General features: G+C 37.1%; 1 protein-coding gene across 1 annotated transcript; it reads left to right on the top strand.

Annotated features, from left to right (window-relative positions):
- Nucleotides 1-31286: 31286 nt before the first annotated feature.
- Nucleotides 31287-69675, top strand: WDR17 (WD repeat domain 17; the record flags this gene model as incomplete). The annotated part of the gene is made up of 28 exons (XM_083862539.1): nt 31287-31409; nt 32279-32462; nt 34369-34599; nt 37591-37842; nt 38599-38721; nt 39056-39243; nt 40503-40671; nt 42633-42724; nt 47207-47289; nt 48207-48293; nt 48996-49160; nt 50020-50222; nt 50342-50491; nt 50599-50729; nt 52577-52702; nt 54849-55004; nt 55280-55344; nt 55660-55792; nt 57004-57095; nt 58514-58613; nt 59701-59840; nt 63691-63802; nt 64506-64647; nt 64730-64832; nt 65683-65784; nt 66860-66955; nt 67119-67302; nt 68899-69675. The coding sequence occupies 28 exons, from the start codon at nt 31287-31289 to the stop codon at nt 69016-69018; spliced, it is 3852 nt and encodes a 1283-aa protein (XP_083718665.1). The 3' UTR covers nt 69019-69675.
- Between the last annotated feature and the right edge of the window lie 2414 nt (nt 69676-72089).

Here is a 72089-nt window from a genome sequence, read left to right as displayed (position 1 = left end):
CAGCCGCAACCGTAACCCTAACCCTATCCCTAACCCAACCCTAACCCTAATCCAAACCCTAAATGTAAACCCGAACCCTAACCCTAATTCAGACCCAACCTTCACCCCTAACCCCTCACCCTAAACGCTAGCCCTAACCCCCCTAACTCTAACCCCCTAATCCCAACCTTAACCCCTAACCCTAGCCCCCTAACCCTAAATGCTAACCCTAATCCCCCTAACTCCTAACCCCTAACCCTAACCATAACCCCCTAACCCTAACCCTAGCCCTCACCGTAAACTCTAACCCCAACCCCTAACCCCAAACCAAGTCTAACCGTAACCCTAACCCTAACCCCAAACCTAACCCCCCAACCTCTAACCCTAAACCCTAACCCCAACCCCCTATCCTAACCTTAACCCAACTGTAACCCTAACCGCCTAATCCCGTAACTTTGTAACTGTAACTGTAACTCTTACCCTAACCCTAATCCCAACCCAAATCCTAAACCTAACCCAACCCCAGCCCTAATCCAAACCCTAACCCTAAACCAGAGTGCACAACAAACAAGTGACATGACAACCACTGGGCCTGCTCTGCCTCTGCCCTGCCTCAGCATTGAGATCAAAACTGAGACTTTCCTTCTATGCAGGCTAAGGGGCCACTCCTTGGACAGACCCATCTTCAAAGCTGACTCAAAAACCCCTCCTGGCCAGAGGCCAACTCAGCACCCCACTATCATTCCCTCCGTGGCTCGTTAGCCCTCCACTTATCTCTCAGACAGCTGGAGATGCAAAGTCCCGTCCGTGCGAAAGAAGGCTGCTTCTCCCTCTGGGTAATTCCTGCTATCACCAGGCTGCCCTCCCTTAGGCAGCTACAATAAACAAAACCAAACATCAGTGTGTGATCTTAGCAGCACGTCGCCCAAAACTCGACAATTCTGCTACTCACCGTCTCCTAAGGACGCCTGGGTCCTCAGGCCACACACTTCAGCTGAGCTCAGAGGCTGACACTGAGGTCACAGGGTATACCTGGGTTAAGAGAAGACGAGGTAATGTGGCACTGCTGAAACTTGAGAGGACCCTCCCTCCTCCCCCCTACCTCCCCGACTCACCCCGATGCCTCGGCTGTTACCAAAGTCTATCCAAATGACACCTTCAAAAGGGAAAGAGCAAGGCTTCTTCAGAGAAGAAGCTTTCGGAAGGGCTTTCAGAAGCTTTCAGAAGAAAGCTTTCAGAATGCTTTCGGAGGGCTCATGAGAAGGAAACCACGTCCGTCCGCCAGTTGCGGAGGAGGTCTCAGTTTAATAGGAGTGGACCGCCTAAAACACACGAACAACAATGGATTCTTAGACTTATACCAGAATGTGGCACCTGAGCAATCACAACTGCTTCTGTCCACTGGTCACTGTTCACTTGGCCCACTTAACCTGGACTGCTGACATTACTTCCAGGCATTACTTCCTAAAAAAAAAAAAAAATTATAAAAAACAAGGCTGTAACATAAGCTACCAGCTCCATCTCCCCTGAAAAGCCGAACGATGACTCTCCTTCCTGGAGAGAAGGGGCAAAACAAAATGGAAAGGTGTGTACCGAAAGTGCATCTGAAAGCGTTGTGCTGCCAAAGCAGTTTCTGTCCAAAACAGTTTGACCTCTTCCTGCAAGAGTCTCAGTCCTATCAGACTGGCAGTTTAAATGCTGCACGCCACCTGTGAAACACAAAAAAACAAAGTCTGCTTATAGTTTCATCACTAGTACAACTCCCGTAAGCCTCCAGTTTCATGCTGGAATCGATATTCTCCCCCTGTCTCTGCCCGACTCCGCACGGACTGGCCACAGTCGTTCTGTCTGAGCTGTGGCTCGGGTGGCTAAGCAAAGCAAAATGCTCCTTGTTAAGCCTTTTTTCTACGCCACTTACCCTCTAATCTATTCCACAGGGCAGAGCAGTTCCAGGCTAAACACAAACAACACATGATGCTACAAACACTGTGACACAAGGATGATAAAAAGAGTTCCTGGCAAGAAAAATAATGGCAAGAACAGAGATGGTGTCAAAAGAGATCATCTTTTGGTGGTATGGCGATGGCAGATGGAGGAGGCTCCAAGGAGCAGAAGAAAAGACTGTAACAGAGTGATTGGATAAAAGAACTGTTGATCACAATGATAAGGATGACTGTGAGATTATGCTACGTTCAGAATGCACTCCATAACCATAGAAGTTTACAAGGCCCAGGATATCACAACTCACAGCTGGAAAAGACAGATGGTGATACAGCCAGGAACGAGGCCTCAAAAGATGTCTGATTTGGTGCTTCTGAGATGCGACTCCGATATGCAGTCGAGGGCGCCGTAAAAGAACAAATGATATTGGCATCATGCCAAGAAGTGTGAATGTTCGAGGAACTAGAAATGATGGCTAACGCTTGCCATAAGGCCTTTGAGGGGAAAAGGCAGAGATACCTGATCCAAGGGATCCCAAAGACAGGCTAGACAACACAGCATGCCGGACGACACGACACAGACCGGAACTGTTCTGCCCTGTGCACCCTGTGGCTGCCATTAGAAGTAGAGGCGTTCCCCTTAGCTGTCTTAAGAAGCCCATTAAAGGGCACCCCTTTCCCCTCTGCTAGTTGTTAAACCTGTTCCGTGAATTTCCAACCCCCTACCCTCCTATCATCCTATCTCCAGGCCATAGCCTCTAACTTATCTTTGGGATGACCGGCAAGGTGAATCCACATTGGACCTGAAATGAGTCTGCCTCGAAAGACCCCGTGATTGCCGGTCAGCCCCTTAGTCAGCTACAAAAAAGAAAACTGAAAACAATGCACGCATTTAGTGGCACCTAGGCCAAATCCCGATGGGTCGGCTACTCGCTCTCTCCTAACCTTAGGTCCTCAAGTCTGTGGCTTCGTCTGACCTCTAAGGCTGTTATTATGTTTAGAACCAGGGGTAGCAGGGGACAAACTTGCACAGCCCATCTGTAAGGGTGGCGGATGCTCTTATGCGCTGTAAGACACATAAATGCATCTCCTGTTACTTGTGAAAAAAGCCCGGGGGGGGGGGGGGGGGGGGGGGCGCTTAAATGAACCTCAATTCTCACTTTGCTGCCTCAAAAACCCCTAAGACTAAATCCTAACTAGGTACCCTGCTCACAGTCCTCGACTCACCTATGAGAAGCCTCGACCGCAGACATTGCCTTCTACAGGTGGTAGATCCCTTCTGTGGCAATGAATCTGTTGAAAGAATCTGGACTGTTGTACCTGACACAACCCAAAATTTCAGGAGTTGCGCTCCTCCTAAAAAAAACCAGGAACAAACCCAGAAATTACAAAAGCACCTTACCACCCCTGAATACACAAACCAAAACCCTAAACTTAAATACTCCCTATATTCAATGCTGTCTTCAAAGCCTCTGCTAGCTGTAGATGCCCAAAAGTATCTACTAAAAACAAGCTAAGGTAAGCTGAAAAAGCCTCTTCACTGAAATGAGAGGAGTGCTCTTGCCCTGCGTGATTCCTCAGGAGGGAATGAAGCCCCCTAGCAAAGGCTGGGGTTAATATACCCCTGATTGGGCCTGCCTCTCGTTCCCATGATGCTGGCCAGGGAAAAGGGAGGAGGCAACTTCCACAAGATAAAAAAGCTCTTGAAGGAGCTGCAGCAGTTTGGCTCCTCTAACTTAAATTCAAGGTAAGTAAAGGGCTTGACAGAGAAAAAAAAACTCATTGGGGAAATAACACTGTTTTCGTTTTTTGCTATGATTACTTTAGGTGAGGGGACAGAAATTAAACTTTGTGTTTTGGCGGTATAGCTAGCCAAGTTGGATAATTTATTGTTGACTAAGGTAATTATTCCTTAGTGGCTACTATATAGTACTCCACGTGTGACTAGGATGACAAAGATTAGTAATGTTATGAATGGTGTAAGTCTTGTTAGTACCTCTAAGTGGGGATATCTATGTTGTAAATAAAAATAAGAAAAAGAATAAACTCTCAGGCGGTGCTAGGCTTATGTATGTGCCTGGCTGGCTCCCGGCTGAGATAGTCGGTACTGGGGCACCTGTAGAAGTGCAACTGAAGTGCAGTTTTAAACCTTTAAAAGGCTGAAAAAGGCAGAGCTTCCTTCAACTCAGAATAAGGAAATAGGTCAGTTACCTCCACTTAAACCAGAATGTGGCAAATAAATGGCTTGTGTCCTTTAACTTAACCCCCTAAAATTTATGAAAAATAAGAGTTTCCCTCACTTTAAGTCTCTATAGGGATAGAAAAAGGGGGACTTTTCCCTCAATTCAAACCCTTAAAAAGGAGAGATAGCTGGGCCCCTCTGGAGTAGCAGCTCCCTGCACAGATGTGCCCAGGAAACCCTCTGAAGGCAGCTGGTGACGCCTGAAGCTGATCTGCCTTGTGGTGTGGGGTGAGGTGGAGAAAGGTCCTGCCGGTCATTAGTTCCCCTGCACCACCCTTCGTCTGCCCGTGAAACGCTAGGATGCTAAGCTTTCCTTTCTGTGGAAGAGAACTGTCCTTGATGTTCGGTGCCCATGGCCAAAATTGAAGTTCTGCCTCCAAAATTCCCTATGTCCTAGGTTTGTAATTATCTAGGAAATTCTTCCCAAACTGTAAGCAATTACCAGTAATATTTCCTCCACAATCATTACTGCATTGTGTTCCTGTTGAAGTGTTCCACGTGTCCCTTAAGGGGCCGGGGGGTTGGCTGCGTTATTTATGGCTAATCCTGACAGGCCCGGACCGAACCCGAGCGCTGCTGCCGGTCTCTGGTCCACCCTGAATTTCAGGGACATATTGATATAGTTTATAAGGACTCCCTTTGCCTGCTACATGGGCTATTCACATGCATCCAGGGAATGGATGCGCTCCATCCTTTGTTGCCAAATGCCGGTTCTCACGGACACCACCTAAGCAGAAAACTACAAGTATTTGCTTTTAAATTGCTACTACATGTAGCTGTACAATTAAAATAGATATATATATTGATGGTCATTGGGGGAAAACTTTTCAAAGAACAAAATAATTAGCACAGATCCCATGTTGACAATATGGCATTCTTTTGGGATTGGAAATCCCGTCCATAGAAGACATCAGAAAAATGGTATTTTGCAATTTGATATTTAGAAATTGAGTGACTTAGATATTTTAAACCTTAATATTCTAGCATTACGAAACAGAATTGTTTTGGCATTTTGAGACTGGGTGACTTTGGGAGATCAGAACTCATTCTGCTGTTTGAAACAGAGGCTTTGAATTGTGCATTTCTAGTATTTTGAAACAAGGTTTACGGCTATACTAAATCCAGGTATATTGATGTTTCAAAACCTAGTTTTTGTAAGATGAGGGGTTTTTATAACTTTGTAGTCTGATTCATTGACATTTTATAAAGACCAAATGAATTGCTTTATAATTGGAGAGTTTATTATTTTCTACCCTGGACAGGGCCAGGCCCTAAGGCTCAGAGCAGACTGCCACCTTATAAAATTATTAACAGAACAGGATTTTCCCCAGATCCAATCAATCAAAGTTAGAACTCAGGCTGCCTTTATACTGCCAGACGCTTCCTAAAACCTGACATCAGTGACCTGGGGGGTCAGAATAGTTTTCCACAGAAAAGGGCCATCATTTGTGTCTAAGGCCCTGGGCCGTGCACTAGACTTTGGTCAGCTAGAATTCCAAAAGGATCAGGATTTCTCCCGGATCCAAGGTGCCACCACTTGGAACCATGGCTGCCCTTGGAGTGCCAAATGCCTCCTGCAAACTGACATCAGGAACCTAGGGGGATGAGTTTGGTTTCTCACAGAAAATGGCCGCAGTTCATGAAAAAAGCTCTGTGCCTGGGAGTGGGCTTCTGCCAGCCTGAATTCTGAACAGGGCAGCATTTCTTCCCGATACAAGATTCCAGAACTTGGAACCCTGGGTGTCCTTGAAGTGCCAAACGCCTCCTGCAAACTGACATCAGGAACCTAGGAAGTTAACTTTAGCTTCCCAAGGAAAAGAGCCACCCTTCAAGTCTAGTGAACTGTGCTTGGAACTGGACTTCGGCCACCTACAATTCTGAACTGATCAGGATTTCTCCCAGATCCAAGCTGCCACCACTTGGAACCCTGACTGCCCTCCTACAAACTGACATCAGGAACCTGGGGGCATAACTTCAGTTTCCCATGCAAAAGAGCCACCTTTAAATTCTAATGCCACAGCCAGAACCTCAGCATAAGCTCCTCATCTCCCGCAGGTCGATGCCAAATCGAGCTGCGGCTCCCCTCTTAAGCCGTCCCCGGCTAGAACTGCCCCCTCATTATCCATCACAGCTCACACCTGTGCCTGGTCTGTTCCCCTCTTCATCCTAACGGCTCACAGCTGAGTGCCGAGGGAGCGGGGCCGGGGGGAACCGGAGCCGGGATCGCTGCCGGCGCCGTGGGGAGGACGGGGCAGGGCCCGGGGAAGCCCGGTGCCGGGGGAGCCCGGTGCCGGGGGATCGGTGCCGCGGGGACCGAAGGAGCGGGCGAAGCCCCCGGGCCCTCAGCGCGGGCCGGGCGAGGACGGGCCAGGGCCGGGGCGGTGCCCGGGGCCCGCTGTCCAATCGGCGCTGCGATGCGGCACCGAGCCCGTCAATCGCGGGCCGGGCGGGGGTTCAAAAGGGTCCCGGAAGGGGCTGGGTCTGTTGAGAGCTTGCAGCATAAGTAACAATAGGTTTAAAACAACACAAAATTATGTTACAGCTGGCATCTATTGTTGCTTTTGAACTATTGTTGTTATTGAAGCAGTTGCACAGCTTCTTCCTTTCTATTTACTAATATAACGAGTAGAAAAGTTGTCCATCCTTAAAGATCTGATATTACCTCAGCTTTTGCAGTTATCTAAAAGTAAAAAAAAAAAAAAAAAAAAAAAAAAAAAAAGTTTGCCTGGTTGCTACAAAACAAAATTCATAACACATAGAGTTTCTCATATCTAATCTATTAGTTGATGAAATAGTGTCGAGATATTCAGAAGAAAAGAAAGGAACCTAGTTCACAGGATTGAATGTGAGATGTGTTCACAGGTTAAATGTGAGATGAGAAAGTTTAATTAGAAGTGCATGAAATAAAGTATTTGAGACAAAATTGCTACCTGTGAAATTAGAGATATTGTTAGTGTGGTTGAATAATAAAACAATTCATACCCATCTTCTCTCCCTTTCTTCCTTATCTCTGAAGATGGATATGCAGAAGAAGGAAGCAATCAAGAGGGAGAACACACTGTATTTTTAAATCAAAGGGTCCATTGAACATATCTTATAATATCCAGCAGAGCTAAAAAATTAATTCTTGGATTTATCATCTTAGGTTTATGAATTTGATATTTAATGATGCAAAATTGATGGTTGGACTTGATGATCTTGAAGGTCTCTTCCAACCCTGATGATTCTGTTATTCTATGAAAATGCTGTATAGTGGGTCATTACAGAAAACATTGTAACAAGGAAATAATGATTTCAAGTAGAATGTTGATGGTTCAATCACAGATCTTGGTTGTAGAGACCCATATATAGGCCTGGGTTACTGCTGTAGGGCTTGAGCACACACCATTACATTAGCAGGTACTGCCTTTCACAAAAAGGCTTGTATGTACTGTTGCTAAGAGCTTGTTCCTATACAGATGTGTAAGAGCATAAAGTTCTCAGGGAACCTCTATTACAGTGCATGAAATTTATCTATTCTGAACTATAATAAAAGGAGTTACATAAAATTACATATGCTAGCTCCTTGCATTTTCTGCCTCTAAGGAATTCTGCCAAGCCAACTGGAACTGTACAAAACCTGAAGAAGGGAACCAGAGAAGCCTCAACACATTTTTGATTCTAAAATATTTGCCTCTAGGTTACTTTTTTTCTCTTCTTTGTAGACTAGAAATCCCACCAGTATTTCTGGAAAAAAAATTATATATATATATAATCAGAAAAGGAAGTGTTTTGCATTACAAGATACTGGTCCATTATGCTCTCAGTTAAAAAGGGCACTTGAATTCTGCAAAGTATAAGTTAAAATGCTCTTTATAATTGCTAAAAAAAATAAAGAAATAGAGACTAATGCAGGTAATTTCACCTTCCTTTAGATGCTTAGAGCTCAAAGCTGTGCAGCACTGAACAGGCCCCTGGTCAGTGTGAAGCACACTATGGTGACCCTGCTTGTAGAAAAGCCTACCCTACGTCGGTCATTTGAGCTACTATAGGATTTTTTTACATATATATAACTATATTCATCCTTTCTATTCCTGAACAGGAAAGATATCCACAGGAAAACTTCCTACTGCACTTCTAGATACTGGCAAAGCCACCAGGCGCCAAGTGGGAGCAGGCTTGCAGCCTCCTCTGTTACAATGAGCTGGCTGATTCTGTTCTACAGCCATAGGCTTGAGAGCCTGGTGGGATATGCAGCACAGCCCAGCACAGCATAGGCCTGAGCCTTCTCAGGTTCAATGTTATCTGGGCCAGTAGCTCTGCAATTTGCAAGGGTCTTATGGTGAGTATCACTCCAGGACAGAGATGTTATCTAGCCTAAACATCTACTGCCAGTAAAACTCTGGAGATGGTTTAAATTTAGGTGTTTAAAATTCCCATTATAGTCAGTAATGATCTAATCAATACGTTCAATAGATTAGAGCAAACAACTAATTTTATCCTAAACTCCTACTCTCTAGGAAGCTGAGCTACTGACAGGGGGACTCCTGTGAGAAAGAACAGTAATGACCTACTGGTCCAGCACTCCAAAGCGAATCTCACCCAAGTGCTAGATTTGGTAACCAGAGCCTGTCTGCCAGCCTGTTCAGAGTAGTGATTATCCCTGGTTTCTGCTTTTTGAAAACTACCACTAATCATTAGCCAGAAAGGGTCCATCACCATCTTCTTCCTCATGCAGTGGCTGTTCAAAACCTACATTGTTCTAGTCACTAAGGACAAGTGGTACTGTCTGATTTGGCCTGATCTCATTTGCAAATGTTGGACTCATTGCATTTCATTTCCTGAAATGAGTTCTAGGCAATCCCAATTGTTGGTAACTACCAATAAACATCAACACCACTGCCAAGGTGGCAATTCCTCTGTTAAAATAGTTTATGAAATGTCACTGATTTTAGTCACAGCAGAGACTGTATGCACCTAATAAAACAACTGCATGAACACAATGAATTAAGCTTCTTTCAAGTATTTTCTCATTTTGACAACTTTCAGTGAGGACTTCTTAGAAAAAATGGGGGAATATAACCATCAGCCTGAGTCCCCCATGAAATAATTTGCTGGATATAACTTCTACCTCTGTTAGCATGAGGTAGAAAGGCATATGTTCTCTGCCAGGCAGCAAGTGAATCGGATCACCAGTGGGGGAAAAAAAAAAAAACCCAAAAAAAACCCAAGAAAACCGTTCTTAGTGAGAAATTAAAATAATATTTACATATTCCCACAAGAGGTCACTCATATCATAGGAATAAAATGAAAGTTACCAAAATTCCAAGTACTCATTGATTCTACATATGATGGAAATTGAAATTGCATTTTCAAGCCATTTAAATTTCTAATTCTACTAGTTTTATTGAATATTCATAATTGGGATAAAGGTATCTTCCTTTAATAATACCAATGAAGGAGAAAATACAAAGCTCTGGTAAGAATAAGAAACAACTAGCTGAATCCACTTAGCTTTCAATGACTGAGAAAAAAAACGAAAAAAATTCTGCAAATACTTAGGGCTCTAGTAGCTACAACTAATGCTGTAGATAAGACTATGCATGGTGGACATGGATGACAATAAACTACAGCATTTCACCTTGATACCTCTATTTCTTGAGCTGAACATCACAGAGAAGCTAGAAAAAGTAGGATTTATTCTCAGTAGTGTGGTAGAGCTGGATACCTTGCATAAAGGAGTTATTAGGAATGCCTATGTTAATCAAGACTCCTAATAGTAAAAATTCTATTTCTTTTTCGAATAAGTAAAAATAAACCACAACACAACAGAGATTGCAGTGCTAAATATAATCTCAGAATCCAGAGAAAATTACTTCACGCACTCAAATGTGATTAGTTCTATTTAAAGAAAAGGTTTCTATCCTTAGAATGTAAAAGAGAAAGCATTAAAACTTTTTTCTGTTTTATATCTTCTACTAAGCACTTCTTAGGCCACATCTGTAGTACTGCTTCCAGTTTTGGGCCCCCAACACAAGAAAGGCATCAGCAAAAGGGAGTAAGTTCAGTGGAGTTTTGCCAAAGTAAACCCATGAGCAATCTCTCCTGTCCTATAGCTCACCCTGCTTTAAACAGGAGATTTGACTAGATTGTCTCAGAAGGTCTTTCTAATGTGAATTATCCTCTTTTACTATATTACGATCCTGTGATGTATCCTTTGATCTACAGAGTCACACTTTCCTAGGAATAACCTCTAGGCAGTTCCAGTCACCCTAGGCCAACAGAATGAAGTTTAACTAGAAAAGATAAAGGCAACAAGTGTGGAAATTTGCATTTATCAGTTAGATCTTATCTAAGAGTGAAAATAGGCTAGATCTCTTCAACTGGTGGAAGGGTTGGCTGAAAAGAACTAGGAAAGCATGAACAGACAAAAATTGAACAGAAAATTATTTGCTATATGTCATTAAAAAGGGAGCACATGGATTTCCAGATGGATGTTTTAAAAATAACAAATGCAAATGTTGACTTTAAAAATAGTGTTGTGGGATGTTTTGGAGATCAAAAGTCTAGGATGATGGATAAATGTATGGGCTACATAACCATGACCTTGAATGCAACATTTAGTATAAGAATCTCTTAGTTTATAATTGCCAAAAGATACAATATCAAGAATAAAAGAATAAATTAATTTTCTATGTATTTTTTACATTTACCTCTGCTAGAAGCTTTTCTTGAAGTATAATACTTAAGGGGCTTTTGTTCCATTCTCAGTCTGCACCCACTTCTTGTACTGACTGTTGTTGGATTTGGAAAATAGATAGTGCTTGAGACTATGACCCAAGTATGGTTGCTATGATCTTCAAGATGATTTAAGTTAAAACAGTGTAGTCTTCTAAAGAAGGAAGCAAATTAAAGTTTCACTGGCAGGTGATGTATATTATCAATTGTCTGCTGAGTAAATCATAGACAAAGTGATTCCTTATCCATATCTTCTCAGTTCCTTCTGCTAAAGAAGAATTTGTCAGGAATTACACGATACAACAAATCTTCTCATGCAACATGTTGCTTTTCTGCAGAGAACATGGTAAGAAGACATTTTTTCTTATTTGAGTGGGCATACATGTCAGGTACAGCAGAATGAAAGAAATCAAGAGTTATCTTCAGGACTGTAGTTTCACAGTCCATTGGGTACCTTCCCATTGCTTGCGTCACTTTGATACAAACACAACAATGGTGATAAACTGAATTGGACCAGGAAATTCTTCTGTCTGAAATATAATTCAAGGAAAATACTTTTCACTAAACAAGTTCCACACTGCAAACCACAGCTGCACAAACTGTTGGAGGAGGGGAAAAGTAGAAGAGAAAAACAAGTGGATGTTGCCCAGTAAGCGTCTGTGAATCATAAACTCACATATGTAAGTGATAACTCCAGGTGGAGTGGAATCTAGTGAAATGCATTTTGTGGCTCCTGTTTGATGGGATTAGTGCGTTAGTCTGCAGTTCCTTTCTGCCCCTCAGCATGGAGCCACAGCCTCTGCGAACGAGGTGCAGCTACAGCTAAATGAGTCAATATTCATGTCACTATACAGCGCTTGGCTTGTCAACTGGGACGCCTGGGGACCGACCAGCGCCTCCCGGAGATCCTCGGCGAGCGCAAAATCCGCCCCTTCCCGCCTGGCACTGATTTCTGGTGCCCGCAAAGAAACAGGGAATGCGACTTGCGAGCTCCGACAGCTCCCCTCCCCAGCCGGAACCCGCACGGAGCAGTCACACGGTCACGGCATCACTAAGGTTGGAAGAGACCTTCAAGGCCGTCCAGCCCCAGCCGCAGGCCAGGAGCACGGCTGTAACCCCGAGCCCAGCCGCACACGGGTGTCTGTGGGGCACGGGCAGGGCTGTAACCCCGAGCCCAGCCGCACACGGGTGTCTGTGGGGCACGGGCACGGCTGTAACCCCGAGCCCAGCCGCACACGGGTGTCTGTGGGGCACGGGCAGGGCTGTAACCCCGAGCCCAGCCGCACACGGGTGTCTGTGGACACGGGCACGGCTGTAACCCCGAGCCCAGGCGCACACGGGTGTCTGTGGGGCACGGACAGGGCTGTAACCCCGAGCCCAGCGCACACGGGTGTCTGTGGGGCACGGGCAGGGCTGTAACCCCGAGCCCAGCGCACACGGGTGTCTGTGGGGCACGGGCAGGGCTGTAACCCCGAGCCCAGCCGCACACGGGTGTCTGTGGGGCACTGTGGGGCACGGGCAGGGCTGTAACCCCGAGCCCAGCGCACACGGGTGTCTGTGGGCACGGGCACGGCTGTAACCCCGAGCCCAGCCGCACACGGGTGTCTGTGGGGCACTGTGGGGCACGGGCAGGGCTGTAACCCCGAGCCCAGCGCACACGGGTGTCTGTGGGGCACAGGCAGGGCTGTAACCCCGAGCCCAGCGCACACGGGTGTCTGTGGGGCACTGTGGGGCACGGGCAGGGCTGTAACCCCGAGCCCAGCCGCACACGGGTGTCTGTGGGGCACTGTGGGGCACGGGCAGGGCCGTAACCCCGAGCCCAGGCGCACACGGGTGTCTGTGGGGCACGGGCAGGGCTGTAACCCCGAGCCCAGCGCACACGGGTGTCTGTGGGGCACGGGCAGGGCCGCTGAGCGCACGCGGCCCGCCCGCCCCATGTCCAGCCCCGACCCGGGGCTGCGCGTGCGGCCGGCGCGTTGCCCGGTAACGCGGCGCGCGCGCCCATGCGCGCGGCGGGGGCGGGCGCGCGGGTTGCCCGGAGACGGCGCTGCCGGGCCCGGCGCCGCGGGCGGACAGGTGAGGGTGAGGGGGGGCGGGGCGGGGGAGGCGCGGCGTTTGTTGCCGTTTCTTGCCCCGCGGGGTGCAGAAGGGCCCGGGAGGTTGTGCCGGGCTCGCCGGGGCCGCGCCACCCTGCGCCCACCTGCACTCCGGGAGCGGAGCGGCCCCGGGGAGCTCTCGGGGCCGCGGGCGGTGTCTGAAGCATCCAGGAACTATCTGACGGTACTGTCGAGATTTTGCGCTGCTTTGAAAACTGTCCTGCTGTCTGTGTCTCTCTCTCTCCAAACGTGCTTGTGTGAAAACACGAACTTAAGATCCAGTAAAGGCGGAGGCAGTAATCTCTATAAAGAAGTCTGGTGCGTGGCGAGCGCTTGCCCTCCGCAGGGAGGGAGAGCTTTGGGCTTGTTTATACTATAAATGCTTTTCCCAGCTGGGACCAGTGTAGGAGGGGGAAGCAAAATCGAGCTTAGAGAACTTAAAAAAATCATTCAAGTACAAAAGCAAACTACAAGCTAAGTAAGCAAAGCTGATGAAAGTGAATTTAAGGCAGCAGACTCTGCGAATGAAGAAATAAGTTTAAGGGTGTTTTTTTATGTTGAGTAAATTCTTCTAATATCTTAAGAGATATTGCTTTACATAGACATTGTCATGCAACAATTTGAGAAACTGTTTTGGAAGGCTTGAAGATGGCAGGTATGGAATCAAAGTCTGAGCAAGATCTTTAGTTATTTGTAATGCTGCAGTGAAGAACATAGTCCTGGATTTTAGAATCGATAAAGACCATTGTTCTTAACAATGGGCTTAACCATGGCATGATGTAGAAAATAAATACTTGGAAATGTCCTTTTCCAGCGCTAAACCCTGTTCCTTCAAGAGTCTCATTCTGATTGCCACATACTTAGGCTTTCAAAAATTTAACGGGCTAGGAAGTTCGCTGTATTTCTTTCTAACTAATTCTAGAGGGTTTTATAGGAGTATTGAGACTTCTGGTTTTGTACCTTGTTTAAAAATTTTGCCGTGACATTATGGAGCTACCAGCTATTCATAAGAGTATAACAGGAGAATAATTCTGATAAGAAACACATATGGTAAACAGTAAGATCTTCAAACTTTAATACAGAGTTATTTTGCTTTAAGTTATTTCTGGTAAGGCGTATTTCCCACTGTTTTAAAAAAAGTTCAAGGTTCTAATCCTTGGATTTCCAAATTTTTTGTAGTCCTAAAATAGGGAAAATGTACTTCTATTATAACATTTCTGCCCTAATTACAGGCACAACTGTATAAGTTACTGATACATTTTAAGGTTTCTGTTAGAGAATAAGTGCCTTGGACAAATCAGTCTAGATGACTTTGTGTTATCATTATTTATATTTTCCATTTCAAAACTGCTCAAATCTTCAGTTAAGACTGTAGTCATCTTCAACAAATTGTTGTAACCTATATGGAGACATGATGGTATAAAGAACTTGCAAAGGTAATATGGAGTATGCATGGAACAACACAAATTATGCAAAAATTTTAAAATATCATTGGATTATTGTTTTACTTACTGATTTTTTTCCACTTATTAATTATTCTCCCTGATAAGATATCTACAGTCTTCTTCCTCAGTTTCAACATCCTCTATGTTCTATTATACCAAATCTTGGACTCTTTGAGCAGCTCTGGCTGTTTAAAGGACCTGTAACACGTGATAAACTTGTCGTTTGGTCATCTGCTATGAGGAAAATTCCCACATACCAAGAACAATATAAGAAGGTCCTTGGTGAGTCCTAATGGTTCATTTAATTAAGTATTTTATTTCTAGCAGTGGTAATAGGAAAGGGAAAGTTTCCTATACCTTAGGAATAATTTAGGGAAAGCAGTATTCCCTCTTCCTGCAGTATTTGAATTAAAGTTGATGTAGCCAGAATGAGTAACTTCACCAAGTCCTGGTGGTGATGAGGTGTAACTGACATTATTTGTTCCATAAAGCAAATACAGGCAGCACAAGAGCAGAAGTAAATATCAATATAACATTTGAATTAGAGAAAGCAGCTGCAGGAACTGTGAATAATTCCCCTGTAGGGTATAGGCGATTTGGTGACATCCTATCAGTCAGGCTAGCTGTTATTTATGGTAGCAGCTGAGCTGTACTGTGGGCACCAGAGAAAGACAGAAGCTTTTATGGTAATCTTTTCCCCGCTTGCATCCTATAAGCACAACTTGGCTGTATCCATTGGGGCCATATATTCCTTGTCCTGGTCTAGTACTTGTTGGAGAATTTAGTTGCTCTGGTATGTGTGGGTTTTATTTGGTTATCACAAAAGGCCTGTAGAACTTTGCTGACTTTTTTTTTTTTACTTATTGATTATCATTTGTTAGTTCTTGAGGCATTGTCAAGTGTAGGAACTTGCTTCTTCCAGTTTCTTCTTTTTTGTTGTTTTAATTTATGCTGATGATCTTGACTGCACTGTTGTCTCTGCTAAGTCTCCTCCTTACATTTTTTCACTTGGGCTACTTTGTTTAATTGTATGTGGGAAACTGTGTGTAAGCAAATAAGTTGATAAATAGTGATTTTTAACATCTTCATCAGGGGTGAATATCTTTATTTGTTGTCCAGTATCTAATTTCCTATTTAATGATGGCAGAGGCTTTCAGAAGCAGTTGTTGCAGTGGAAAAGGATTGATGTAATCCTTTTGTTTTTCCGTGGGCTGTATATCATAGGTCTTATATTGATGAGGTTAATACTGCCTTTCCCTTTCTTAATAAAGTTTTTTTTTTTTTCCTTAATGCTTCTACTGACTATAAATTTGCTTCAGGTTCCAGACCTTTACCTACCTTCTAGCCAACGTGACCAATTTGAACCCAGCTGCATAGCATCTATGATATCTTGATTCAAATAACATTTCTGTATCTCTGGTAACTGCCTTCTTGTTTCATTATTTTTAAAACCCCTGTATTTAAATGCTTAAATTCGTTTCTCTTGAATGTGCTTACCAAACAAAACATATGAACGTATAATGATGTTAGGCCTCCTTCTGTGTTGACAATATCTTTCCTAACATGTTATACATGTCTTCTGACTATGTCCTGTTGGTAGTTCATACTTTTCCCATGATTTATTACATCCAACGTTTGACTGATTCTGTAAGGTTGTTTTTTTTTTTCTCTCTCTTTCTCTCCTTTTGGCTGATTTCATTCTGTTTGATGTACTCTAGTTGTGTAGTATGTACTTAATTTCATGGTCTCTTGAAACCCACCATCTCTATTTGCATTTTTTTTGTGGGGCAGGGAGGAGCGGTAGAAGGGGGACAACACGCAGTGTTTACCTCATCCCTTTGAGTTATATGTTTTAGGATTTCGTTTGTTTCTCTCTTGGATGTAATTGTTTACATTTACTTGTACCATTAAATAACATGGTCTGTAACGTCTTTCTTAATGAGACATAAATGGTCTAGTTTGTTGACGGTCTGAAACCTAATTCTTTGGTTTTAAAATTCTGTATTTTCTTTTTCAATCTGGCTAAAGAATTATTTGGAGGTTTTATGTTAGAGTTGATTATATTTAATTTTTTTACCCCACATAGGTTAATCAAGGTCTGAGAGAACTAATTAATGCCACTGTTTTCATTCCCCTCACTTTCTTTTGAAGTTGTTACCTATTGTCTGAAAATCCCTGTGTTGGAAGACTGATAATGATTGAGTGAAAGAGGATGTGTCAGATCCAGCAGATCAATTTTGTACATTGGTTTAGATTTCAGGAAAGAAAGATTGAGATTTCCGCTCTCAAGTGTGAGGTTAGTGTTGAGGTGAGTTCTCGACATTATCATTTGATGCAAACCTAAGTGCATCTTTTATACTTAACTGCTGGCTGTGAGCAGGTATGTAGTTGCATCTCATTCTGGTTTCCCAGAGAATCAAGGGCAATCTTTTTACAGTTAAAGAGTTTCTTATTTGGAGGTTTGTTGTGATGTTGGCTTTTTGAAGTTTCTTTTGCCTCTATGGATATTTGGGCACAAGTGGCTCTGAAGCGTCTGAACAAACCTGTTAAATTGATTGCTCTGTAAAAATTCCTAGGGCAGAAAATCTCATGTTTTAAAACGTTATATTGGGGAAAATCTTTCAAGAGTTGACCTGTTTTTCTAAGAAAAGCAAGTTTTTTTTGCCCATGTCCAGCTTTAACTACTAGTGCAAATTTGGAAAATTATTAAGTTGATATACAGCTGGATGTCATCCCCACATTGACTGTTCAATCTTTCTTATCTCAGCAGATCTATTAACAAATCGAGTTGATTTTAAATATTACCTTGACTTTCACAGCTAGAAAGAATTTGTTTTATTTCATTAAATTCTTTCCCTACTTTCATTTTATTTTCTTTGTGGTCTTTTTTGGGCTACAGATGCTGACATTTTTTTCTTCATAGATATGTTTTTTGGTACATGAAGGAGTATTTATGTTATTTCTTATATCTGTCTTAGAAATGTACTTTATAGTAATTATTACTTAATTTATATTTATCTTAACATCCAAATCAGCACACTATAGAATAAAAAGTTGATATTATTAAGATATTTATTTTATAATGTGCACATTTTAGTTCCAGATAGAGATTTGCACTAATATAATCTAAATTTATTAGACTCTAGTATGTATATAAAGAATATGTTAGAATGGAATGACTTAGCTAGACATAGATAAAATCTTGTGATCATGATACAAAAAAAATACATGCAATATGTTTCTTGGCATATGAACTGTTTGCTGACAGACCAAAAAATCATCAAGTGGCTGCGTGGAGTTAGCTACCTGCTGGGTTAGATCATAACTGGGGCACTTTAATGTTGACTACATTTAAATTTTATACGAGTAGTGATTATGAAACTGAGACAAGTATTTCAATAAAGACATAATTTAATGAATGAGCTTGTAATTTTTCTCTGTAAATATACTGTGTGCTCTTTTTGTCTTTTTGTGACCAAGAACACAATTGGAGATAGTTAACTTTGCCATTTCTTATATTTATTCTGCACAGAATTAGAATGGCATCTGCTAAGCCATAGTAAAAGTGGTACTATAAATATATATAAACTTAATTTTTTTTTTCTGAAGAGGTGTTAACTTATTTTCTTGGAAAAAGACTATAAAGCCTCATTGAATTTATTTTTAATATCCAGTTATGGAGCATCCTTAAGAAGATGCATGATTAAGTCCAATCCACTGCTATTGTTGGTAGCTAAAGCTTAATCTCCTCTATAAACTGATAAAGCTCAATCTTAAAAGTAGCTTGTGAGAAGGTTGTGTGAAAGTCTCAGCCCGGTGTAGATCTGGTGGTGATGATAGTGCTGTACATCTGTTACTAACAGCTTATTCTAATCCCTGTGAGGTGGCCTGGTTGTCCTAATAAATCCATACAGCTTGTTGGGAAAGAGCAAATGAGGGAAAAATTAAAAAGAACAACTATTTAGAGCCCTGCTATGTTTGTGCCATTAGTAGCTTAATAGGAGTTGGAGAAGTCTAGAGAAATCTAATTCTTGCCTGACCTGATATGACATAAGATGGATGAGGTATAGGTTTGCTGTGTCATTATCATATGATTGGTTCTTGCGCAGCTTTACTCTAAGTGTTATATTTTAGGGGTTTTTTTAGGATATTTGGCATTATTACATTCATTGCGTTCTCCGTGTAAAAATTCTTAAAGTTCATTCTAGTTAATAATAAAACCTGAAGATTTAACTGACTTTATTACTATTGATGTTGGTGTCATGAATTTGGATAATGGCATATAAATTATGAAAATAATGAATTTCTATACTTTAGTAATTTAAGGAAATTTTTAAGTATTTTGTACTTGGGTGCATTTTTGTTATGAAGACATTCCTGTAATGTGTTTTGTGTCTTCAATGCAAAGTCACTACTAAAGCATGTTAATCTTTATTAATTATGTAGTTAAGGCAGATAATTTTTAAAGTTATGATGGGAAATATTATAAAATTATGTCTACATGGATTGGCAGGAAGTTTTCTCACAGAATTGAGTACAGCAAAAATGAAAAACTTTTAAGGTAAAAATTGAATTAATTGAAAATAATTCTTAAATTTGAAACATATGTAATGCTACTGATTTATGGCAAGAATATATCAAACATGACTTTTTATAGAAGTTAGATCAGCAAATGTCTCAGTATTTCTGTGTATACTAGTTAAGCAGAAAGAGAAACAGTGGTTAAAGGTGGATTTAGAAAAAAAGTGCATGGTTGATTTGTCACAGTATATCAACTTCAAATTATTAATTAACAGCAAATTTGGCAGTAGAAGTGGAGGTTCAAAATAGATGTTTCTTACCTCTCATCCATTTCTGAAAGTATTTATTCATAGCTGAAGTGCATTGCTGACTTCTGAGATTGCCAGATAACATGGGAAAATAGCATCAGTTTATTCATTCTGATGCTATATAGGACATTATTTTTAGATGTAATCTTTTATCCTGTTTTCTAGGTATATTATATGTGTATGTTATATTTAGGTACAGTTTTTATAGATTGTAGAGATTGAGACCCCTACAGTCTCCAGCATATTCTTCCAAATTCTTAAGGTCATGTCTTTTGTAAAGAGCAAGGTGGTTGCTTGCTCTTATAATAAGCACTATATCTGCACTGGAATGTCCTGAAGATCAACTTTCATATGAAATAAAAAAGAGAAAATAACCACTGATTTTTTTTTTTTTTTTTTTTTTTTTTTTTTTTTTTTTTTTTTTGTGGGCGAGGGTTGGCGTGGTTGGTTGTATTTAGTTTCTTATAATTCTTGATCATTGTAGTGCTGAACTTTAATGACATATTGTGATGTTCATATGCTAAAGCAGCACAATTTTCAACATCCCTTCCAGTTTTTCCTTCTGACTACTTTAGATTTTTGGATTTTTGCCTAGTCTGAATCTGAAATGAGCTAAAATGAGAGTACTTCCAAAGGGAGGATCATAAATATCTGCAACACAAGTTTGATCATAGAATCATAGTATATCTCAAGTTTGATGGGGTCTGTAAGAATCATTGAGTCCAACATCCTGCTCCTCACTATGCCGCATGACCATATGTCCAGTGAAATCTGAATGGTTTGGTGACAAGAAAAGCTTCAGGGAGAATCTGTCCCAGTGACTGACCACCCTCTCAGTGAAGAACCCTTTCATAATGTCTAACCTGAACATGCCCTGACAGAATTTCATGCCATTTTTGCGTGTCAGCTCCAGAATTAAACAATTGTTTCTGCATCAAATGAATACCATGTTTTGTCTTTTTTTATTCCTTCTAAAATATTGTAAACAAATTTATTGGGCAATATATTGTAAGAGTCTGTACACCTTGAAGATGTCTCTTTTGGTCTGATCTATTATAGTACATTTTGTTGTCTTTAAGTTGAGAGCAAGGAACACTTAACTGGAGGTACCAACTGGACATTAGGGTAAGAGCATACTAAGTTACTTATAAAACATTTATTAATATTAACATTAATTACAACAATTTAAGGGATGGAACACTTTGAGGTTTTTCCATATTTTTATTATAATATTTAGTACACATAGTTTGTTCATCCTACACATACATTTAGTTATGCCTGTATGTCATGGTTTAACCCCAACCAACAGCCAAGCCCTGCTCACCCACTCAGCTACTCTCTCACTCCTCCACCAGCAGGATTGGGGAGAGAATCTGCAGGGTAAAAGCCAGAGAACTCATGGGTTGAGATAAAGGCAGTTTAATAGGGAAATCAAACCATGAGCACACAAGCAAAGCTAAACAAGGAATTATTTCACTGCATCCCGTGGGGAGGTAGTAGGTGCTCAGCCATCTCCAGGAGAGCAGGGTCTCATCAGTGGTTACTTGGGAAGACAAACACCATCACTCTGAATGTCTCTCCCCCTCTTTTTCCCCTCACTTTATGTACTTACCATGATGTAGTATGGTCTGGAATATCCCTTTGGTCAATTGAGGTCAGCTGTCCCAGCTTCAATTTCCTTACAGCTTCACATACAGCCCCAGAAAATGCCTTGGCTCTGCGTATTCTATATTAATTATAGTATCTGTGTTGTCAATTCTGTTGAGCACAAACCCAAAACATGTCCCCATACATATCTGCCCAGTCTTCTTTTGAGAAGAAAATTAACTCTACCCTAGCCAAAACCAGCACACTATAGTATAATAGTTTTCCCAGCACTTGGAAATGAATGGTGAAATAGGCAAAAACATATCATTGATTCCCTCATAATGTGTTTGCAGTCTTTCTTGTCTTTATGTTTCATGTATAATTTAACACCAAACTTTTTAGTTTATTTACAGGTAATTGTAACAGATATTTTTAAGCAGTTTAAGTTCCCATCTGGTATCCTGAGAAGATTATAATTACATCTGTACCTTTGAATTGAAGATATTTACCGGTTTATTGAAAGGATTATACAGTATCCATAAACATTTTAGCCCATGCTTCCCTGATAATACTGAAACTAAATGTGAGTCACAGTGTTTGTCTGTCTTGAGAGACTCATTGTTCTGACAGGTTGGTATTGAGACTAGAAAGCTTGGATCACATAGATGCTGGAGCAGCCGTTGTGGTTTGACACTGGCCAAACTCCAGGCACCCGCAAAAGCTCATCCTCCCCACAGCTGGGAAGAGGAGAGAAAAATTAATGAAGGATTCATGAGTTGATATAAGGACTGGGAGAAAAAAAAAAACCTCCAAGGGCAAAACAGGCTCAACTTGAAGGTACAAAGCACGTTTATTACTAACAAAATCAGAGGAGGATAATGAGAAGTAAAATTAGCCCTGAAAAACATCCTTTCTTCCCCCCAGCCCTTCCCTCCTTCCCACTGACAGGGCAGGAGGGTTTGGTTGGTTCATCACCCAAGGTTTTCTTCCTCTGCACAGGGAGAGGAGTCTTTCCCCTGCTACACCATGGGGTCCCTCCCATGGGAGGCAGTTCTCTATTAACTTCTCCAACGTGGCTCCTGTCTCACAAGCAGGAGTCCTCTCAAAACTGCTGCAGTGTGGGTCACTCTTCCTCGGGGTACTATCCTCCAAGGACAGACTCCTCCAGCCTGGAAGTGAAGGCCCTCTCTCTCCATCAGGTCTCCCACTGGGTCACAGCCTCCTCCAGGCATCCACTCACTCTTGTATGGACACCTCCCCCATGGGCTGTGGGTGGATCTCTGCATTACCTGTGGATCCCCATGGGCTGTGGATGGATCTCTGCATCCCCTGTGGATCCCCACAGCTGTGAGTGGATCTCTGCATCCCCTGTGGATCCCCACAGCTGTGGGTGGATCTCTGCATCCCCTGTGGATCCCCACAGGCTGTGGGTGTGATATGTTTTAACAATTTATAAAATTTTTATTCACAGAAGTGGTACATCAATAACTTTTTTATTGTTTACTCGTAGACTATGGTTATGGTCAGGGGTTTCTTCAGCACTAATTAGTCCTATATTTCCCATACAGTTTATGAGACCATGCAATTCTGTGCACATTGCATAGTTCGTGTTTGAGCTGAAGTCTTAAAGGGCAAGTAGTTTGAAAAATTTCAGCAGCATTGTAGGAAGTTCTTCTGTATATTCCTGTGTCTGTATCCATTTACAAGGAGGACTGTATAACTACAAAAAATCTGATAATCTTGGAATGCTACTTCCTGTTACTAGGTGTCTTGATTTAAATATTTATGGTTTTGCATGTGTGGTTTGTTCTGTTTTGGGTTTTTTTTTCTCCTTGGATGTCAGAATTTCTGAGTAAGAGGTTAGGAACCAAAAGTATTGCTGCTTTTCTTTATTGCCCTGGAGAATGTCACCTGCCTATACAGTACCCTTTATGAAATCTACACATTCTGGTGTAGGACAGGTAATGACACAGAATTGCTCTGTGGAAATGGTAAACAGTGTTGACCCATCAGTATCTGATACTTCCAGCTGTTCTTTTCCTACTTTGCTTTATTTCTTGATTAAACAATGGACTTCCCTGTTTAGTTTTTGCGTTTATTATATTAAAAACTGTGGGGAACAGCTTGTTAAGTCAGTATAAAAAGGCAGAGGTTGTCTGGATCCTAGGTTTCTTAAGAAACTGGAGGGTTTTTTAGGTCTATACCATCTCTGCTGAGGATTTGATAGTTGCTGTAACCATGCAGTCAGGAAGATTTTTATGATAATGTCTCCCAAACAGCACAGCTGATGAAGTATATTGCTGCAGTACAGAAATGTGGTAGTACAGCTTTTGTTCCTTTTTATCTTTCATTTTCACTGGCATAATGCACTGAGAAATCTAACATAAAACATGGAAGCATACCAGAAAAGGAGACTACCTGCAGAAGGAATAAATGCTGTCAGATATGTGAAATTATTCTGAGGAGAAGAAGCAGATGTAGTCTGATGAATTAGTTAAATTAGGCGTTTTACATTTTTCAGCCAGTGCTGGTGGCTGCAGCTGAGCCCATTAAGCTCTGCTGGCTGTGAACAATGGAGTTGTAGATTTATTTTTTTTTCCCTCTTTTAAAAAAAATAAGTTAAAACGATGCTTGGTATTTGCGACAATTTTGGCCCCTCCTACTGTGCCAGTTGAAACCACTCCCTACATAACCAAAACAAATCATTCCCCATGATTCTGAGGGTGTTTTACATTTCAGTACAAGCTTTTGCGCACTGAACTACATTTTTTTAGACAGTACATTTTAAAAAAAGAGAGTAATTTTTTAGCAGACAGATAAGAGTGACTCAAACAGCACTTCATTTTCAGAGCTCAGAAACACAGCAAAATCAATCTCGAAGCACTAATCTGCTTTATTTTAAATACTGGAATATATAATCTAATATTTATTTTAGCATTGATTTCTGTTTTCCATTAGAAAATCCAATGGGTTGAACGTTTAAATTGCTGCTAGAAGTATTTCAGATTATATATTTATGAATTTAAAGCTTACTAATCTCAAATCATACCACAGACTTCAGATCTGATCTTTGAGTAGTATGTTGTAGTGTTGAGTAAATTTTTGCACAGGACTTACTGTACTTATATGCATCCAGGTTCTGTATTTTTTATTTCAACTGTGCCTTCTTTCATGGCTTGGATGACTTATATTTCCCACTGGTTTGATGAAGATGATTGGTATGAAGGACAACAAAGAGTAAGAATTGCTTAAAGTAATCTTTTCTCTTTTACTACTTTTATATTTTTCTTCTTTAAGCTGCTCTTTATTATTATATTGATAGTATCAAAAGTAGTATTTCTATAGGGGTTCTAGGAAGACATTTTTAGTAGTTTTAGTGAGGTCTTGAATCAGAAATAAAGCATATCCAAAATGAGTTTTGGAAAATTAATGTTGCTAGCTGGATAAAAGGTACTGGAAGTGTGACAACGACATACTTGGATTTTTTAGGTTGCATAATTTAACAAGTAGCAATTTTTTAATATGTAATGAGATGAAAAGCAAACATTCCATTTTATTGTTTTAGAAGGAATTAATATACCATGCATGGAGTAAAATAAAATAGTTATAATTAGTAATAAAGTAAAACTAAAATATTTGGGAGATACTAAATTCACCTAGGGTCATTTCCAAGTTGTATCTTGAATAGCTTTATTTTTTTATTAACGTTTTTCTGAGGAGGAGTTGTTGCTATAGCAACATTTGCAGGATAACTTCGAATTTTTTTTAAGCATTTATTAGCAGCATGTCTAAAGCTACCTTCATAGATTTATGGTGGGAAATGAATATAAGTCACTTTTTTTTTCACTGTATTAAGCTCTTTTACGGTGCCTTATATTTCTGTGATTTTTTCTTGTTTTCACAGTATATGCTCAGCTAATGAATTAGAATGCAGGAGATGCTACTGAAAGCAGCTGCTTTCATTGTATTACTGTGTATTACTTGATAATGCCAGCTATATGCTCATAAGTTTACAAAATAGCAAGTATTAATACTGTCCCACAGTTCTCATTTTACATGTCACTCATGATATGGATGTTTCAGATGTAAAATTACCTTTTAATAGCTGTCATCAGGATTGAGATATGTCAAGAAGTAACTTTATCTGAAATCAGAACAGTCTTGGCAATTTGCCAGCATAAAAAGCAATCTTCTAGCGATTGTCGTAGCTCTGGATTGGAAGATGAGAAGGGAGTCTTAGGCAGGCTCGTAGATGCTTCATACTGTCATCAGACATGCTTGGATATATATCTCTGTGTATTACACACATTATCTGCAAATTATCTTTGAGCAATACTCCATAAATAATGGCTTTATCACTGCTTCATGCTTTCATGTTGATTAGGTGTGTAGTCCAACATTGCTGGTGATGTATTGTTAGAAATGTCAGCCTTTCTCCATGCTTGGTTTCAAACCTAGTGTGGCTCTTTAGATTATCTTGTTAAAGTGACAAAATAAAAAGGGTATTCTAGTTAAATGTACAAGTAGTGTAGCCAAGACAGTCAAAACCACTACTTTGTAAAACTTACTACATTATGATTTTTTTAATGTTATTGCCTTACATTTTCTAAGCAGGATTACATATCTTGGATTAATATATTGGGGTTTTATTTTGAGCATTAGTTTCTGTAAAACAGTCTCAGGGTGTGATTTCAAGTTTCAAACTTTAAGGAAAGGTCCACAACTTTTTCCCTTGTGAAGCCAGAGATCCTGTGGTTAAATCAGTTCTCTTAGTGATTTGGGTCCAAGTTTTTTATGGAGGATTAAAATGTGTGTGAACACTACTAGAACACTTGTTAATTTCAAATAACCTTTTAAATTAGAATATTCTTTTCCTGGTCAGTGTCTGGATAAATGAATGCACATTTTGAACACTTGCTAGGTTCTCTTAGATTAGGAAGTGTCATCTGCAAATCTTGGTTGCGAGAGTCTAGCCAAAGTTTCTGGTATTTTTGAGGAATCCTGTTGAAATTCAAAACCTTGTCCAAGACACCCTCTTCCTGACTATGGTTAGCCTTCTGCTTATCTTGGAGCTATACATGGCCTGTGTGCCATGAATTGTATACAGAATTAGAAAAAAACTTTTCCAATTTTTGCAGACTATCTATACTGCTTAGTGGTAAATTAGCAACCAGCCTGGCACCTTAATAAGCAGCAGACTGCCTTGGTAGAATTCTCCTGGAAAGTATGAAGGGCTTCACTTGTGCAGAGAAGTACATGTGCAAACCTACATAATTATTCTGCATTCTTCGACATTGTGACTGTCACTACTAATATAGTTGGATTTTATCTTTTGCCCAGAAGCAGTTGCTTGAGTAGTATGTATTTTCTCAGACTATTCCGAGACCTGCATTAGTAACTGCAGTTTAGTGAGCCATGTCAAGACTGAAAATTCATTAGCATTTTGCAGTACTCCAAAGTAGGAAGAACTTTTGTTTGTTTTGTCAAAGTTTTCATATTGTAAGTTGTCTATTGACTTTTAAGCTGCGTATATACCAGATTATTTCCATGTATACAAGAATATTTCTAATTACCCCTTTTTAAATGGGTCTGGACAAATTAATGAGAATTTAACTTCTTAACATGGCTGTAATGTGTTTGGTGTTTCTCAGCCCCACTGGAAGAACACCAGTGCTAATTATGTTTGTGTTTTTACATGAGTCAGTGCTATTGAGGAAGACATTGTCAGTCAGAAGGCATTTTTTGCTTTGTCCTACAGACATGCCAAGATTTCTTCATAAGTTTTAAGACCTTCATGCTTTTAGCAAGATAAAATGATTGTCTGTTATCTGGTGCTTCTAACTGGTCCCACTGGATAGGGTAATGAATCTGAAACTCTGTGGTTCACAGGTGACATTTTCATCTCCAATGGATTTCCTCCCAAAGATGAGTAAATATACCTAGTGTCTTTAAGGAGATATAATGTGATACAACGAGTTATATCACTAAAGATTTTATTATGTTATCATTGATTTGCTGACAAAAATATTGGTACCTTGAGACAATAGTCTGGACGAGATATAACAGTTTTGTATGTCAAATAAACAGGAGTGACAGCAAGCTTTCCACATAAGAAAAGGTACAAACCTGATGGGAAGATAATGACAGTAGAGTAAACAGAAGCAGAGGACACTAGAACTGCTTGTAGCTGTTAAGAAGCTACACTTTATATACTCAGAAGCATATTGTTTAACATAAGGCTACTTTATATCCACTTTTGTATGCATGCCCTATTGCATATAGACTCATTTGGGTAGTTCATAGACCACGTTGATCACAATCAAAACACGTCAGCATCTGTTGTGGCTTGTGCTTGATGGTTATACATTCATGGATACTGATAACATGCAAGCGCTGTATTGATAATGGAAGTGTTAAGTGATGGGTTCAAAGAGCTATTATTATTAGACAAGTGTTACTGTAGTGCAATTGAGAAATACAGCAAGCACTGAAATACACTGAGTAGCTGAAGCAGAGAATAAGGAGTTAGATTAAAATTAAAATGGTGCCTGTTAAAGAGCTGCAGTTGCCAGGCTACTAACACTGCAGTTTTGTGTGTGCCTTGACACAGCACTCAGTCTTTTCTCCTGCATCCTGTAGTAACTGCATTATTCTGTGAACATCAAGATTTAGTTCCTCCATCTGTCAAGTAAAGTGATTTCATTCCACAATCAGAACAATATTTTCCATTTTTGGGACCAGCAAGGTATTGGAATGAATATGGAAATTCTAAAGTGCTTTGCAAAAAATGATACTTAGGCTAAACTAGGCGTTTATGCTAAATTAGGCATTTATCTTTAAGTTATTGGTATAAAGCCATGGTATGTATCTAGTTAATTCAGTCGTTATTTTAAAATAATATTTATGATATACAAAATTTCAGTTTAATGTTGTTGGTTGTTGTGTTTTTGTGGGATTTTTTTTCTATATTAAGCAGCAAGGAAGGACCTAGAATGTTGCTGCTTCTGCCAATTGAAAAGAAAGGGTTTTGTTGTCCTCCCTCTTTCCTTCATCTCCTTGGAAACCGTGAGCACACACTGCTAGCTTTCCCAATGTGGTATACATTTTTTACATGCACAGGGTTTTTTTTTTTCATTGTATACTTAGGAGTCAAATATAATTACTTGTACATCCCTTATTTCAAAATAAAATGCTTTTTTACGAAGTATAAAAAAATCTCCATTGTATAAAAATGCACCATGTGTTAAAATCGTACATATTTTCAGGTATACTGCATTTCTGCATTATTGTCATTTTCCTCTGGCTGTTCTGATGAATATATCTTCCTCTTTTATACTCTGCTCACTCTGTTAAGTATGCTTAGCAGAAACCTATAATGCTTGAAAAGATCTGCAGGAAACTGCTTTAATACATGATACCTATGAGAGAGCAAGTCAGTATGGCACACTACCATTTCTTCTAGATTCTGTTGTACTGAATTTCAAGGCGAATGCTTCCTCTTGTAAAATGGTATATCATTACAAAGAGCAAAAAATAGTAACAAGCTTAAAACAATAAAAAATTAATAAATAAAATGGAAAAGTTTTTTCCTTAATAAAGCTCAGAATATTTTATATATGTAAAATTTTTTACATATATTTTAATAGGGAAAATCTAGCCAATGTTAAAGCATATTGATTAAGCATGAATTCTTAACTCAGTGAAATAGCAATGTATTACTGAGCAACATTTTTGATCTAAAATTGAAAAAAATTTCATCTATTAGCAGCATTTTTATAGAGATTACTGCAGAATCCTACAAGACAAATCTGTTGTTACTCGGAAAGAAAAATCTGTGGAATTCTGTTTTAGCATCTGTAAGAGATCTTAGCTTTATGATTAATTTTACCTGTAATAAAACTGCAAATTAAACAAGATTTAAGTCATATTTTCTTGCAGATTAAAACTTCAGCATGTAAAACTTCCCATATGAGAAGGTAAAAAAGAGTATCTGTACAAAGTGAGAAAAAACTTTTATAATGATGAAGTAAATGCTTGTGTAGTCTTAGGTTTTATATAGTTGTTTACTTTTTATCAAACTTACATTGATGGTTTTCAGGTGGTAAACCTGCAAACTAAACCCATGATAATCTAATATTTTACAGCTAATTCTCTGTCACCATGGCTTTTTTTAATGTTCCTTGTCAGTTTTCTGATACACCTAGAGTTTTTACCATTGTTTTCCCTGGAATCAAGAGCAGAACCCAAAATTTCTGGAACCCAAAAGTTCCAGGTATTCTGTGCTTTCATAAAATAGTTATCTAATCAGCTGGGGGACTTCAATTTCAGAAAAAGTTAATGGTTAATATAATAATTCGGAAAAATTGTTAATGGAACCAGTTATTTCTTCATGAGAACTAGAAGAAGTCTGTTCTGAATGTCCCAAATATAATTATTTCTCTGCATATGTGATTTATACTTTAATTGCACAGAAGGGACCATTGGAATTTTTCATTTTACTGACCAGTATAAGAACACTAAATGGCAAAAGTAGAAATTTGAAGGCTTTTTTTACCACTTGATGATGTTGATTCTTTAAATAGATAAATTTCTCTCATAGGGACCTCATATCATTTATAACATGAGATGTATTGCAGAAGAGCTGCAAGTTGATGCAATTTGTAGATATATTGTCTCTGGAATCTCTAATTTGCTGCAGAAGTCAAGAATGATTGTTATTGACAGACAGGGAGTCTAATAGCTAAAGCCCTAGTCTGCAGTAAAGCTATATCTTGTACCTTTTTTTTCTGTATATTTCTGTTCTGCTGTTGCAGTCTCTTGTAGCAACATTTTTAAAGATATATGTGAGTATTTAATTTCCTTCAGTCATTTAGTACTCACTCAGAATGTTTAAGCACTTTAACTTGGTTCAGTGATATCTTTGAGATTATCAGTCTCAAATATTCAACTGATCCTGATCTTCTGTTAAAGAAGTCCCTAAAATAAGTTGCCCTCAATTTTTTCTTTTTCTTTCATGCTTTCCAAAGTGAGAGAAACATGATGGTGTGGAATTTGCTACTTATAATAACTCATTACTGTTTACCTGCCAAGCAGATACACCAAGCAGAGGAGAAAAATTGAAAATAAAATTTATCATTCAGCTTTTTTTCTATCCCTTCTATAAATGCATTAAAATGAAATTTTGATATTTAGGCAATCAGTTTACTTGATAGGGACCAGTAGGTTCCTTTTGGTACTGTAGATCACTACTGCAACACCTGCATAAAGGTGTTCTGTTGTTCTGTATGTGTCTTACTGTCATCCAGAAAAATATTTCCCCCCTTTATACATTTAATATCAAGTAGGTCAAGACTGATCTACAGCAACATATCTGTTACATAGCAATGCATTGAGTAACCAACCCTTGGACTTCATCAACAGTTGTTCCCTCAAAATACTTGATTGCTTTTGAAGTCTCATTTCTCTTTAATTCCCTTTCCTTTGTGGAGCTTGAAATGGTACCTAAGACTTGGTAAATTTGACATAGTCCTCCTTCTCTTTCAGCATTATAGTCTTAGCTCTTTGAACTGAAGATTTCATCTTCCATTTTCCATGTAATATTTTTCCACCTAATGTCTCTCTGTCCATTAATCCATCCACAGCATAAATGTGACCCCGAGACATTCTGTTACTAGGTAACATGTTGACATTATCCTGAATGAAATGAGGGTAGGTAAATAATTGGTCTGGCCCAGCAAAGCATTTCTTGCATTTTTATGTTGAAGTAATTTTTCTCACTCTGAGCACAGCTGGTACTGTGAGTCTTGTTTCGGACATAGTTTGCTGTACTGTTACCCTAAGCTTTACTTCTGTTTTTGCACAGCTCACTTCAGCTTTTTTTGTTAAACAGTAATTATTTTAAAAAAATTAGAAAGTTTCTCCAGAAAGGATGATAACATGATAAAGAGTTGTTGTATGCAAGTGGTTTGAAGACCTTTCTACATTTTGGTTAAATGTAAACTAAACTTAAGTGTAAACTTTAAACTATTAAAACTATTAATATGTGGTTTATTTTGTCTGACTATCAGTGGGAGATGCATGGGAGAGCAGAGAAGGCATTAAACTGTAATAGAGGAAGTATTGAACCAGACTGCAGAAGAAAATGAATGATGAACAGTTTCAGCTAGTACAAATCAAGAACTATTCAAGTTTTTATGGCACACGCCCCTCCCCCCCCCCCCACCTTTTCTTCCCAATGGATTGTTGTGAATGGCATTAGGTACCCTTTCTTGTGTGGCACTGAAGCCTCTGAACATCTTCTTGTCTTTATTTCAGATACCTTCATTTGTACCTCAGACGAGTTATATTTTTAAAGTCAACATGTATAAATTATTTATGGGAACAAAAATGTATTCTATTCTTTAATATTCTGTCATCTTGGAGTCTAATGAATTTCTGTTTTAAAGGCAAAAATGTCACTTGTGAAACAAGTGGGACTTTTAGCTGCTGGATGTCAGCCATGGAATAAGGATATATGTGCTGCTAGTGGGGACAGATTCGCCTACTGTGCTACCCTTGCTATTTATATTTATCAGGTAAGGTTATTCTTGTTTATCAGATAAGTTACACTTTTACATTGCTGTTGATTTCACTTTGAACCCTTTCAACAAATGTTTATGCAATGCTTTTGCATTCTGAGGGAGAAATGAAGCAATTCCACAATTTAATTTGAAGCCGTAGTATAAAATAGGATTTTGCACAGTGGATTAAAATGGTTTAAAGTTGTGGATTCAGGTATATGGATTTAGGTGGTGACCCACCTTTACTTAATTTGGAACCCAAACTCCTCAGCACTGTGGTCTTCTGAAATTTGCACCTAACACCTAACTAAAAAACAGAAATGCTGTGACATAGAATTTTCAGATTGAGAAATATGTGAAGAAATAACGTATGCACTTACTTTAATTTTAGGAATTATACTGGTAGTAGTATTAAAATGAACAAATTTACTGTGTCATGTTTGGGTATTTATTTTTTTTTTCTATTTTTAACTGTACTAAGTAATTTAAAAAATGAGAAAGATTTCAAACTCATTTTTATATTCTGTCCTGTTTACCCCCTTGGAGATTACTACTCCATACTAAATGATTGTTACCATGCCTATAAATAAAACATTTTAAGATTGTTTGAGTACACTTCTAAATGAAATGTAGTAATTTATAAGTGACAGGAAATAGACACAAAACTGGTTTTTGGATAGTTGGATATCAGGCAACCTTTTTTTCCAAGTCAAATGTATGAGAGTTTATTTTATTGAGATGTGAGGTAACTGGCAATAGTTAAATGCACTATAAAGTCATCTGAAAGTCTAATATTGTTATATGAAGTATTTTCCAACCCAGAGGTATTTTAAGTAAGTTTACAAAAAAATGTATTTCTAAAATGAATTTTACTGTTTGTTTAGCTGGATCACCGATACAATGAATTCAAGCTCCATGCGATTATGTCTGAGCACAAGAAGACAATCACAGCCATATCTTGGTGTCCCCACAACCCTGATGTGTTTGCAAGTGCCAGTGCAGATAGTTTAGTGGTCATTTGGAATGTGAATGAACAGAAAGTTGTGGCCAAGCTGGACAATACCAAAGGTATTTTAGACATGGAGATCTGTTCTATCCATACATCTTGATCCATGGGCATGGGAAATACTTGACAGAGTGTAAACTCTCTAGTTGGTAGGCTGGAGTTTTAACAATTGCCTAACACAATATTCTTGTCAGATCTTTTGCAGTTCATTCTAGAAAATAATGATAGTGTGTTTGACTAAATTGCTGTCAACCATCTCATATTTGGTAAAGAAAGACATTACTCTTTTTCCCTAAAGAAGTTGACCAGTTCAAGAATTAACTTTGCTAGTGATTACTTGTTGAGCAGGGAAAAACAAAACAAAACAAAACAAAACAAAACAAAAAAAACCAAAACAAAACAAACCAAAACAAAACAAAACAAAAAAAACAACAAAAAAAAACCAAAACAAAAAAACAAACAAACAAACAAAACCCCAAACCATTATTTCTGTCACTGTATAAAAGGATAAATAATTATATTTTTAAATAATAAATTTCATAATGACTTTAGCTAAGTGAAAGCAAATAAAAGGTAGCCTTAACAGATTCAAGTATAAATCATCAGTGAATTTGAACAACAGCTTTTGTTTAAATATCCTAATGCTTGTCTACCTGAATCTTGTCTCAGGCCTTGAAATTGCTGGAGATTGTATTACAACTCTGAGGGGTTAAGCATCCATGTTACAGTTACGTTTCCCTGCCCAGTTCTGATTAATGCCATTTAGTCAAAACCATTACCTGTATTTCTGTTCTTAGAGTCAATCTCATCAGGTGTCCTTGACTCTTACCTTTTCATTCTTGGAAAGTGAGTGAGACCCAAGAACAGTCAAGATCTCAGGATCTAATAAGCTATTTTGGGATCTGCTACTCTATTCTCTCCAGAGCATTTAGGGATACCTTTTACATCTTGCATATCAAGAAAAAGTAAAATTCACAGTGGTTTAATTGATTCTAAAAGAAATTATGTATGAGCTTATGCATGAATATAAATGCTGATACTTATTTTTCAATACATTGCTTGTTTAAAAATCTACTTCAGCCAATGACTACACATGAAAAAGTGTTGTTATTATAAAATATTATTAAATACTAATATTTTAGTATTTTTAGATAATATTAAGATAATATGTTTAAATTTAAGATAATATGTTTAAACCTTCTATTGGTTTCTCTTTTAATCCCTTTTACACTGCCACATAGAATTGTCTAAATACAGTTTTAAGTTTTCAGCTTGAGGAATTTATTTTGCTGTCATTTATTCCTTCAGGCACACATTATTAAGCTGTGAGGATGATGAGGGTTGGAGACATTAAGATCAAAATTCTTAAATGAGACTGCCTACAGTTAGGTATTAGACAACTGAATTAAACAACTATTAGAAAACTGAATTTAATTTCTGTCATGTATCCAGAAGGAAGCTATCAAGAGTTCCCTTTTATTACGGAGCAAGCTTTCAAATTTTGTCACACATATCTGCTTCTGTTAGATGTATCTCTAAATTTCATTTGCTAAAATAGGCATTTTGAAATTCTCAGTATTTTACTATCTTAGTAGCAAATAACTTACAGTAAAACATAGTAGTGAATGAAATTCTGAATGAATGAAAGTATTGTTTGCAGGATCAGGCTTATCCTCCCCCAAATGTGTGAATGTTTTTGGCACTGATGAGGTATAGATATCATTAAATACAGCCCATCAAAGTAGCATAAAAGTAATTTGGGAAATAATTTTACTTCCTGCCAATGGAAGTCTTTAGTTTACTTTTACACCATAAGATGTGCATGCAGTTCTCTAAATTTCAGTCTAGCAATTTTTATGTAGAACAATTATTTCTACTGTTTTTCAAGACAATTGCTGATATTGGGTCAAGCAATACTGCACTGAATTTTGTATTCTGCTTCTTATAAGGTTTATCTGTATGTTTCAGGAATTCCTGCATCCCTTGGCTGGTGCTGGAACGAAGGTGATGCCGTTGCGTTTGTGTCCCACAGAGGTCCGCTGTACATTTGGACTATCTCAGGACCTGACAATGGAGTAACTGTGCATAGAGAAGCACACAGTTTCTTGTCAGATATCAGTCTGTTTAGATGGCATCCAAAGAAAAAAGGAAAGGTGATATTTGGACATACTGATGGAAGCCTATCTATTTTTCAACCAGGTAAAACTTATATGGCAAAATATTTAGCTTTATATATGTATGTCTTGTTTCTCCATATGCATGCAATTCTGCACTTTTAAAAGTTAGATTCTATAATGTAGGTACATGCATAAAATTTGTTCTTGATTCATAATATTCCTATTCCTTCCATATAATAAAAATATGTTTTCTTAGATAAGGAATTCAGAGCATTTTCTTTGTGTCTCCTCCCTTTTGTGACCAAGATAGGACTGCAATTTTTTGACAACTGCAATAAACACTTTTTTTTTTGAGAATGATAACAGGCATGATCTTCCACTGAACTATATTTTCCTTCAAGTTTATTCTTCTGAATGGAAAGACTTATATCTTTTGTTTACTTTCCTACTTTTGCATTTGTTCTGGAGTCCTCTGTTTCATATTCTAGAATCCTCTGCAATTTTATAGGTAGACTCTCATGTCACACTTAATATTATCTTAATGGTTCTGTTCTGTCAAAGGATAGATGGAAAAATATTTACCTCTTTTTGTCTGAAATCCACCACACACATTTGTGCATACTTAATAAATAGTCTTGTTCTCTGCTAAGAAAGTGTTATGTTGATAAGCTCATTTGAAGGTAAAATTTGACTTATTTTCATAGTTTTCTTTAAAGGCAGATATCTGTATTAGGTTGATTATTTCAAATTTTTTCCTGACTGCTTCTTCTTCCTTGAATAAAAATTGATTTTCAACTTTGTGAGAAAAACTGTCCTTTAAAAAATGTGTTAATTTTACGTTGTTGAATTGTTCTCCAGCAGCCATGCAAAATTTATTTTCCTTCAGGTCACACTACTAGTTGTCACACAGGATGTCACAGAGAATAGATCCTCTTGCTTCTGTAGTGCTGACCGAGTTAGCACTGGCATTGGGAAAAGGAAATCAATTTTAATATGGTAACATCTAAGTATTTATCAGACTGAGACTTTTCATAAAGTCTGTCTAGAATGATTTGAATATGAAAACAGAAATAATGAGAAAAAATATTTAAAATATCAAAATTATATTTTGCAAATTAAAATATAATATAGGCTAAAAAAATCTAGGCAATGGCAGTTTTGTATGTATCACAATTCAAGTTGCTGTAAAAAATTTGTTTCAGGAAAATTATCCATTACTAGATAAAACTATTTGCATCAACTCAAAATTTAGAATACATGATCACAGGAATGCTACCTTTCTCTGTAATTAGGATAGTTTTCTTTATTGTTGTAATATTGCACATCTTTATTCAAATAATTTTAAAATTAAAAAAAAAAATACAAGTTTTTTCCTGTTCTCAGCATACATAAAATTGTTCATTTCCAACAGAACAATAAAATTTGGAAGTTTATATGCAGCTGGGTGAAATTTTTTTCTATAAGTAGCAGACTACACAATGTTTTTTTCACTGCTGTTATTTACTTAGTTTTCTGTCCCATGGCTGTATTTTCTTTTCTATTAACACCACAATATGCATTAATATATCAGAACATTTAGTGTAAAGAAAATATATGCAAGAATATATGATTAATACCAAATTTTTAGGGAGATTCAATGCAGTCATATAGAGCCAAACATTGTCCCTTTTATTTGTTCTCATTTAAGCTTACTTAAATGACCTGTGACTCAGTGGATGATTCATACTGTTCATGTTTTCTTTTAATGGAAAACAAAATTTAACAGTTAGGGTTTTCATGGGATTTGCTTTTAGACTCCTTTTTTTGAAACACAGGTAAAACTGAATGGCTCCTGGATGCACGCTGTCTTATACTCTCCCACCAGGTGGTTGTGCTTTCTTGGGGCTGAAGTGTTTGAATATGGATGATTTCAGTCACTTAAGGACTTTTTGCCTTTAGTTCTTGTATAGCTGCCTGAAAAATGTCTATTCTGCTTTTCTGTTTCTGTTTTTCATTTCAGTGTTGATTTGCAGTAAAACAAAAGGGTGAGCTGTAATGTAAGCAGGGGACATTGTTTAAAAAAGTGGGAGTTCTCAAGTTTTTGGCAAATTTAAGCAATTATCATACTTCTGTTATTCCCAATGCTTCAGAAGAGTGAAAAAAAAATAGGATCAAGAAATTGGTTTATGCTGTTAATTGTTGTACAGTCTTAAATTATTTCTCCCATTTCTAGTACCTGATTTTATAAAGTTGCCCTAGATGTAATGTGTATGAACCAGTACCAAAACTGAAAATTAGATTGAAGCTGAATAATGGAAGATGTCAATTTCTTATTTCTAGAAAAGCAAGTTTTTTGGTTGGGTTTTTTTAGTATAACAGCACAACTTAAAAAATACAGAACTATTTCATCTGGACTGTACACTGTCTTAATAAATTAAGATTCATCTCTCAGTAAAAATAAAAAGTGGGAGATAAATATGATATTAAAAATGTGGTGTTTGATAATATTTCATCAAGTGAAATATCGCATCTTTTTTGTAGGTATCAGACTAGATCAGTAGATACTTTATGGTCTGGTTTGGCTACAGAATCTGTAAACACTTCATAGCTGCACACATAGTTTTAAAGAAGGAAAAATGTCTAAAGGCAGTTGTTCAGAAAAAGCATTTACTGTCACAGTGTTTTTCTAGTTCTTACTGCCTTTATTTTGCCCGTATTTGCTGTGGTGTGCAGTCTTACTTACACTCAAATGGATTGTATTTTGTGCTGTGCTGCAGACCTTTACTCACATAATTCTTTGACTAATGTATATGATTTAACATGCTTTCCTTTCCTAGAAAGTTATCTTTATAAACCTGACAGCTTTTTCTGTTTTCTGCTGTATTAAACCTAAAGTCAAATCTGCTAGAAAAAGAAGTACTCCAAGTCAAATATTGCAAAGATAGCTTCATTACTTTGACTAGTGCAGACAATAGAGCAGGTTACTGAAAATTTCAGAGAGAGAGGAAAAAATCCTGTTTGCTAACCTTGTACCTATGGAAAGGATATATTTGATTTAATTTTTAAATAACCTCTTTTCTTGTGTACTTTAAAGGTTCAAAAAATCAGAAACATGTCTTAAGACCAGAATCTCTTGAAGGAACGGATGAAGAGGATCCAGTTACAGCTCTGGAGTGGGACCCTTTGTCAACTGATTACCTTCTTGTTGCTCATTTACATAATGGTATTCGGCTAGTTGATTCTGAATCTCTGTCCTGTATCACAACTTTTAGTTTTCCCAGTGCAGCAGCATCTGTTCAGTGTTTAGCCTGGGTTTCTAGTGCACCTGGAATGTTTATAACTGGAGGTAAGGCTTTTATTTCCTGATTTGTGCAAAGATAAAAAATACAGGACTGAGTCTTCAAAATTGATACCCCAAGTTTGATTTTTCTGTTTCGTAATATTTTTACAAGTAGAAACATACATGAATTGTACAATAAAAGACCATGAAACAGAACTGGAAAATACTAAAACTACACTGAGCAATTTCTTTACGTGTTTGAAAAATTTAGCTGCATAAATATGTGACTTTCTACAACTTTTTATGCTAAGTAATATTTTCCTCATGCACCCTTTAGCAAAAAATATATTAATTCCTTTGGGAATAGGAATAAAAATGCGGTGTAATAATTGATGTCACTTCAAAGATTTAAAAAAATGAAAAGAAAAAGCTATTGCCTGCCTCTGTTCTACACCATAGACATTATGGCTCAGGTTGAACTAATGAATAAGGAAACTAAGACTGGCAGAATATTTGTAATGAGAGAGGTTCCTTAGAATTCATCTATGTTTGAATAGCTAATATTAATAATGATTGTTGTTAATAGTGATATGGCCACAGTGGTAAATGGAGGATAAATAGGATGCCATGGATGTTACACTAGATGGTCTCCAGAGGTGCCCTCCAACCCTGACTATTCTGTGATTCTATGGAGTTGACAGTGCCTGCTTATAAAGTTGTTCTTAGGACTTGAAGTTTAATTCACTGCAGTATTTTTGTATAAATCAGTCCTCAAACCACATACCTCTGTGTTTTGTTTTGTTTTGTTTTTTTGAACCTCAGATTCTCAGATTGGTGTGTTACGTGTTTGGAATGTTTCACGTACAACACCTATAGATAATTTTAAGTTGAAACAAACTGGTTTCCATGGCTTGCATGTGCTAAGTTCTCCTCCAAAGAAAAAGCGTAAGTGTAATTTTGATTGTTATTAATTGTAATGGCTGCAACTTGGGAAAATCTTATTTATGAGTCCTGTAATGTCCAGATCAATCTCTGTAGGGCTGGTCAGCTATTTAGTTCTTAGTTAAGGTACATTTTGCTGTTAGTGGGTTAGGCAAAGGCATAAAGGATCTTGTACTTTATAAGGCCCTTTTATAGTAGGCCAGGCTTCATACAGGAATTCTCCATTTCTTTTGTTTTAAATCTCATTAGAATACAAGCATTTTACTAATTATAATTTTACTTATTATTGAAATATAAATTAATCTTCTCTCTTTGTCTTTTGCTTTATATTGTTAAGCATGTTCATCACAGTATCCTACTAAAAATCACCATACATCTTCAACAAGTGAGGCTGTTCCACCTCCAGCTTTAACCCAAAACCAAGCATTTTCTCTTCCTCCTGGTCATACCGTCTGTTGCTTCATGGATGGTGGAGTGGGGCTTTATGACATGGGAGCCAAAAAGTGGGATTTCCTTAGAGATTTGGTATGGTTCATCTCTGTCTTTGAATAGAGAGTTTATTTGGCTTATACACTTTCTTCTAACAGAAAAAAAACCTGGAGAACGAAGTCTTCGCAGTACTGTAAAACAGTTTCTGTTGTTAAAAAGAGCCCAGATTTATAGGAAACAAAATGACAGTTCTGAAGTTTAAAGTAATCTTTTATTTTAAATTAATGAATTCTGTTGGAAGTATTCTGACGGTTTGTTTTAAACCAGAAATACAGATTTAAAGACTTGTTTTTTGTTTGTTTATTTTTAACTGAAATTTTAGTTTGATTGCCTTCTCAGAAAATTTCTCTAGTGGGTTTTCTATGATTCAGAATAAAAGTTTGAGTCGTTTCATCAGAGGGCTATATGGTGAATGCACTCAGTTTAACATTACAAAGACTTAATTATTAAATTTTCTTTGAAGCTGAAATTCAGGAATGGGTTTAACACATATTAGATGACCCTCTTCTTCACCAGGCTTTTGGTTATTGAGGTTCTTGTGGATATTTCTCTTTTCCTCTTTCCAAGTTCCCTTTTCACTGAAAAAAACCCCAAACAAACAAAATCCAAATAATTTTCAGCTGTACTCCCATATGCATTTGAATAGAGGGTATTGGTTGGTTTTCTCTTTCAATTTCTATTAGGTTTGGTCCTGTAAACCAACTTCTTAAAAGAATTCTTACATAATACCTGTGTTTCATAGATTTGCCAACTTAAATTCTACAAATGCGTGTCTTGGAACATAACCAATCGATACATGAAATCTCTAATGGATTGAAGTTTAAACTACAATAGAGCATAGACTGTGTCTAGAAACACAGAATATTCAGTGGGGTACTAGACAATTTGTAGAACATATTTGACATACAGAGCTTTATTTTTTCAGTCAGGTACTTTTTACCAAAAGGGAAAACCTGATTCCTGTTTTAATTTTTTTTTTTCTTAGTTTTTTTAATTCAATTTTTAAGCAACATAGCTCTAATAGAAAATACTAAGAAGTTCCTGGCATTGTGTACCCAGTGCTTTCAGGAAAGAATTTTTCTGGTTTTAATAATAATCTATGAAAGAGTGTGTTATAGTCCAAGTTATTTAATGCCATTTAATTCTGACTGATAAGCCTAAATATAAAGGGATTTTGCAACTCTTAATTGACTTGACAGGTAAATTAAATACAATATAATTTAGAGTTTGATCTAGAGTTGGACTTACGAAAAAAATAAATAATAAAAATGGATTAAATATTTGTTTCTTTTAAGGGACATGTTGAGACCATCTTTGATTGCAAATTCAAACCTGATAACCCTGATCTTCTTGCTACAGCTTCATTTGATGGCACAATAAAAGTTTGGGACATAAATACTTTATCAGCGGTTTATACATCTCCTGGTAATGAGGGGGTTATTTATTCCATTTCTTGGGCTCCAGGTAAGAATATTTTGCTGTATGTCTAAATGTTCTTTGACTGCAGAATTTTTCATATAAAAGAATTAGTTTGATATAGAAAGGCATCTTATAAGGTTTAAACAAAATTATCTGTGAAGCCAGCAGAGTTCAATGCTTCAGACCTTGCTGAAGCTTACCCTTCTGAGTAATGCTGAGTATTTCATACTCAGAATAGAGGGAGAAGAATCTCCAGAACATTTCTAACATGGCATTATGCAGATGACAAAATGTCTTGCTTTGCATGAGAAACAGCTACTTAAAGGAATTCAGATTATATTTTGTGCTGAAATAGTGGAACATATGCATTTAGCTCTTTTTCTTCCTTCTTTGTGTAGGAGTCTAATGACTGAAGAACTCTGCTTTAACCTTATTAGAATAGGAAGTGTCTTTTCTACAAAGCATCTACTCTTTTTTAGACAAATCACTGGAGTCACTGGGAAATTTTGTTTTCAAAACTGGCCTGTAGCCTTCTTTGGTGTACCTGAAAATACACACTGATACTTGTCAGTAGTTGACAAAAGGTTGACTTCCTTGTTGTGTTTTATTTCTTTGGACAGAAGATATATTTTAAAAAATCTAAATAATTCATATCTCTGTTCTCACCTGCACTTTTAAACTCTTAAGAAATAATAACTGGCAGGAGAAGACTATTGTGGTGGGAAGCTTAATGTAGTCTGCATATGTGAAATACATTTGCACTTTTTCATTTCAGAGTCTCTTGCACCTTATACCTCTTCATAGATAATTTGTCTTGCTATATAGAAATCATGGCAATATGAAATACAGTGCTTATGCTTGATTATTTAGTTTTAAACTTTAAATTCAATTTGTAGTTGTATCTCACATTGAATGAATAGTTTGTTTGCTGCTGGAGGGGTGTGGGGTTGTTCCTTTTGATTTTGTGGTTTTATTTTTTGGTGGGTTTTTTTTCGTTTGTTTGTTTTTAAAAGTGAATTGGAAGCACATGCTTCAACTTTGTTTCTTACCACCCTATCCAAAAGCTCCTGTCACTCCCAGCCAGAACTTTTTGTGCTTCTTTCACCTTACTCCCAGACAGTTCCTATCTGCCTTGTACTTTGTCCTTAATATATAATCTAATGCATGCCACCATTTGTTTGATGTCAAAAGACCTTTGAAAAAAGTTATTACTCCTTTTTCTTTTTTCTCCCCTATCATTCTCCTACCTGAGTTTTTTCCCAATTTATATATTTACATTGCTAGATGACTCCTGCATAGGTTGACTTTTCCGCCTCTGAAGCTTGGAATAAAACAACAGTCAAAACTTTGCTATAAATTTGCTATTTATGAAATCCATAGCTATTTTGGGATAGAGAGTCACTGTGGTGAGGAGAATTTGGTGGCTTTTGGATTAGATCTTATCTGAGTTTTCAGGTTTTCACTGTGGATTTTTGTACTCGTATTTTCCATTCTGTAGTGTGGTTACAGATTCAAGTACATTCTTGATGGTCTTAGATGCAGCAGTGGTGCAAGATTAAGAAAACAAAATGCTGTTAGATGTTCTCTCTCATTTTTATGATTTGTCTTTATAGGTAGGGAACTTAAAAGGAAAATGCTCTAGTTGATACAACTTCAAGCTTGAAACATTGAGATTACCTCTCTCAGTTTGAGTCATATACATTATGATAATTAATTTCTTACATGCAAGACTTTCAGCAGGCATTAAGATACTTTTTACAGCAATAGAATTTTTATTTGATCATTTCTCAAAACAGGAATGTAAGAAACGCAGATCAGGCTTTCATGGAAATTGATGTTTGTAACTTAGTAGCAAATGCTGGCCTTAAACTATGGAAAACTCATGTTCATGTACCATTGATGTCTTCCCTTCATGTTACATTTCTTCAATTTAAAGTAGAACCACTGTCAAACAATATTCTGATTATATAATTATTGTAATATTTTACAAACCCCTTTTTTTAAAGGAAATTTGAACTGCATAGCGGGTGGAACATCCAGAAATGGTGGCTTCATCTGGGATGTTCGAAAAGGCAAAATGATAACCAGATTCAATGAGGTAAGATGAGATTACTACTTGTTTTGTCTATATGAAATGTAAGTTAGTCATTCCCTCTAGTGTCCATAAATAGAGATGGCCAAAGTACTTGTGCTTTTGAAAGGTGCTGTAGTATAAAAATCTATGGAGTTTTGTGAGTGCCAGTTCACATGTGTGGCAGAAGTGTTTTTACTTCCTCAGACTGGATTTGTGATACGAGAGCGGTGAAGCACCAGATGGACTCCATTACCTTAAAATTGGTCCTATAGGGATACATGGCAAAATCATAGCTAATTCCTTCTTAACTGTGTAAACATATATGGACATACAGACTCAGCATCAAAATGAAAACTGTGTTCTGTATTTTCAAAAATAAGGGCCAGAAAAAACTTTCAGTACCTGAAGTCTGGATCAATAAAGCTCCATTTTGCAGCACACTAAGCAGTATGACTCATTTAGTGGCTTGCCTTGTGTTACCTGAAATTTATCCAGGCATTTTTAAGTCCTGAAATAATAGCATAATTTTTATTGGCAGAAGGAGTTGTGTAATACTATTTTGAAGTATTTTACATTATTTTGTATATTCCTAGTATATAGCTGTGATCTTCAGATTATACAGACATAATTATTTAAGTATAGGATCTGCATCTAAAAAGAGAGGTGAGAGTGTGAAGAGAGGCACGAGCAGAAAACAAATATACCTACTTCAGAAGTTCTGGCATTCTAATACTGATATTTGCATTTGTGCTACTAAATAACACTTCTGTAGTACTGGTTCTGATACATGTCCCAATTAAGTTTTCTCATATCACAATTTTTCATGCCCACCAACTTCATTATTCCAACAAGTAAGTAAGCTTTATTCAGAATCACTGTATGATTAAGGTTGGAAGAGACCACAGGGAGTCATCTGGTCCAACCTCCTTGCTCAGGCAGGGTCATTCTAGACCCCTTTGCAAAGGATTATGTCCAGATGGTTCTAGAATATCTCCAATGAGGGAGACTCTCCAGCCTCTCAGGATAATTTATTCCAGTGCTCGGTCACTTACACAATAGAGACGTTCTTCCTCATGTTCACGTGGAACTTCCTGCGCATCTGTGTCTGCCCATTGCCTCATGTGTTTTTACTCAGCACCACCAAGCAGAGACTGGATGCATCCTCTTGGCACCCCTCCTTTCAGATACTGACAGACATTGATGAGATCTCTCAGTTGTGACTTCTCAAGATTGAATAGGCCCAGCTCTCTCAGCCTTTTCTTGTAAGAGAAATAATTTTTGTTGCCCCTTATTGGACCCTCCCCAAAAGCTCCATGTCTCTGTTGTCCTGTGGAGCCCAGAACTGGACACAACACTCCAGATGTGGCCTCACCAGGGCAGAGTAGAAGTGCAGGATCACATTCCTCGACCTACTGGAATGCTCTTCCAAATGCACCCCAGGACACCATTGGCTTTCTTGGCCACAAGGTCACGCTGCTGGCTCATGAGCAGCTTGGTGTCCACCAGAACCCCCTGGGACCTTCTCCGCAGAGCTGCTTCTCAGCATGTCTGATGTCTGGGGTTATTCCCCAGGTGCAGTACCCTGCCTCTGTCTTTGCTGAATTTCATAGTTCTTTGCCCATCTCTCCAACCTGCCACGGTCCCTCTGAAGGGCTGCACAGCCCTCTGGGGTATTGGCCACCCCCCCAGCTTTGTGTCATCAGTGAACATACTGATGGGCCTCTGCCCCTTCACCAAGTCATTGATGAACAAGCTAAACAATTCTGGGCCCAATATTGAACCTTGGGGGCTACCACTGTTGATAGGCCTCCAACTAGACTTTGTGCCACTGATTACAACCCTCTGGGATCTGCTGTTCAGCCAGTTTTCAATCCACTTCACTGTTCACTCATCCAGTCCACATTTCCTGAGTTTGACTATGAGGACTTTGTGAGAAACAGTGTTGTAATTCATGCTGAAGTCAAGGTGGGCAATACCCACTGCTCTCCCCTCATCTATCCACGTAGTTGTCATTGTAGAAGGCAATCAGGTTGGTCAAATGTGACTCACCTTTAGTGAATCCATAATAACTACCCCTGATCACCTTCTTGTCATCCATGTGGCTTTACAGGAATTGATGTGAGTGAGGCTAATTAGCTAGTTCCCTAGGTCCTCCTCTTTTTGAAGACTGGAGTGACATTTGCTTTCTTATAGTCCTCACCTCAGACACCTCTTCTGATTGCCATGACCTTTCAAAGATGACTAAGCAGCCTCATTGCAGTGATAACCAGAACTCTTTCAGCATTTTTGGATGCATCCTGTCAGGGCTCATGGACCTGTGGGTGTCAAGTTTGTCTGTGTGTTCTCTAACCCAGTTCTTTTTGATCAAGGGGAAGTCTTCCAACATCCTTCTGTGCTGATCCCTTGAGTCAGAGATTGCTGAGAGCTGGTCTTGTCAGTGAAGACTGTTGTAAAGAAGGTGTTCAATAACTCTGCATCCTCTGTTACCAGGGTCTCCCCTCCATTTAGTAATGGGCCTACTTTTTTATAATTTATCATTATTTAGAATTGGAAATAATATAAATAATTTGGAATAATTTAGAATAATTTATATTATTATAAAAGAATTATCCTTTCTTTTCCTTTTGTTATTAATAGGGTTGAAGAAGCACTTCTTGTTGTCCTTGACATCCTTGGCAAGATTTAATTCCAGATGAGCCTTTGTCTTCCTTATCTCATTTCTATTTATTCTAACAACCTCTCTATATTAATTCCAAGCGGCCTGACCCTGCTTCTGTCTCCTGCACATTTTCTATGTGCGCTTAAGTAATGACAGAAGTTCTTTGTTCATCCATGAAGATCTCTTGCCTCGTTTACCCAGTTTCTTGCTCATTGGAGTGCATTGTTCTTGAGTCTGGAGGAAGTGATCATTGAATATCAATTTATTCTCTTGGACCCTTTTTCCCTGCAGGGCATGTTCCCATGGAACTGTTTGAAGAAAATCTCTGAAGAGACTAAAAGTACCTCTGCTGAAGTCCATGATTGTATTTTACTTGCTGCCCTGCTTCCAGCTTGCCTGATACTGAACTCCACAGTCTCGTGGTCACAACAGCCAAGGTTGCCTCCAACCTTCACATCTCCCACAAGGCTTTCCCTGTTTGTTAGTATGAGGTTCCAGCAGCACCACATTCCTTGTGGGATCCTCCACTACCTATGACAGGAAGTTATCATTAACACTTTCCAGGAACCTCTTGGGCTGTTTGGGCTTCACTGTGTTGCTTCTCCAGCAGATGTCAGAGTAGTTAAAGTGCCCCACAAGAACCAGTGCCTGTGACACTGGGGCTGGCTACTTATAGCTGGCTGTAGAAGGCTTCATCCACTTCTTTTTACCTATCAGGCGGCCTATAGCAAACACCAACAACAGTGTCTTTTATCCAAGCCATAAGCTTTCAACTTTCAATCATCCACCCGAAGACAGAGCTTGATACATCCTAAGTGTTGTCTCGCTCAGGGGGAAATTTCACCACTGTAACTTCCTAGCCTGTCTTTCCTAAACAATGTGTAGTCTTTTGTGACAATCTTCCAGTCATGAGAGCTATCCCACTGTGTCTCTGTAATCACAGTGCTATCAGAGGTGTGTGACTGCACACAGATCTCTCGTTCATCCAGTTTGTTCCCCATACTGCATGTTCTGGGGTACAGGCACCTTATAGAAGTATTTGGTTGTGTCCACATTCCAGTGAACATGCAAAGGGGTGCCCCACAGTCCTGTCTAGTGATTGTCATTGGCTGCTTTTGTTTGCTCCAGATACTGCCTCTTAAGCCTCCTTATGCTACTAGAGTGGTTTCTGTTGTTCTCTCCTTCCCTACATATTCTCTCTGACAAGCCTGGCACTGGCCTCTTTCCCAACTAGTTTAAAGCTCTCACAATGAGCCCTACGAACTCCTGAAATAAGATCCTTTTTCTCCTTTGAGACAGATGGACCCCATTTATTGCTAGAAGGCTTGGTGTTGTATAAACTTATCCTTGATCAAAACCCCCAAAATTGTGCTGGTAAGAGCAGTATCAAATCCAATTGTTCATCTGCATGATCTTCCTGTTCCTTGCCACATCATTCCCTGCAACTGGCAGGATAGAAGAGAACACAGCCTGCGATTTCACATCCCTTGAGCAGTTGTCCCAAGACCCAAAGGTCACTCTTGATTGTCCACAACGTTCTTTATTTAAGCTTCAGGTTTCTATAGATATGGATTGCTCATTCTTCAGCTTGACCGGGTTTTGTCTCTTGGATCCCGAAGGCTATAGCAGTTTTACTACCTATCTCCATAGTCCCAATGTTTTGGATTTGGATTCTCAAACGTCCAGCTTATATTGGGTACTCGTTATAATGTGGTTTTGTACAGTATACTGTAAGGGGAGAAAAGGGCTGAAGCTCATAGGAGAATAAAGTGAAAAAGATGAGTCAATAGATGAGAGAAAAAGGGGTGAATTATTTCTTATTGATAGGTATTTTGCATTTTTTGAAGCATGGAAAGAATGGAATCTTCTGCATTGCCTGGAGTCATAAAGATTCCAAAAGAATAGCAACCTGCAGCAGTGATGGATTTTGGTGAGTGTTACTGGAAGAAAAAAAATTGCTAAATGCACTTCTCAAGTCCGTAAATTTTGACAGTACTCTCAGTAATTAATTTTGAAACTTTTCTTATTGGACAAAACTTAAATTATTATAATTGGACAAGACTTAAATTAGTCTTCTGTACTTGTTAGGGTATGTTTTTCATGATTTTAAGAAAAGTTACAGGAAATGTTTTTGAAAGGAATAGTGTCTAACACACATTGATAGTGAAACTAAATACTGATTTTTATTTGAACAAGAATATCCTTCTAGGTTTCTTATCTGGAGAGGACACTTTTCAAAAGCCATCCAACTTTACTTGTCTTAATTTTTAATTTTTTTTTTAAGTTTTTTGTTTCAAGGACTAAAAAGTACTATTTTAGAATAAAATAATTACAAGTGCACTATCACAGGAGTATAATACCTCATTTATAAAAATGCATGAATGTCCATTGAAACCAATTTAGCATATATTGTGTTTCAGTACATTTAAAAATCCTTCTTCATTTGTTTCCTCTGTACCTGTATCATTCCAGCTCAAACATAATGGGCAGAAATTTTAGAAAACAATCAACTTTCTTTTTAATTCATAAAGGTCTATTTATGCCTTAAAGCCATGACTACAACTTTGATTCTGGGATATGATGATCCTTTCAAGAAAGATGTACCGCAGTGAACATCTTTAAAGCCCCTCTGAAGAAACACAGATACTGAAGTCAAGCTAGATGTTGTACAATTAACATCCAGTTAAATGTTGTAATTGAGGGGCTGATATTGTTTGTGGCTGTTTCTCCTATTCTCTGTGTATATCTTTTTGCTCTCTGGCTTATTTGCACAGAAAAAAAATCAATTTTGGATAGCCTACCCAGAATGTATTTTTTCTGATAATGTCACATTGTAATTGGTTTTAGTATTATTCGAACCATTGATGGCAATGTCCTTCACAAGTACAAACATCCAGCTGCAGTGTTCGGGTGTGACTGGAGTCAAAACAACAAGTAAGTAAAAATTAACCCAAAGAATTGACAATATTTACTGTTTAAATTGATTACCAGTGAAGTTAACACAAAGTTATCTAGAATGTGATATTCACTGTGGTAGTAAAAAACTGAAATGATCTGTACCAAAGTAGGCTATATCCATAGCAACTCTGTCTTCCCAGTAGTATATTTCATTGACCACCATGAACTTTCTTAACTTTCAAAGGAGGATAGTTTCATATTGATGAGAGAAAAAAAAAAATCTAGCTGAATATATAATGGGGAGAGAAAAAGCAGGCGTTCAATACCAGGAAGGAGGGATTTAGATTGGTGTCCTTGTAATGACTGCTAAGGTGAAGGTGTAGTAGACAACTAAATACATTGTGATTATATAAAAATTTTGTAGATAATTCCTAAAAATGACACAGGAGATTTTTGTAAAATATATATATATATATGTATAGTAATTCAGTTTAATAATAGTTGTGTATTGGGTGCGTAGTCAAATATATTGCCCTTTGCAACTAATGCATCTTCATCAGGTTTTTTTCTGATATAGTTTTTTTAATTGGATTGTCAATAGCTACATCTTGAAAAGATGAAGGAGAAACAAAAATTTGCTATTTAAAAAAAAATTGCAAACTACACATTATATTTTTTTAATTTAAAAACCATTCATTATCTCTGTGACCAAGGATTTTGCTGGTTTTTATTTTGCAGAGATATGATAGCTACTGGTTGTGAGGATAAAAATGTTCGTGTTTACTACTTGGCAACCAGCTCTGATCAACCACTGAAAGTTTTTACCGGGCATACTGCAAAGGTGTTTCATGTACGCTGGTCTCCTCTCAGAGAAGGGATCCTCTGCAGTGGCTCTGATGATGGGTGAGTTTTTCTGAACTATTAGAAAGCTTAAACCTCAAGCAGGACTATTGGAGAAACTTACATCTTTACTTGTAATGGTGTTGTCAATAATTAATGATCTAAATCTCTGCCTTGTTTAGATCCAGGTTTTAGCTTTGCTCTTAGATTTATGTAGTACTTGGGCAGCAGGATCATTATCTAAAGTTGTCACAACTGCTGTAGTAGTGCAAGTTTCCAGATGCTTTCCCAAGAGTAGGGTCAGTGCCTGATACTGGTACTGCAAGGAGTAGCACAAGGAGGATACCACATGTTTACATTACCTCTGAAGAAACAGGTGCAAGACCTGCTTTTATTTGATATTTGTCAAAAGTATACTTAAGTAGAATCTGCAGGGAATTTTAATGAATATTGGATACCTTGTTTTTTTGTGATGCCATCACTTTTGAGGGAGAGCACATCAGTCCATGGTAGGCAGGAGAAAGCATTTTTCTATGATACTAAGCCACTTCCCTGAAGAGTACACAAGATATTTTTGCAGAGGATATTTTGTAAAGTTTGGGGTATTGGCTTCTATTGCTTTCCCATTATCATTCATTAGAGGTTTATGCTCGAAGCAAAATCTGTTAGTTCAAAGTGTAGTGATTCATGACAGGACTTGACAGCAAGCTTCTTGACAATAAAATCCATTGAATAGAACTGGTCCTAGAATTGAACCTTGCTGGTGACCAGTCACCAGTCAGATTTAGCCCTTTTCACTACAACTCTTTGAGTCCTGATGTGATGCAAATAAATATTCCAATCAATTTGAAGCTTAAAATAATAAATAATTCTATTTGAGTAGGTGATCTGATGTAGATTGTTCTGTTTTATCCTGTTTCAGTACTGTTCGGATATGGGATTATACACAAGATGCTTGTATAAATGTTCTTAGTGGGCATACAGCTCCAGTACGGGGACTGATGTGGAATCCTGAAATTCCTTACCTTCTAATATCTGGCAGTTGGGACTATACAATTCGAGTCTGGGACACAAGAGATGGAACATGTTTGGACACAGTTTATGATCATGGTGCAGATGTATATGGTAATACCTTTTAAATTTTGGGTTTTTTCTGTATTGAGATTTATAAAGTAATTTAATCAAACAGGTTATTTGACTGGATGAACTTATTTGACTGCATTTTTAAATATCCCCTCTACTAGGATTAACGTGTCATCCTAGTCGTCCATTTACCATGGCATCCTGCTCTCGTGATTCCACTGTGAGACTCTGGTCATTGACACCTCTAATAAATCCTCTACAAATAAATATTATAACAGACAGATGTTGGGATGATATTATTGGCAATATAGGTAAGCAAATTGTATAAAGCATTGTTGTAATTTTCTCTATGTTTATATTTCTGTTCCTTTGGTTGTTTCTTATTTTAATTTCATATCTAAATCTTTGTGTGTGTTAGATCGCGCTGTGGAGTCTGGAGCTCCTCCTTTGCTGTGTGGTAAAGTTTCCAGGGATATTAAACAAGAATTGGAAAACTTGTCGGGAAATCCTCAAGGAAAAAAACTAAGGTGGTTTTCAGAATTTTTTTCAGTAAGTATTCTGCAAACCTAGGGATGTTGTCAGTGTGCATGACTCTGATTTTTGAAGTCAATCTCCAAAATTGAGATTTCTTTTTCTCTACCATTTTTTCCCTCTTTCCTGAAGGGAGCTTAGAAAAAAGGCAGAAATCAGTTCATTTCTTAACAGGTTGGCATATGAAAATGTCTATGATTGAATTGGTTGTCAGTTGGGAAAAACAAATTTCACTAATTTATCTTTGCAAAAAACAAACCAGCTTTTTGCAAAGGTTAATTAGTAAAATATTATAATTTTCTATAGGAAAGGCTAATTTGACAGCAATTTGCTATTGAAGAAAATGAAATTATGGGGTTAATCAAACCGCTTTACAGTTTTTAAATTTTTAATTAATCATTTAATTAATCAAAAGAACACCCTCATTACTGATAAGGTTTGAACTGCCCGTGCCTGAACTGCTCTTTATGTTTTAGGAACTATAGATCCAGATTACCTGTGCCTCAGTATCCATCTATTGCCTTTTCTCCATTGCACAGTAATATTTTCTATAAATATGAAGTGCATATGAGTTAAAAATATGGGTTCCTGTGTGTTCTTACCTGCATAGCAGCTGCACTTGAGGTAGAACAAGGACAAAATGACTTGGAACTACAGGTTGTACTACTACTGGAGCTTGTGTTGTAATTTAAGGCAAAACACTGATCTAAAAAGACCTAGTTCAGCCAAAATATTTGGTTTGAGTTCTAGCTAAATTGAAGTGTATAATTTAGAAATGATGAAGCAATCTTTCTCAATTTCAAACTTAGATATTTTCTCTTTTGGTAAAAGTATATTTATGGAATTCCTTGTTTTACAGAAGTTGTAAATTTTGATTTCCCATGTTGATTTGAGAGTAAAACTGTTCTAAGAATATTAGAATTTTCAAAGACAACAGCTTTCTTGATCAGGTATTCTCAGTGATTTTCAAGTCCAGAAAATGAGGCATTGTGCAAAACTATAAGGAGTCTAATAAGAGTTTTAGTGGCCAGAAAAATGAGAGAATAGTCTTTTTTTTTTTTTTTTTTTTTTTTTTTTTTTTTTTTTTTTTTTTTTTTTTTTCCCTTTGGTGGAGGGTGGGGGGGGTCAGAGCTGGGGGAGAGATTTCCCTAGTAGGATTTTATGCTTTTTACCAGCTCAGAAATAATTGGACTTCTAATCTTGTGATCCTGTTATTCTTAGAATAGCTTCTTTAAATCAAAGGTTTTGTGATTTTTTTAAGCTTTTGAATACTCCCTCTTCTAGACTTCATTCAATGTTTAACTATTTTCCTGTTTCTACAGAAGGATTGATTCCAAGGGTAGACCAATAGAAATGCTTAAAATTTCTTTTTAAAAAATTAATTTGTGCATATACCATTATACTATATTTGTCTATTTTAAGATTTCATATTAACATAGTAAACCCAGCTGTAGCAGTTAAGCCTTGAAGCTCTGTTCTACCTGGCCTAGGCCTTTGCTTTACAGGAAGTGGTGAACAAGTCCTGGGTCAGCTCCTGCATGCCAGCAGCTGACTATTGGTAGACACAAGATAGCTTGCATTTCTTTGAGAGCAAAAGGGAAAACTCTAATGGCAAGCCCTCAGCTATGTTCATACATCACCAAATAGGTTCATGGATCTCACTGTATCTTTAAACCTTCAAGAAGACTGAAGGACTTTTAGTATCTTGAACTAATTCATATTTTCATAATAAAGGTTTTAATATTGAAATTATCTGAATTGTATTTCTTAGAGTTGACTGACAAATGTTTTCCAATGTCTTTATAAGTAAAAGTTTCTCTCTTGAACATAACTGTAATAAAACTCTTCTTCCCTAACAATTTTAGCCTCCAGGAGGCAGCAAAAATTTATGGGATTTGGTTGCTGTAGTAAAAGGACAGGATGACAGTTTGCTTCCACAAAACTACTGCAAAGGAATTATGCATATGAAACACCTCATTAGATTTAGGCTGGTAAGTGAAGCACAAACAATATGTGAAAATGGTTGATAGTCCATGTAGTATTTAACTAATTAAAAATAACATTGAATGCTTTACCAAAGGTCACTTCATTGTCCGAACATATTTGTGCAATACCAGTTCTTCACTGCAATACTAGTCTGATAGAATAGTATCTAGCTGAGTCTGTGTGACTTTGTGCATACTCAGTGTTAAAATGCTAGGTAATGGATATTAACTAGAAAAGTATTTTTCAAAACAATTAAAAGAAATTGCAAAGCAATCATCACTACAGTTTCAGCTATGAAGCGAGTTTGTCTTGCCTGTTATATACACGGTACTTTTATGTTCAGTAAAGTCAAATTGTTTGTTTGTAGAAACATGAAGTGTGTAGCTTTTTTCAGATGTACACACAGGGAAATTCATGTCTGAAAATGAGGGAGAGTCAGCAGAAATATGTTCTGTAGCTCTGTGGAAGAAGAAATGGCAAGAACCTGTCATTAATACAGATACACAGCTTAAAGGTGACTTGGATGAGAACAGAAAATTCAAGTACTAGGCCATAAATTTATTAGTAGCTGCATTTATGAATATGCAAGTTTGTGTAGAATATGCAGATTCATCGTTCTGTCAGGAAGTTCTTAGGAGTACTAAAGAATCCCATACTCTAATGACTGGATTGTAAATAGCGGAAAGATGATCTTCTAGTAGGGATCAGGGAATGCACTTGCCAGCCCCAGGGCTAATACTTGTGAGGTATCACCTGTTGTTTGCTGTTAGGTGCTGTCTCTTCTGTAAAATCACAGGCTCTTTAAGAGTGTCCTATGTTCCTTACGACTCTCAAGTGATTAAAGTTTATTAGTGTTGTTAACTGTAATAATAGCAGCTGTTCTGCTAATCCTATGAAGCTCTGATTGTGTGTCCATGTGTCCAGAAAAACAGTTTTCTCAGCTAGTTAGCCTGAGAAGACATTAAATCTTGGCTTATGCGCTGCCAGCAGTCTGTTTATCCCTGCAACATGATTTTATGCATTTATAACTCCGGTGACCTAGAGTAACTGCAGTAATTGCTGGTCATTCTGTGGACCTGGATTAAGTGTTCACATTAATTAAAAGCATTTTTTCCCCTTCTTGCTGATTCAACATCTTGTTTGAGAGCTTTAAGAGAAAGCATGGGGCTGGATAATGCCGACTGCTTGTCAAGGACTGCTAATACTCTCTTTTCCTCAGGAAACTAAATAATAGCACTGCAGCACCTACACATTTCAGGATGAAGTAAGGATGTAGAGCAACTCCAAACTTTAACATGAAAATAGTAAAAAATACAGAGGTGCTGAGGAAAAAAAATAATGTAGTATGTTTTTTAAAAAAAGAAAACAGGTTTGTGGGAAGTTGCCACTGGTCTTCATGGCAGTTTACTTTGGTGAGAATGTTCAAAATTCATTCTCCATCTCCATATATGGTACTTCAAAGTCATGAATAGCCAGATGCCATCATTGTGCATTGATTATAGATTTCAACTGAGTATACTTGAAATAGGAATCTCCATTTGCTTTTTTTTCCCGTACATATAATTCTTTTGCAGCTTTTTTCTCAGACTCTGCCAGATGAAAAAAATTAGTCTTATCTTCCCAACTAATATAAAGATTGCAGTAGTTGGGAATATAAATTATTTCTTGGCCATAAGGTTAATGAGCGATGACAAATCAGACCACAGAGCCTGTTGTCTGCCAGTTAAGCCTACTGTCTTTGTTCTTTTTTTATGTGGGCATCATTATAATGGTAATATGTACAGTTTTCAGCTCTGTATAGTTTATGTTCACAAGTACTTTTTTTTTTTAAGTTTCAAAACATCAAGATTTTTATGACGGATAGGTGGGTGAGTTACTATTATATATGAGAATTTTAAAAATTAAGTTATTACAGGAAGATAACCAAAGAAAATGTATATGAGCAACAAAAATCATATACTTTAACAACATAAATATAATTCATTGTAATCTCATTGATATCTCTTTCAATCAGCCTTTTCTCTAAAGAATTTTTTCTTAAATTATAACATTTATATTCTGCTGTAATATTTGGCAGTAGTCCATTCTTAAGAAAACTTGTTTTCATCACAGAATACTTCTTAATTTTTTTTTTTTTTTTGTTCCTCTCAGTCCAAGGCACAAGAACTGACAACAATAAAGATGTCTAAGTTTGGTGGTGGTATTGGTGCACCAAGCAAAGAGGAAAGACTCAAAGAAGCTGCAGAAATACATTTACGATTAGGACAAATTCAGCGATATTGTGAGCTAATGGTAGAACTTGGAGAGGTAAGATATCAGAACACTATTGAAGAATAAAAAAATATGAAGGTTTCTGAAAACCAGCTACCCTGGCAAAGATGGGGAGGCAATGAATGGGTTATAAGTCCCCAAAAGAGTAAACTTGTTCCATTTATTTTTACCATATGTAATCTAAAGCATAACTCATTTCCTATTTAACTCGACAAGTTTATTTTAAATGGAGGAAAAGTTACAGTAGTTTAAAGTATGGCTGTTTCTCAAACAGAAATGATCAAGTTAAATGCACTGCTGCTTTCTTGTAGTGGGACAAAGCTCTCTCAGTTGCACCTGGTGTATCAATGAAATATTGGAGGAAATTAATGCAAAGGTAAGTTAATTAAAATATCTTGTCTTTTGTTACAGCATTCTAGTGATGTTACTTTTGTTCAATAAGCTTTGGGATGGAACTGTGGAGGATTTTAACAACTTTGTGTACAAGAATCAAAGTGTTGAACATAAATTGCAACTTTATAAACTCTTTAGTGCAGTATTCACAGTTTGTAAGTCTGGAAAGGCAGATGAACTTTATTTGACTTCATCTAACACCTGCACCATATAGATAGGCTTAGTGATTGTTCATATATGTAGATACTTCTTGTTAATTTATTAAACTTCTTGTTTATTTATTAATTTGTTTAATTAGGAGAGCTGATCAGTTAATTCAGGAAGAAAATGATGATGTCATCCCATACTGTATAGCTATTGGAGATGTGAAGAAACTGGTTTCTTTCTTTACTTCAAGAGGTCAGCTTAAAGAGGCTCTGCTTGTTGCACAGGTACTATTACATATATACCAGTGTGGGAGATATATTTAGCTCTTAGCTTGTAACTCAGAATATAGCATGCATACTTAAAAAGGCTATCTCTTTTCACTTCAGCAAAACAGCTGAATAATGGTGCCCTTGTCTTTACTTCCATGTGGTATTGACCAGTTTTTATACAGAAATCATAATGAGGTACCTCATGTTGACAGATTTAAAGCCTGATTCTTCTAAACTGCAACCAAATGGCCATGATAAAAACCGATGTGTTCAATTTCAATTGACGTGGAACCTGATTTTCAACAGCCAGTATTGCTCTTAATCAAATTTATGTAGGATTTGATTTCTCTTGAATTTCTGCTGAGAAATCATCTATATGTTTTAGTTAAATAGCTGTATAATGTACAGAATGTAACTTTGACACATGCTGAGATTTAACAAGCTATATAATGTTTGATCTTTAAAGCAAGTTAAAGCTTCAGAAAGATCTTAATTTTTCATGTAAGAGAGGTATTGCAGAGATGTTACAATTCATAAATAGTCTATGTTTTAAAGGTTTAATAAGAAAATAATGAGCAACAAAATGCCAGGATTTACCTTCCCTGTTAACTGAGCCCTGAGGTTTAATGGTGTTATCTCAGCTACATCTTAAAGCGTGTGAAAGAATTTCAAAAAATCACAGAATCAATTAGGTTGGAAAAGACCTCTGAGATCACTGAGTCCAACCCTTGCCCAACCACCTTGTCAACTGATTTCATTTTAACCCACATTGATCTCTTTGTATTTAATATTAGAAATAAATTATTCCCAGATATAAAGAAAAGTGCACCTTAAGCCACTATATGCCAAATCTTTCCAGATTTGTTGGTGTATCTACTGAGAAGTATTTATGGAATTCATAGTTTCCTCAAAGCTGCATGCTCCTTGAGTGTAAAAATCAAGGGTGTAGCCTTCACCATCCATTATATCCAAATGCTGAAAAATCCTGCACAAATGCAGAGGAAAGGAAGAAGTCTCTTGCTTTGGTAGAGTTCTTTTATGGCTAGATAACTAGGCTAAGATTTAGCTGTGAATAAGTTCATTAGTTTAAACATTCAAACATTTTCTTTGTTATAACTCGGCTTTAGAAAGTTTTTTATAGATCTTAGATTATTGTTATTGAAAAATTTCATTTCATCTTCAGTTTGAATTCTGCATTAATTAATCTATTTTTTATTCACTTCCAGGCAGCTTGTGAAGGAAATATACAGATGTTAACACTCTCCACAACAAGTGGAACTTCAGATTCTGGTGGAAACAATACAGATGATTATAATGAGTAAGTTGTTCTAGTTTATAACTATAAGCCTCATCTTACTGTAGAGTGTAAAGTAATTAAGGGAGATAAAGCATAGTGGTTTAATTTGGCATCAGCAATGTAGAGTTCAACAAAATATTGCATCTTCTAGTACTTAGTGGAGTTACTAACTACCTGATGCTACACTAATTTCCCTATTGTGCCTCCTAGCACAAAATGGATTTTTCCTATGTATGTATTATAATTATAAATGTCCTTTTCACTTGCTTGCTATTTAAGATGCATTCCTGTGCACTAATATATAGCATATTAACTGAGAACTTTTGGTGAGTAAGATTTAGCATTAAGAAATATCTGCGATCCCCTGTTATTACATGTTATCTCCTCCTGAATCTTTGCTCTTTTGTCATCAGTGAAGGTTCTGATAATGTAAAATAAAAATCAAACTGAGTGAGTAGGTTTAGATAAGATATTAGGAAAAAATTCTTTACTGTGAGATTGGTGAGGCACTGGAACAGGTTGCCCAGAGAAGTTGAGGATGCTCCAACCCTGGAAGTGTTCAAGGTCAGGTTGGGTGGGGCTCTGAGTAACCCAGTGCAGGGGAATGTCGCTATTCACGACACACAAAGGACGAAGCAGGCAGCAGCAGATCAAGCAAGGAAAGACTATGACTTTATTTTCTGACTCCATCTTTTATACATTTTGGTAAGGGGCAAGAGATTGGCCATACAGGTTGCCACCCCTCTGACCTCATTGGTGAATATCACCATCAATCACATTTCTCCTCCCAGGAAACAACTATATAAACACAAGTAGATAAATTCTAAAAATATACATTGTTTTCATGAAGCTGTGTGAGAACCTTACTGCAAAGATTCAAAGACTCAAAAGCAAGTAAATTTAGGGCAACATGGGAAGGCATCTCTGCAGGAGTCTCAGAACAGAATGAACTTTAAGGTCCCTTCCAACACAAGCCATTTTATGATTCTTCTCCCCAAATATGCACCTCTCCTTATCTAGAACAGCACTCAAAAACCTGAATTACACTGTCAAGTTATAGGTGTAGTAACGAAAACAGTTTGGTGGCTATGTAGTTACTTCATTTACATAAGCATTTTTTGAGCAATTAGAGAAATACTGGTTGGAGTTTACAGGTACAGACTGAATATTCAAATATTTGATTTTTCTTATGTCAGTCTGAAGAGATGTTTCCTACTGGTGTAAACTTTGGGAAACTGACCCATCTCAGTATGCACCAAGATAAGTAGTGGATGAAGCACAAACACATTGCATTTTTCAAGCTAGTAGTGTCATTATCTGTGAGCCAAATATAGCAAATTTAGGGCACAGGAGCAAATGTGGGGAATTTTACATAAATTAAGACCCAAGGAACTCCAACCTTAAAGTGCCCTTGCAAAATTCATTTTTTGTTCTTGCAGTCTGCTGCAGAAGGTCAGTAAAGAACTAGCTGATTGGTATTTCCAGGATGGCTGTGCAGTGCTTGCAGCATGTTGTCATCTGGCTGTTGAAAATATAGAGGTAATTTTTTTTTTAATGATGAAAAAGTGAACATTGACTTCCTTTTTACATCTCCACACATGTTTTAAAATTTATGTATCACATTCTAAAATGATATTTGGCATCTGATTTTTTTATATTTATGCAGAGTTAGTTATAGTATTTAAGTAGTTGCAAAACTCCCTTGATTCTATTAAATTCAAGGTTTCTCTCATGCACAGAAGGTAGCATGTTGCTGCTGAATTTTATTTACAATATCTTGTTACTTTAGACAGGATGAGATACTTAAGTACCTTAGATATATACATCTAAGTGTTACTGTTGATGGTGACTCAAAATACCGATTCAGAACTGGAAGTTATTGTGCTAAAGAAGATGCAATCATCCCCCTTGAAGAATTTACAGTCTAAATGGAGAAGTAAATAGGAAAAAAACCCCCCACCCTTCAATACAAAAATTGAACTGACATGTAGGAAACATTTTATTACATTTTTATTTGCTTGTAGTTTTACAAATTGTTCCTTTTCCTCATTTTATCTGGTTTTTGTTGTTGCTGACTTAACATGATTTCATTCCTCTATCCTCCCAAATGAATATAATTTCATCTCAATGAGCTACTGAGAGAAACTGAGAATCAGTTAATGCTTATATGTCTAAATAGGCATACTTAAAGTTGTTGTGTAGTCTCATAAGGTCTGACATTCTGCTATGCCTATTGGTAACTATGATTGCTCAGAGGAAGAACAGAACAATCCACTCTGTTTACTTGGGTTTTTGAGTCTCCTTTCATTTAAAGAGGGGGGGAAATATACACTCTGAATGCTTGTGTCCTTAATATTAGATGCATTTTAGCTATCATATTTATGTGACCTCTTCAGCTGAATAAAGGAAGGTTCTGCTAAAGGAAATCTGGTTGTTTGAAAACACATTAACACATATGCACAATTATTTACTCATTCAAGAGATCCAAAATGTATATAACTGAGTTTAATTATTGCATATATTGTCCTTCTGTAAAATGTCTCATAAGTGAATGTCATATGCTCAACATGATGAATGGCCAAAACTGCTCATGTCCCTTAATGATATAATTTTTTCATTGAGCAAGCTTGCGATGGCAAACCTGATTCGTGGAAATGAACTGGAGTTGGCAATCAGTGTGGGTACTGTCTTGGGAGAAAATGCAGCACAAGCAACACATTATGCTCTAGAATTACTAGCAAGAAAATGTATGGCAGTAATAACATGGTAAGAATTTCTTAATCCAGAATTTTTTTTATGTTCTCCCTGACAAAACAATCAAGGTGTGTCATGGTGAAACTTCTGTAGAGATCAAACCACCATGGGAGGGAGAAAAAAAATTGCTGCTTAGATAACAAGATATTAGACCTATGAAATACAGGGCATACTAATGTTCTGGTTTAATCTCAAAATACATTCTGTATGCATTGTAAATGAGAGAGGAATCGTCGTCAGAGTATGAAACCCACTGAAAAAAACCCTAGCTACTTGGGCAATAAGTAGCTTATGAAGTCCTAGTTTGTACTGAGTAAAAAGAACAGCTTCAAAAAAAGTAAGGCTGGAATTGAGTTAAAAAGTCAAAAGGAACAGCTCAAGTAGGATATATGAGATGATTTTTAAGTACTCAATTGAGAAATATAAAACTGAGTCTGAGGAATTATGTTCTGTTGGTGTTAGGAATACAAGATTCCTGCAAAGATTTAAGAATAAAACAGGATTACTATTTAATTCTGCAGAAGTAACTTCTCTCTTGCATATAGGGGAAGCCTTCTGTGGTAAATTTTCTTTTCCTCATTGTAGTGGTGTTGTGGTTTGAAAGCAAAATGAGTGAGAGGCTCCAAGTCAGAGATACAATTTAATAAGAAGAAAGGTAAAAAGGTAAAAATAAAATAAAATCAATGCAATAACACAAAGGACCACTGACAGAGTCAGAATACAACCTGAGCAGGATGGTGGAAGCAGTCCAGGTGAGGGGCTCTTCCTGAAGCAGTGATCCTGTAGAAAGGTCTGGGAGCTCTGCTCCTCTGGGAATCCAGTGGGTCAGGGCTGCTTGTCCTGTCCCAAATCCCAGATTCTATCCAGGTGAGAATGCTTGGCTCCTCCCCCTGGGTGGAGCATCTCCCAATGGGATGATGAGTGTGAAGTGGGTCCTTGATGGCCCATTAAACAGAGATAACTCCTGGAGGGAGTTACCTGTGAGTCATGGGCAAGGCGCTGATGGGCCATTAGCAGAAGAGCCCAACGCTAGAGCACTGCCCCACTTGGTTTAACAGTTCATGAAGATGGTGATAGAATAAATACTTTGTGTACATCCTACACTACAACCCAGGACAAATGGTTTTACTTTGAAGAATACAACTTCTTGGTTTTTATCTAACAATTAAAAACAGAAAACCTTCCTAATGTGTATTTGGCAGCTGTATAACTGGTTTGTAATCAACATTTCATAGAAAATGTGTACTTAAACAGTTAAGGATCAGTTTTTCTTCTACAGTTAGTATTTGCTTATGTATCTAGAGGTAGCCTGAGAGAAACACAGTGGAACTCCTCTCTACAGAACATTTAGCTTTCATCAGACAATGAAGCATGGTAGAAAAGGATAAAATAAGAAAATGGTGACTTGCTGCTTTCATTTTGCAGTGGTTTAACATGTCTGCATTGCACCAGTCTTAATAGAGCTGTTCTGGCAAGTCCATCTGCAGCTTCTAAAGTGTCTGAAACTCCTTTGAGTGTCTGTTCTCCACTCCTTCATTGCGAAGGGTGATTTTATGTAGCCTCCAATAGGATGCACTGGATGTGGAGTTAAGAAAAACAGTGTCTATTTCTTCCAGATCCATAAAAAAAGCTTGTTCTGATCTTAGGGCTGTAATTAGTGCTTATACTAGTATGACATTTATGTTTATGTCTGTAAAGCTTCTGTAAACTTACAACATGTGTACGCTGAAGTGTACATGGGTATAAAATGGGTATAAATGATAAAATTTTAAAATGGTATACTGCGTATTGCCCAAGTATACATCTGGATTTATCAATTGGTTTCACACACTGTACTGAACGTCCTGCAATCCTGGATTCTTATTTTTAGCCATTACAGCGTATTTTTTATATTTTGTAGGAAAAGCTAAGAGATTCATGAATTTTTTTGTTTTGTAATAAAGAGATTTTCACACAGCATAATCCCCATGGTTAACTGTATTTGTAAGATCATGTATAGGGAAGCTGGAGTTCATACTGGTTGTCATGCTTAGGGATATCCATCAGCTGGCAACATTTCACTGTAGCAAAGCACTTAATTCTAGACACCACAAGGAATACCAAAAGGGCCTTGATAGGCTAATAGAGAAATCAGTTACTGGTGGAATGTTTCTTGGGTTTTGGTCGGTTGTTTTTAGAAATTCTCCAAAATATAAAATCAAGCCAAAAAATAATTTTAAACAAAACATTAATGCACTTTCCCAAATCTAGAGCCTTGAGAAAATGTGTGTATTTAAAGAGACATTTTTATTTGTATTTAACACCTAAATACTGTCAAAAGCAACCTTCTACTATTCAAAAAGTTAGTCATATTTTACCTGACATACTGAATTCTACATATGCAAACTCAGCCACCTCATTCTGATCTTTATACTCTACAATGTTTTCAGTTTGATTCTCAAAAATCACTCTAGGTAACACAGTTTGTAGGCTATTATATGAGGGCTTCTTTGAATTACTTTTTTTCAAAAGAATATTTGATTTCATTTTTTGACAAGATAATTTCTAATCACTTAAAAATGTTTAAATTGCTTATGAAGGTTAGTATATATGAGTAAGTGATCTTGAAAATAGCTTAAGAATTATCCTAGAAATATCCTAGCTTCTGAAAGAATGCTTCTGTAACTTGGAAAAGTGGCTATTGCACAGTGATAATACCACAAATTCTCTAAAGAACTTTTGACATGAGTTTCTTTAGATTATCAAAAGGCATAAAATAGAAAGCTATTTTTTGTTGTTGTTGTTGAAGTCAGTTACCCTGACCCTTAGATTTGCTGCTGTAGTTTAACTATTTTCTATCAGATATTATATCTGTAAAATAATGCAAAATTTTGTTTTTAATGTCTTCCTTTCAGCTTCCCTTCACTTGGATACAGGTATTTTGCTTTTTTGGAGAAAGTTTGAGCTTATTTTTTCCCTTAATAAAGTCACAAACTTTTCAAATTTCTCTAAGTGTCCTAGTTATCTATCTCTTAGTGAGATAGAAAGCAGTTGCAAATATTGGATAATAGCTCACTTGAATATTTTTAAGTTAAGGACCACATTCTGAAAATCTAGAGGAGATCAGTAGGATTTTTTGCCTTACGCAGGGGCAAGTCAGTCATGAGGTTCACAGGAGAAATGATGTCAGCATGAATAGAAGAGTCACAGAATAACCAGTTATTAAAACTTAAATAGAACAATCTCCAAATAATTTTCTAACGTTACATGTTCCCTTCAGCTGTTTGTTGTGTTAAGGATAGGGTAACAAATGGTAAACAAGTTTAGGAAAAGGTAAGAAATGTCAGTTTGCTAAAACAGTTTTTCTTTGAGAAAGATGAAAATAGGTATCACATTCTTTTCCAATATAATCTCTCTATTTCAATGTCACATGGTCACCAAGCTATTCTGGAGGACCAAGAGATGTCCTATGTCATGAAGCTTTAGAAGCCTGGAGTTTTGAGGATGGTTTCATAACGCAGAACCACATTACCATCTTTTCTTCTCTCAAATTTGAGGGTTCCTACTCTCTATTCCCATCCCTGCTCACATATTCTTGCATTTCACTTTGAGATGGTTCTGATGCTTAAGAATTGCAGAGCTGTTTAATTCAACCAACTAAAGCAACAGAAAATTAATAAATGACTTTTCCAATAAGATGAATAATTAAGCCTCATTTATTGAACAAAAATAATATTAGAGACTGAGGTTGCTTCTGCACTTTTCTGGAAATAGTATTTTTTTTCAGTAATCTCTTCTTTATAAAAGGAATATAAAAGAGAAAATAGTTTCCTTCTATTACAAACCATTAAGAGTAACTACATGTCATCTTTTGTTTGTGCAGGGATTTAGCAGTTGATCTTCTTATGATGATTCCTGATAATAAACTGCAGTTAGTAAAACTGTGTGCTTTTTATCCTGGATGCATAGCAGAAATAAATGACCTGCATGAAAAGGTACAATGTAAAATAATTTACCTGAATCAAATAAAGTTTTGTATTGATTTATTTACTAATTTCAAAAACATAAGGCTGTATAAAACCACAGGATGAATTTGTCTCCACAGTCTTATATGTAGCATATGCTTTTCCTCTCTATTAGTCTTTGTTAACTTTTTTTTCAGTATTCTACAATAAATTTAGTTCTTTATTTCTATCCTTTGTGGACTTTTTCCCTGACACGTTACCTTCTGAAGTCACTTATGATCTTCAGAATTACCTGCCAGTATGATTTATAACCTACTAGATGTGCAGCCTAATGTTTTGGCAGACCAGCTTTCTATAGCCTGAATTGTTTTACATCTTATGCCTATAATGTCCATAAATTCCCCCTTTCCTCTTCAGCAGTAGAAGGGTCTGCTTTGGTTGCACTCCCTTAGGTTGCAACTCAGACCACACATTTATTAAACAGTAGTAAAAACGTCACAAAAACATTAGCAATGAAAACTGGTACTGCTTAACTTAAGGTTACAGAACCTTTTCCAGTGTTGGTCTGGTCTGGATGACTTTCTTAATGCCCTTTATATGCAGGTATGTCTTTCAATGACTCCTTCAGAGGGAATCTTTTCTTGTTGTTATGTGCAAACATCAGTATTTCTCTGCATCTTAGAGAAGTGTTTGAACATTTCCGTAATTTTCTGGCAAAATGTTTGTTTTCCAGTGTAATCTTCCTGATGTGGAAGAGTGTATGCAACTGGCAGAGACCATTCAGGCAGATGGGGATGTATTTGAAACAATAAAGTATTATCTGTTAAGCACAGAACCTGAAAAGGCTCTCCCTGTTGGCATTCAGTATGTGAAAGGTATGTACTTGGATGAATAACAATTTTAAAGCAGAAGTCATTTGTATAATTTGCCTCATGAGATATTTTTATTTTTCAACAGAACAACTTTGTGGCTCAGATTGGACTTTAGATTCAGTGTTTCCGTATCTTGATCTTCTAAGTTACATACGGACTGAACAGTTAATGTTGCCTAAGTGTAGTGAGTGAGTATATTTTCCTGATGTAGAAAAGTGGAACTTTCCTTAGAGAAATCTTTCAGATTGTGTATATATAGGTGCACACTGTTAGTATCTTTTGTTTTTTGTTCACCAGAAGAGGGACACAAAAAATATTTCAGCAAGCATGTTTGTTTCCGGTCTGGATAATAGAATGTGGAGTCTCCCAAATTTTGAAGGTTTAGCAAGAAAATAAAAAGAAATTTTACTGCTTCTTTCTTTGTGGAGTATTTATAACGTATGAATCAATATTGGTCTTACATGAAGAGCTTCACTTTGATCAGCTCTGGTTTCAGTTTCCTGAAGTGGTATCACAAATCATGTGGGCTTTTATATCAAAATGTTAAAGGTTGGGCTGCCACTGTCAGAATTAGCTCTAAAATGGCTGGACAGCTCTGATTCGCCTTTATGACGGATGCTTGAAACTAGGCCTAGGTGCCTACAGAAGTATACATGTGAAGAATGAAAAGGAGAAAAAAGCTGGGGAAATTTGCTGAAACTAAAATCAACACTAGTATTTGGGGCAGTTTTATTTACATTTAGAGTTCTATCACATTAAAAAGTCTGAGTGATGTTGTTTTTGTATCTCTACATGATTGTGCTTAAAAATTCTGTTGTACGTGCCATTTAAAATTTAATAATGGAGAGCAATATGAAGCAGATGGAGTCTGTTTTAGCAAGTCCATGACACAGAAAGTAAGCTTAATCTGCAATTACATATTCTCCACAAAAGGTGGATGGATAAATTAGGTTTTCAAATTTTAACATGGATATGAGTTTGTTTAATGTTTTTCCAAATGCTTGTTGTTTTTCATGATTGATCCATGTTCATTTATAGATTTCGGAATGAATTGCTGATTTTGTGTGGTTATGTTGGTGCTTTACTTGCTATCAGAAGACAGTACAATAGTATTGTACCTGCACTGTATGAGTATACAAGGTAATACTGTGTTTTCATTAACTCTGAGTGATCTCAGTCCTTATTTTGACATATTCCATACATTAACCCCACTTCTTCACATCCCAAAAAAAATTAAAACTTCTGTCTTCTTAGCTATCCTCATGTCTGAAATTTGGTGAGATGATTGGGAAAAGGGAAAAGGAGCATTTGTTTTTTGCTGGTTTTGTTTGTTTGGTTGGTTTTTTGTTTGTTTTGTTTGTTTGTTTTGTTTGTTTTTTCTTTTCTGAACCTAAAAAAAATAGCAAGATGAAATACAAGCTTTTACAGAAGGGCCTTTCTGATATGGATATTATCAGACTAGTAACAAGCAGTCTCAGTTTGTGATACTTTTGGCTGTAAATCTTTCAATTATCCTGGGATATAAAGAACTACAGAACAATACAGCTCAAAGTTTTCTTCTTGGATTGCCCAGTATCTTCAGGAGTCACAGATTTTTAATTTCCAGCCAGTCTTAAACTGGACGCTTACCTGCTTAAGTTGGACAATTTACATGCTTAAGCAGGACAATTTTAATGTATCCCGACACAAATGAAAGATGGCTGAATTAGGTCAGGTACTCCCCCCTATATTATATTTTGATAAATAAAAAATGCATCCACTGCAAGGGCTTTGAAACTGTTTTCTGTAAATGAAACAAGGCTGTCCCAAAGTATGTGTTGAACCATATTTCTCTAACTTCATTTTTACCATATGTGGTATATGTAGGCAAAATGGATCCTTAATTTTAGTAAAGTTGACAGTATTAAGAAATAAAAACACATATAGCCTTGAAATTAGAGTGGACTCAAATTAAAAAAAAATACAGCAAATTCAATAAGGTGTAAATAGGGATAACTAAAATAAAATTTAAATGAAAAGCTATACTTTTATATCTAGTATGTGTGTTACTAAAGTTTAATATAGTGTATATTTTGAAGGATTAATTTATTTCCATAGTTATCCCATATCCAATCAGAAAAAGTTTTACTTTATTACGGTCTATCATGTTTTGCTTCTAAGAAAATATTCATTATTAGGTTTAGTTTGGATTTGAACTACTTGTATTCCTTTTCAGTCAGCTTTTAAAAAGACGGGAAGTATCCGTACCTTTGAAAATTGAACAGCTTTCTGAGGAATTAGATGCATGGAGAGCTTGCACACAATCAAACAAGTAGGTGGAAAAATATAAAATTACCATGAATGAGACTAGTAGTAACTGTTTAGTTGAAAATTTATTCCCTTCATAAAGTCTGAATGTCACTGCTTTGCAGATCCTAATTTCTAACATAAATTAGAAAGCAGAGTTGAAAACCCAATTTCTTTTATGTTCCTAGGCCTGTGGATGAGCTGCCATGCACCCCGCCCTCTGAATCGCAGAGAGCGCTGTATTCAGTACTCGAATCGCGAATTCAGGAGGAGCCTCTGAAAGGAATGGTTGGGCCAGACTGTGTCACTGGATCAAATCTTCCTAGTCATTCAGATGTTCATACCTCTTGTTTGACTGGGTTAAGGATCCAGGTACGGTTTCAGAGAGCTGAAGTGTTCTTTCTTGTTGACAGCATTGACTACTTGTGAGGTTGCCATAGATCAAAGGTCCCTCCCACCGTTTGGGTGGTAAAGGTTTACACTTTGATTGATAACAATCACAGGAGCAGAACTGAAGGTGACAGGCAGTGACATCTGCTATATAAGAAAGGCTATATAAAGAATGTATCTTATTGGCTACTCCCTCACCACAGCTTGAATAAGAGACAGAAAATTATTTGTCTTCAACTGCATATTAACATTTTTCTGTTTTTGGTTTTTATCACTATGGAAATGCATACTATAAAACTTGGAATTAATGACTAATTAAATCCAGATATTAAAATTCTAAATAGTCAAATATATTTATTCATCACTCCCATTGAGTTTTATGACTAATCCACTTCAGTCCTTATAATACCTCTTTAGTATATTTTGTTACTTTAAGAAAGAGAAAATTGAAAGATCCTGAAAACACTACTCCTGACTCCAGACAATGCCTCAGTGCAAATTCACTTTCCTAGGTTGAGTCTGTTTCCCCTGTCCATTGTAAGATGTCAGCCCAAAGAATAACAGGGTGGTTTAGGGAGTAAGAGGGATGGATAGTTTTGTGATAAGAACTGGAGTTTACAAAATGCTAGTGGGATTTTTGAGGTAAACTAAATTCTCAGCTGCTCACCACTGATCTAAAAAATCTTGCCCTCAACAGTTGCAGATTAGATCAGTGGTCTCTGTCTATGGCTGTACTCTCAACATTTGCTAACAGCCATGTAAAACTGCCACTGTTATAATGCATTCAACAAGAATAGCATATACAGTGTCACTAGCTTGTCATCTACAGGATCCTTGTTGCTGGATTAGCATGCATTAGGAGTCATGGCTTTAGGCATGCAGAACAGTCCACAATCAAAATCAGCTAACATTAAAGTAGAGCAGCCTACTTGTATGGGTTTACAAGTTTTACATAGCAAGTTTGGAGAGCATAATTCTTTAAGAAAGCACTGAAACTGAACTGCAGCTTTGAGAGCAGATTTTGTCAAGTTAATTAGCAAATAGTTCTTTTTCCATCACAGGAATGAGCACTTTGTCCTTTTCATAGTGACTATTTCAAATTATCCTATAGACTGCATGTAGACTCTGGTTTCAAACACGTTATGGAGGCATTATATTGGGGGTTTTTGTGGATAGGAAAAAGCACAAATCAGCAGAAATAATGACAGACATGATGGAATATGGACAGTATTCTGAAGAAAAATGTTTGTCATCTCAGTTTCTAATTCAAGCTAAATTTAACTCTGGAATAATTGACAAGCATATATAAAATAAGAATAAACCACCTAAAACTAAAAATTTAAATATTATGAAAGGTTGGATTGACAGATTTGGAAACATAAGTGCCCTCAATTCATAATGTGTAGCTGTTATCAGAGTTTTAAGTGAGTGAGAAAAAAATTCTGTATGAACATAGTGGATAGATCTAAACAAGGTTTTTATGCTCTTCTCAGATAATAGGTGTTTTCTGTTGTGGCCTCTACAAAATACAGCTGTGATTTCTTTTTCTTTCCCTTCCCAAACATTTTTGTTATACAGGGTCCTGTGTTCTTCCTTGAAGATGGAAAATCTGCTATTTCACTGAATGATGCTTTGATGTGGGCCAAAGTGAATCCTTTTTCACCATTAGGAACAGGAATACGACTTAACCCATTTTGACGAGGTGTTTCCTCTACTTTATAGTACTTAAAATAACAGTCTGGGAGTTAATGCTTATTTAACCTTGATTGTCAGTGGACAGAAAGGTGGTAGTTGATTCCTCCTCAAGGTCAATTACTTGAACTTTGAAAATTGTAAAACAAGAACAAAAGGATTTCTATACAAATGTTTGTTGAGAATCCAAAGAAAAAAGTTATTTGATATTCCAAAGAAAAAGTCCTAATTTCATATATAGCCATGTCATTTTTTTTAGTAAGAATATTGTCGTCACACAATTAGTTTTGTCAACTCTGTGTGAATAGATGCTTTGTAAAGAAAGCAACTATCTACACATTAGGAAAATATTGATAACAAACTGTGAAACTAATAAACACTCTTTCAAACATATAATAATAGAATGACTTTATTGACAGCAACTGCAACCTGTTTTTAGAATGACTGGAATATTTTGGCTGTTTCACACTGTCCCCCTTTTCAATTTGAACTAATTTTGACACACATGGTTCTATAGTAAAAGTAAAATTTAAAGAATAGATGGGTTTTTTCATCCACTTGTTATTGTGCTTAAATAGCAGTACAAATAAAAGGTCACTTATGTTTTGTTTAGATTACCTATTTATTATCTATTTATTTATATTACCTAGATTACAAAATTCTATTTTCTAATAGGATCATATTTGGCAACACTCCCAATTACACTTTCACTGGAGGCTAAAACTCTTTATAAACTTTTTTTTTTTAAACAAAGGCTTTGTAAGGAACAAATAGCATATTTATTGAAGTTATTTAACTATGCTATATACTTTTAAAATGCTTGTTTTCACATTTTGTATTAGTTACAAACATGCATATAGTATGACAGATGAGAAGTAAATACTCATGCATATATATTTTTATTTACTAAACCTGTGCTCAAATGGAAAACCAGTTATGGCGATAGAATGCTTAAAATATTTAAACTTTAAAGCTGTGTATAGTATGGAAATTAATTATAAGGCAAATATTATACTCATTATTCTTATTAATAATTCTTAGAATTGCTCACCTGTAGAAAAGATGCCTTGGTTAACAGTAGTCTTTATTAGCTTAATTGATGGCGCATAAGCAGAAATCTACTTTATCTGTTCTTACATTTTTTGCTGCTGCTTTAAAAGAAATTTTAAACAATTATTTCAATTCCTGATAGTTACATGAAATGTAAAGAGGTTGCAAATGAAAATTGGCAGAACTATTTCTATAGTAACTGTTATAAACCTGGAAATAGTATCAGGTCTCTATATAGCAGATCCTATCAAACTGTCCTGAATATAGAGATAAGCCTTGCCCTTATTTAACTGTAGAAATAACAATGCCACCATGCTGGAAGGTGGGATGGAGATTAGAAATAAAAGAAAATCCCTAGGTTGTTTTTTCCCTCCCTCTTTAAAATGGTAAAAATTCACTCTGGCAATGTTCTAGAGTGTTATTATAGGGTTTCTGGCTTAAGAATATATTGGGCGGAGGGAACACAGCTGTTTTGTACCCTAAAACCCCCATTTTTGTATGTACTTGGGTGCTGGAACCAAATCTTTTACTTCCTGCAAGTATTCTTTGAAAGTGTTTTTCCTTTGTTTACTCCATGGAGCTTGCAGAAGAAGAATTTGGTTGCAGAAGTCAAAATTCATCGTTTTTGAAAGAATTTTCCATCAGTCAGTATCTGAACTTGCTTCTGTCAAATGAAAGACTGTCTGTCTTTTAGCACATAAATCATACAACCTGGTATGTGAAAGCTCTTGATACAGAGGTGGAGAGCAAAGGTGAGAATTGGACATGCAGCCCCATGACTGATAATTGGGATCTGGAGCATTGACTCAACTGCCATTCTACTATACTTAAAATCTTTTGTTGTATCATAAGGATTTTTACTAATATTTCACTATTAAAATATATTAAATATATAGTATAACTGCATCAATGTGTTGCAGATGAATTGTGCCTTAACATGGAATCTTGGGCAAATCTAGTGCCTCTAAATTACAGAGTGAGGGTTAAGAATTCTTTCCTTACTAAAATACAAAAATTAAGTCAAAGGGCGCTTTTTATATTGGGGATCCATCAGGTAACAGTCATTGTGAATAACATGAGGCTGCATTTTCCTTAAAGTTGTTTGTAAAGTGGTGAGTGAAGAGAATATGCAGAAAAGGTTGTAATTGTGTCTGCTGTTACAGCTGTGGTTGCAACTGTCAACTGGTTCATCATTTCCAAAATAATTTCAGACTGTTTGCTAATATGTAGCTTCATTGTCTAGTACAGCAAATCAAATACAGATATCTCCCCCTTAACATTAAAGAATACTTTGTCTTCAAGAGACTGTTTGACTCCTCTATAAAAGTCATATTTCCATTTAAATGAAAAAAACATATGAAGTACACAGCTAGTGCTTTCCAATTACTATTAAATCTCAGTTATGTTCAACATAACCCAGCAAAGCCAAATCCATTTTTCTATGGAAATAATCTGTCCAACAGTACTGACATTCTGTATAATTACAAAAAAAAAATAGTTCCAAATACCTGTAAACTACAAAGATGTTCTTGTTTGCACTTTGGATGGTGGCAGAGATCAGGGACAGCGGTGGGAATAGATATTGCAAATATTGCCACAAGAGCGTGAACACACCTATTGTCAATGAGATTGCTTGCATTCTGGTGTGACTCTCAGCAAAACTTCTAAACATTATCTAGTTTTGTTCTGAACAGGTGTTTGTTTTGCAGAATAGCCATGTTTGCTCCAAACCGATACAGGTGTATACAACATGAGAGCTTTTTCTGCCACTTTGTTTGAATCAAACTTGAAAAGCAATGTGTACACCTGAAGATGAGCTTCTAAATGAGCTCATTCTGCATGGGGAAGTTCACCAGTGCTGTGGTTGGCTGGGCAGTTCAAAGTTGGCTGTTTGTCAGAGTAATACACAGTAATGGTGTTGTACCTAAAAACACAAATTCCTACTTTCTGGATAAAAGCAAAACCCACTACGCTCACCCCACTACAGACTCAGGATATGATGGTCTCATAAGTAGTTCCTCATATTT

This window comes from Zosterops lateralis, assembly GCF_965231275.1.
Source record: "Zosterops lateralis genome assembly, chromosome: 5".
Lineage (NCBI taxonomy): Eukaryota > Metazoa > Chordata > Aves > Passeriformes > Zosteropidae > Zosterops > Zosterops lateralis.
The sequence above is the reverse complement of the archived record's forward strand: the minus strand, read 5'-3'. Positions and strand labels throughout refer to the sequence as shown.